General features: G+C 32.3%; 3 non-coding genes across 3 annotated transcripts; 2 read left to right on the forward strand and 1 right to left on the reverse strand.

The window, feature by feature from the left end:
• The first annotated feature begins 27,295 nt into the window (after positions 1-27,295).
• On the forward strand, positions 27,296-27,368 carry TRNAE-CUC (transfer RNA glutamic acid (anticodon CUC)). The gene has a single exon. It is a non-coding gene; the product is annotated as a tRNA-Glu (tRNA).
• A 115-nt stretch (positions 27,369-27,483) lies between these two features.
• On the reverse strand, positions 27,484-27,555 carry TRNAG-UCC (transfer RNA glycine (anticodon UCC)). The gene has a single exon. It is a non-coding gene; the product is annotated as a tRNA-Gly (tRNA).
• Positions 27,556-27,699: 144 nt separating this feature from the next.
• Positions 27,700-27,773, forward strand: TRNAV-CAC (transfer RNA valine (anticodon CAC)). The gene has a single exon. It is a non-coding gene; the product is annotated as a tRNA-Val (tRNA).
• The last annotated feature ends 44,316 nt before the right edge of the window (positions 27,774-72,089 follow it).

A 72,089-nucleotide genomic window follows, 5' to 3' on the forward strand; every position in this document is an offset into this window, starting at 1 on the left:
AAAATACAATGAGAGAGCTTGAATATAAATGCCTCAAGTAATATTCTAGAACAAGCTAGAAGATGCTAGGAGATAAGCATGACAACTAAGAATACGTCCACAAAAAGTGGATTACCCTCCAAGTAGGTGAAAGGATAAGTATGACAAGTTGTTGACAACATGTACACAAAATTTTGTGTTGTCAACAAGTCAACACGTAAATCTATGCTAACTCCTATGTGACAACTAATGTCTAATGCATTTAACCTAAGTAAACTAAAGTAAAAGCGTAAATAATAAATAATTAATTATTTACTCTAACAATTATATGTACCATGTCCCATAGGAATAGAGCCTTTCACACAAACCTTCATGTATGTATTATTACCCATCAATATATATGGAGAATTACAAGGATCAATAGAAGAAAACATATCTATAGAAGATGCCATAGGATGTGATGCACCTAAATCAAGAATCCATTTACCTTACTCAAGATGTGTGGAAGCTATGAGTGCTTGTCCTTTACCTATGGATGATGATGTAGATGTAGTAGCTACCTAATATCGAGAAGAATGAGAAGACACTGATGAGGGCAACTAGATATTGTTCTTTTGAAGAATGTGAGTGAGCTCATCAATCTTCTTATGGAAACACTTATGCTCATCATGTCCTAGCTTTTTGCAATAAGCACATTTATCTCTCTTTCTTCTACATGTTTCCTCTCTTGAACAGGACTTGGATTCAATATTAAGTTGTGGAGAGTCATCACCTTTGTCATGTTTCTTAGGATCCTTGTGTTTTTTGTTTCCCTTTCATTTGGGAGCCTATAGAGAGGAGTCATTTGCAACCAAAACTTGATACTTGGAAGGCTTCAACTAACCCATGTGTGCTAACATTGCTTCTTCCCTTATGAGTTGAGCTACAAATTCATCAAGAGAAGGCATTTTGCATGCACTACCAAGAACATCCATAGTAGCATAGAATGTGGAAACAAATATTTAATATTTAGGACCTAGCTTGGAAAGAATAGATAATATCAATTTCTCATCATCTTTAGTAATGTCACAATTAGAAAGCTCCAATCTAATGGAATTAAACTTAGAGAAAAAGTCTTGAATATTGTCAAAATCCCACAGACTTAGACCTATAAGCTCATTCTCCAATTTGAATTTTCTTATTCTATCAGGTTTACCAAAGATTCCTTCCAATGTAGTCTAGACATCATGAGGATGTGTGCAAGATGCAATATGAAATAGGAAATCATTCGAGATGGTAGATCTAAGGGAGCCAAGTGCTTTATCCCTTCTATCAAGCCATTTCCTTCTTTTTGCAACACTTGTAGCTGGTTCTAGATCATGTACAAGGATCATTCTAAGCAATCTAATACTCATCAACTACTTAGAAACTACTTATTTCCATTAATGATAGTTAAATGGAGTGAGTAATGGAACTTTTGAAAAATCCATAATGAAATCAAATTATGACCAAAATTAATGGATAATTCCTTCATATTATTGATTCAATTAAGAAAATTGCAATCCACGTATTCACCAAGTGCAAATATAGCCAAAAGAGACCTATTTTTGAAAGTGATATGCCCTCTCCAAATCACTAAAATATGATTACAGATCTAGAAAGTAGAGGAAAAATCATGCACTTTCAAAAAAAAATGCACCTAAAAATGTTACCGAATGTGCCCAATGTTACCGAATGTGCCCAAACAAAGCCTTGAAAGTTGCAAAAAATAGGATTTGTGATTTTCAAAAAAAATCTGAGATATAGATCCAAAATCACTTGCATCACTATGTAGATTGTGAAATTCTACCCAAAAACAAAAAAAATGCTAGGAAAAAGGAGTATGTATGAGGGAGATATCACTATTTGAAAATTGCCTCTAAAGTTATTTTTTCTGAATTGTCATCGCTGCACCTTTAAAAATCGAATGGTTCTAGATTTGGCCTCAAATTTCTACTTTGGATGAAACAAAATTTGATTTAGGGGTTTTTGGACCTCCTCTATATGATGCCAACCTCTGATTTGCACTAGCAAGCTCCAATTTTTTCTTGCAATAGAAAGTGTCAAAATACAACTCCTGAAATCTCCTCCAAATTATGATGTTCAAATTGCCAATGCTGCACTGGTCAATAATATGTCAAGCCAAGATTTCTCTTCTTGAGAAGAAGTCTCCACACCAAAAGAGATCTAATACCAAGTTAGAGTTTTAGGTGACTTTACAACACCCCTAGGATCAAATGAAAGACCAAAATAACTTCCACAAGAGATTGGCAAGACAATTGCATGAAGATGCAAGAATACTATTATTGATAATGGACTTGATTGACATCCAATTGATTAATTTTAAATGTACATAATAGGCCTCCTTATATAGGAGAGGTGATAAGAGAAAATGATAAGGAGAAGATAAGCTATCACCCACACAATGTGAAATCACATGTCCACGAAAGGTGGATCATCCTCCATTATGCAATGGAGTATGTGCAATAATGAGGATGATAATGTGATATGTTCACTAAAGGTGGAATAAGATAACAACTATGACTCACCTAGAGCGGAATTCTCCTACACTATGTGTATAATTAAGGTGCAAACTCCTAAGTGTCTGAATCAAAAACTACTATGCAATGCATTATCCTAAGTAAGCTTAAGTAAGTGTAATTAGTGAATATTTATTTACACCAACAAATGAACCTAGATGTTGTATTAATGCCACCAATACAAATGAAATTTGGATGTTAATTTTTTTTTAAATGCTCTCTTTTTTTCCTTATGCTTTGTCTTATGTATCTAGATCTTAGTTATCCTTAATCTTGGGAAAATTGATCAACAAATATGGCATCCTTAAATTTAGGCAGTTAATGAAGATTACTCCTACAAAACTACCAACCTACAACCATGGACAATTGCATGTAGTAGTTAACTGATCAAATCACCATCAATTAGTGTTGCTAAATTTTAATCTCTAAAAGATCATATTTTTCTTAACTAGAAGATACAGATACCCAGCTGCTCCTCAACTGGAGGAGACAAGACTAAGCTATGTTAAGTCTTAAAATGCAACATATATATCTAACTAAAAATCAAAATTAACTACCAACTTATCTAATTGGTACTCCTATGTTGACTGTTCATTCCCTAATGAGTATTAAGCTATGTATTATAAAAGGGGATGTGACAAATCCTCCCTTCCCAAAGTCTTTTTACCCTAAAGAAAATAGTGATAGGTAATCTAGGATGTTAGTTGATTCCCAAGTAGTGTCTTAAAACTATTTGTCGTCTGTACTATATGTACTATTGTTACTTCATCTTTAGCTTGACAAACTTTGTCCTTTTTTGCATTGAGGATTCCTCAACTCAAAATTTTTGCCAAAGATGCTCAGGAACAATTCAAGTGGAGGAGCTAAAGTTTGGGTTTTAAATTGTTCATCTTGTAGATGTGCCCTTTCCATCAAAGAAGAAAATTTTCCATTTTCAGAAAGGTTTTCTTCTGAGCTATCATTTTTGCTCTTTCTTCTACCACACACTTGGTACTAGAAAATGGATCAAGCCAATCTCATCTATCTTCATCACTTTTTCTTTTAATATTAGGCTGAGGCTTTACAGAGAAGTTAATAAATGTCTATCTTGATGATTAATAAATAAAGGAATATGTGCAATCCACCTTAGTGCTATTACATACAACCTATCGTTGTCTCCATTACAACATGTTTGGTGACTATATCATAGACTCTATCTTTGTTGTGTATTTTGTTGACCATTTTTACCAAGCAAATATGTAGGTTCAGCAATAGGAAAAGTTTTTCCATCTACATCATATTCTGCATTTGAAGGAGTATCTTTGCCTTTGAAATATCCATATGAATGATTTGACATTTCTTCATTGTAGTTAAGTCTACCCTTGGCATTCATCATACCATCCTTCCCAGATTCATCATTTAAAGATTTAACTTCTTTCTTAGGCTCATCCTTATCCTTAAAGAAATCAAAAAAAATTTCACCAATCCTTTGGTCGTGACCATGGCATCCTGGTCTTGGGATGGGCCAGATTTAGTCAACATTTTGACCAATTCTATGAAGTTTTCCACCAAGAATTGGTCAAAATTTTGACCAATTCTTGATAATTTTCTACCAACAATTGGTGGAAAATTTGACCAATTATTGATTATTTTCTGCCAACATTTGGTAGAAATTTTGACCAATTATTGATTGCTTTCTACCAACAATTGGTGAAAATTTTGACCAATAATTTATTATTTTCTACCAACAATTGGTAGAAATTTCTATTGGAAATATTATGAAAGGCTAAATTACTGAGAGGGGAGGGGTGAATTAGTAACTTTAAAACTTCTATCTTCAATTACCAAATTAATCCTTTGCATATATTCTGATTTAATTGCATGCATAAGAAACTAAAAACATGAAAGCATAAATGACACTTTGACATAGATTTGGTGAGCCAGAAACCTTCCAAATAGAAAGTAAAATTGGGGTGGGAATGATGCCCAAAACCTTTAGTACTACAACATAAATTTGGCCTGTTAAGGCTTACATTGATCACTTCTGATGATCTACCTTGTTAGGAGCAATAAGGACTGCTAGGTCAATCTTGTTAAAGGATTTACAAACATACAATGAAGTATGCACTTGATAAAGAGATTTGCATAAGATTGTTAATTCTATCTTGTTAAAGGATTTGACTAATCCACCTATTAGGATGAAGAAGTAGTTGATCTCTGATCTACAACTTGGTTTGTTGAGTTAGATTATTTTGAGTGTATAAATTGCCTTGTTGTTATAGATATATCTTTATTGCTCCTTATACTACTATAGCCTTGTGTAATTTTTTCTTTCTACTCTTCTCTAATTACATTCAATTACATTGCATTGCATCCACACATTTGGATATGATACAATTAATTACATATATACCAATCCAATTATACAATTACAAAGTTAGCCACAATAAAAGTTTACACAAATATTACAAAGTTGACTCAAATGTAGAGACTAAGGTTCTAAAGACTGACTTGGTGAAGTTTTGGTACTTAGCATCCACTATCAATGCTCGACTCCATCATACACTCAGTAGATGTACAATCTTAGTCCATACTAATCACTTCAAAGTAGTCTTGAACTTGATCTACACTGGTGACTCGATGAATATTGTGAAACTCAACATATAAATTGAATCACTTGATTCACACTATCTAACTTAGTCGATGCTTCCACTATGAGCTCAATATATACTCAATCACTTGGTTAACACTGAGTAGCTTGGATAATACTATACTCACATCATATCAATTTTGAACTTGATAAGCATTGCATAGCTCAGTTTGCATTGGTAAACTCAGCATTCACTGAGATGCTTGGTTTACACTATTGATCTTCACAGTAGTTTTAACTGCTCAGTACACACTAAAATTTGTCCAAAGGACTTGGTAGCAACTATAGAACTTAGTAAGAATTGAAATGCTTGGTTAACACTATTAACTATACAATAAGCTCGATATATGCTTACAATCTGAGTAAGTGTATGTCACTAATAACATACTTGATTGATATGTCAACAATCTCCCCCTTTGGCATTAGTGACAAAAACACTTATTAGCCAAAATTGAATTTTTAAAAAAAAAAGTTCCTAAATACCTTTATCCATTGCCTTATGATTCTAGCTCGATGGAATACTATTTTTGAGATTTTTCAAAATTGGTTTTGTAAGATGTCTATATCTACATGGTAAGGGTCCTCCATAGTGTAATATATAGTATACTATACATCTGAATACATCTCCTTACAATATACACTAGTTGTACATGTTGTGCATTCTTCTTTCACATCTTTCTCCTCCACTATTTTTATAACTTTTTACATTACTTTTTCTTCCCCTTACCTTTTTACATATTTCTTCATCTATCTCCCCCTTTTTGACATTAATGCCAAAGATTTATTGTATATATTTACATAGTAATGCCAACATGAGATAGGAAGTCTGAATGTACCTTTAATATGAGTGCCAAAGTTTTGTCCCAATTGTCCTGCAAGACCTTACATTTGTGTAGTACAATCTACACTTCTACTAACAACTCAATCATGTGGTCTGCTATGGAGAAATTATTGTCATGGATGAGGTTTTTTGCATGTGCAATATACTTTTGTAGTGCATCCATGATAGGAAGAATCATATTTTGGATATCTACCAATGTAGATCTGATTCTTGCTTCTTCTCTAAGTAATTTTGCCTACATATCTGTCAAAAATCTAATCTTATTGAAATGAGCAAAACTTGAACTTCGGTCAAGTTGCAATTTTTGAGCACTTTCTTTGAGATCTTCATCAATCTTTCATTGATTTTCCTTTTAGAGTTTAGATCATTTTGTAATCTTTCATTTTCTGACCTTAGATTCATGATTTCTTCATTTTCATTTGTGAGTTGATTAATGAAGTCAGTATTTTGGAGGGATAGATGTTGAATCTCATAATATTTTCCTTCTATTTATTCTTTTATCTTATTTTTCTCTTCCATGACTTCACATAGCCTTATTGACTGAATTTCTTGCTCTCTTCTTAGTTTTTTCACTTCTTCTTATAGAAAACCATTCTTTTCCAAGAGTTCTTTGATTGCTTCATTTTCTTCATTTGAGCTACCTATTGAATGAAGGTCTTCAATGTAGAGATGATCATTCATTTGAATTGTAAGATATTTTCTTCTTTTCAAAGATTGAGAGAGTTGCTCCTTTTCTTTCTTGAGTTGTGCAATAGCCATTTCCAAATCCAACTTCTCATTATCAATAGCCTTGTCAAGTCTAAATATTTCCATGGTCTTTGATCTTTGCTCAAACTATTGAACTTTCTTTGAGAACAACTAGGCTTTGATACCAATTGTTGGAAATATTATGAAAGGATAAGTTACTGAGAGGGGAGGGGTGAATCAATAACTTTAAAACTTCTATCTTCAATTACTAAATTAATCCTTTGTATATATTCTGATTTGATTATATGCATAAGAAATTGAAAACATGAAAGCATACATAGCACTTTGACACATAGATTTGGTGACCTAGAAACCTTCCAAATAGAAAGTAAAACTGGGGTGGGGATGATACCCACAAGCTTTAGTATTGTAGCATAAAGTTGGCCTATTAAGGATTAAATTGATCACTTTTGATGATCTGCCCTATTAGGAGCTATAAGGACTGCTAGGTCCACCTTGTTAAAGGATTTACAAACACATAATGAAGTATGCACTTGGTAAAGAGATTTGCATAAGACTGTTAGGTCTACCTTGTTAAAGGATTTGATTGATCCACCTATTAGGATGAAGTACTAGCCGATCTCTGAACTGCAACTTGGTTTGCTGAGATTCCTTTGAGTGTATAAATCACCTTGCTATGATAAATATATCTTTGCTTCTCCTTATATTGTTGTAGCCTTTTGTAATTTTCTCTTTCTAGTCTTCTCTAATTACATTGATTGCATTGCATTGCATGCACACATTTGGATATGATACAATTTATTACATATCTACCAATCCAATTATACAATTACAAAGTCGGCCACAATACAAGTTTACACAAATATTACAAAGTTGGCTCAAATGTAGACACTTGGGTTATGAGTACTAACTTAGTAAGGTTTTGGTACTCAGCATCCATTGTCAATGCTCAACATCGTCATACACTCAGTAGATGTAGAAGCTCTATCCATACTGATCACTTCCAAGTATTCTTGAACTCGATTTGCACTGGTGACTTGGTGAATACTATGAAACTCAGCATATAAACTGAATCACTTAATTCACACTATCTATCTCGGTCAATGCTTCCACTACAAGCTCGATATAAACTGAATCACTTGGTTAACACAGGACTCACACCATATCAACTGTGAACTCAGTAAGCACTACACACCTTAGTTTGCACTAGTAAACCTAACATACACTAAGATGCTTGATTTACACTGTTGATCTTCATAGTAGTTGTAACTGTTCAGTACACACTAAAATTTGTCCAAAGGACTTGGTAGAAACTATAGAACTCAATAACAAATGAAATACTTGGTTAACACTATTAACTGTACAATAAGCTCATTAGATACTTGCAATTTGAATAAATTTATGTCACTAATAGTAAACTTGACTGATATGTCAACAATTTTGACCAATTCTTGAAAGTTCTCCACAAAGAATTGATCAAAATTTTGACCAAACATTAAAAATTTTTGACCAATACTCGGTTGAATCAAGATCAGTAGACAAAAAACCATTTTGACCAACTATTGGTCAAAATTTTGACCAGCCTCCAAGTTGGTCAAAATTTTGATGAGAAAAATTACAATGAACTAATTGGTGGAAATTTCAACCAACCTAGGTCAAAATTTCAACCAAAATTCATCAAAAATTGAGTTCAAATTTACTAGTGATATTGGTGTATATTAATGTCATTGGTTGAATGTTGGACTAAGTTAATTGCTGATAAGTTTTATAAGGTAAAAATCATTAAAGGGACATAGGATAACTGATTCACCTTACTGTGCCTACCCCCTAGTTATCTAACAATTAGTATTATAGCATTTGGTGCTTAAACATAAAATTCTAAAATACTTGAGCTAAAGATTTGAAGATGTACAAGAGAGAGGTATCTCAATTTAACAAGTTACAGTTCCCTACATGGAAAGAAGGATGAAGCTATACCTTTCTATAATAAAAGATTATGCATTACACTGCTTGGATAATGACTACACTTGACCACCACTTGGATCGATGAAAATTGAGATGATGAGGGAAAACAAGAAAACAACACTTTAATGATCAAGATAGCTTATTCTCTAACTATGGATAAATTCGATGATGTCAAGAACTATGATACAAAAGAGGAGATGTGGGAAAAACTTGCACATATTTATAGAGGTGATTGAAATGTACTAAGGGGAAAGGTTGAATGTCTAAGAGAAAAATTTGATGAGCTGAGAATGCAAGAAGGTGAAAATATTGCACAATAAAATTTTAGAATAAAGGATGTTATAAGTGCTATCAAAGGAGTTGGTGGAATAATAAGTGAGGATGTGGCAAGAAAAATTCTTAGAAATATATTACCTCCTTATGTTATTAAAGTTTATGCTATTCAAGAATTTAGATTTATACCTGGTAATGTTGTTACACTTGATGCTTTGATTGATAGGCTAACTGTATTTGACCTTAGTAACTTCAATAATAGTTTACTGAAGATAGAAGCTACTTTCAAATCATCTCTAACCATTGGTTGTTCAAGGAAAGAAAGAGAAAAATATATCCATCATAGTTTAGGTGGAAGTGACAATGACAATTTACTATCTAAGGAAAAAGATCTAGAAGAGTTGGAAGAACTATTGGCAAAGAGGCTACCAAGAGGAAAAGGAAAGTGTAAAGGTAAATTACCTCTGAAATGTTTTAATTGCAACAAGATTGGTCATGTGTCATCTAAGCATCTTGAAAATGAAACAAATGATAGGAAAGACAAGAAGGAGATTGGATACTAGAGATTTAGAGATAATAAGGATAAAGGAAAGAAGTCTGCTACCTAGTTGAGGAAGGCCAAACTGGTGAAGAATTAGATGAATATAAAGAAGGTAAGGAAGTTGTTTATGTGGCTATGAAGGATGGCGTAAAAGAAGAAAGGCATGAAGATGAAAAATCCCTTGTTTCTCAAGTTGATAAAAATGATACATGGATTATTGATATAGTGGATGTTCACATCATATGACTCATGATATTGAAAAGTTCAAAAACTTGGAAGAATATGATGGAGGATTTGTTATACTTGGTAATGATGCTCCATTATTTGTAAGAGGAAAATGATTCATTATGTTAAATGGAAAGATTACATGTGATAATTCTTATTAGATTCACAGACTAAACTAGAATGTATTGCACAATTAAATAATACAGGTCGACGACTAGACTTTTAGAACTAAAAGGTGAAGATCAATGAAGCTGTTGGAGTTTTGACTGTTATTGGTGATCAATCCAAAAGTAAATTATTCAATCTAAATTATGCAAATAGATGTCTAATTTCAAGAAGTTAAGGTCTATAGTTGTGTCAGAAAATTTTCTTTCATGTAAATTTTGATAACTTGATCAAGGTTAGTAAGAAAAGAAGAGTTAGATGTTTATTGAGGTTAAACAAGCTTGATAAGGTTATCTACAAGGAATGTCAGACTGGTAAGATGACTAAATCAAGTTCTTTAAGAAATTCTAACTCGTCTAAAGATATCTTGGAGTTAGTTCATATTGATCTGTATGGTCTAGTAAGAATAAAAAGCTACTATGGTGATGGGTGATTCATTTTGTTTATTAATTGCTACTCAAGGATAACGTTTGTGATGTTTCTAAAAGAAAAATTTGATGCAATTAAAATGTTTAAATAGTATAAAGAAATATTTGAGACAAAAATAGGTAAGAAAATGAAGTTCTTAAGATATGATAAAGGAGGTGATTTTATTGTATTTTGCAATGAAAATGGAATCAAAAGGAAATTATTTGCACTGAAGACTCCACAACAAAATGACATAGATGAATATTTGATTGTGCTAGAACATTTTTATTTGACAAAGAAGTTGCACAAACATTTTGGAGAGAAGTCATTAGTACTACTATTTATGCCCTCAACTAAGTACAATTGAAGATAGCTACAAACTATACTCCTTGTGAAATTTAATTGTGCTAACAAGGAGGACATGTTAGTATTGATTATCAACCATTATATGGAACCAAAAAAAGAAAGATAGGAATTAAAAGCATTATCATTCTAGATGAGCCTTCCCAGCTAGAAGGGAAGCCCATCATAACTAAATTTTTTTTAGAGTTATACATCCAAGATTCTTCAAAAATACATATCCCAACTATTGCTAGCAAATCTATGAAATTGTAGATTGAATAATTCATTTCCTTTTTCTATGAAGAAAGGAGTTGTTCTTGAAATCAATTTAAAAGTGTTTGAGGAAGTTAATCTTAATGATACACATAAAGGTTATACACTTGAACTCGGGGATAGTGGTGAGAAAGTTAACTTATTTCATTCTAAATTCTAGTTAGGGAAAGATGTTGACTTTCTTATAAGAAAACATACAAATTATCTCTTCCAATAAAGATATCAGATATTTCATATTATGTGTGGATAAGTACCATGCATGTTAGGTAAATTTTTATTACTTAAAAAATAAAATCAAAATATCTTAGCAATAATCTAGTATAGTTCCAAGTGGAAGGTAGCTATAGGCTGCTTGGTAATAAAAATTTTCAAACATAACATGCATGTTAGACAATTTACGCATTAAATGCTTTTCTTATATGTAGATAAGTACCATGCATGTTAGGTAAATGTTACGAGAATGGCACCGGGAAAAGAAACAAGTCAATAACTACAAAAGGAGAACTTGTATCAAATTTTACATAAGGAAATAGGGAAAAAGCCATTACAATGCAAAAGATGGAACACCAAATGCAAATAAATCGCAAATCATTATTTAGGATGACATAAACATCAAATCAAAATATCTTAGCAATAATCTAGTATAGTTCCAAGTGGAAGGTAGCTTTAGGCTACGTGGTAATAATAATCATTTCCATACATAACATGCATGTATAACAAAATCTACATCATAGAATAAGTACAAATCAAATGAATAATATACAAGTACAAAAGATTCCACATGGCACCATAATGCATAATCATCCTCTATACAAATCACAGGGTATGAAATGCTAAAATAATATACATCAAGAAAAGATCTAGCATCTCATAAGATCTCCAATAATCAAGTATAGTAAATCAAATTATGACCAATCACAAGATTAGAATAATAGAACAATTGTAGAAGTACATCCAACAATGACATCCAACTATCGAATCTCAATGGTATAAGAAACATTACCACCTGACCTTGTGGAACCTAAATGGTCTACTCCCACCATGCTAAGGAGACAATCTGTAAGGTCCCTCCTTATATGTACTTATCAAATATGAATTCTCTGTTAAAACCATTATAGGAGATTTAAATAGATATGAAGTAATATTTTACGTTGTGAAGGTCCTAATGAAAATTAAGATCAGTTGATACATCTGTGTTTTAATACTCAGTGATTCGAGAACTACTACATTATCTCGATTGTTTAAACATTAAAATTTCACTAACAATGATATGAGGCATTTTCACCTAATGATAAGGGTGTTGATTTTGGTACCATGATTATTAGGTTATATGTATTTAGATGGTTCAATATTCCTTATTGGTAATGTTATGATGTTTAGGCATTTGCATGCCTAACGATGATTATTCTACTACTTAATCTAAATTAGCGAATAAGTTATATGTTATATTGATTATGTAATTATTGATGATTAAATGTGTGTAAATGAGAAAGAATTACTTAAATAAAAGATTTATGTTTCGAGTTATGTGATTTTCCTGATGAGTTATATATATATAGGCATTGATTTTCTTGAGCTATTAATGTGTGCAATGAGTGTGCAAGATATTTTAGCTGAGGAATCTAATAGAGAAACAAAACTAAACCCTATGTACCAATTGTGGAAACTAGGGTTGAGTCTAACAAAAAGCACAAACCCCATTGTTCGTATTTTATTTGTATTGTGGATTGAATGAATGTATCATTTTGTAATCTTTAAGTGTTAATGTTTTGCAACAGTGATTTTTTAGTGTCGCTTAACACTCGTAAATTGTATATGCATTCTAGCATGATAGTTAGGGTTAACCAAGTAACCTAAAGATCTAAGTTGGATTAGGTTAGTTACCTTTTTGCTAATCAGTTAGTAATTGAGATTAATTATCGTAATCAAGATTAGTGAGTAATTTGCATTTTTGAAAGTTGTTAGAAAGTCCTAAAAATTCCTAGCTTTTGATAGGTTCATAATTAGTCCTAAAGGTCAAAAATCATGAAATCTAAGTACCTAAGAGGTATGGGTATGGGTATGGGTTGGGGGCATTTTTCACCCCCCTAGCCCCTTTTGTTGACTTTTATGGTCACCCAAAAACCCCATTTTTGCTTTATTGCGAAAATTGAATGGTTTCATCATGAGTTGGATAACTTTAACTCCACCTTGAGGTTATCCTTATGTCTAGTTGAGTTAGAAGACTCTAAAACTTGTAGGCAAGTGGAAGAGTTATTACTTTTTGAAGGTGGTTGAGTTTAGGATCTTATTTTGAGAAAAAATTGAGAGGGTTTGAGTGTTCACCCAACCTCTAGTTTTATAGTGGAATTCAGGATTGAAGGAGAAGGAGAAGGAAGGGAATGCTCATCTCAAATTATTCAATTGCCATAACCCGATTTTAAAGGTAGGAATCCCTTAGCTCATGTTGTTCATGTTTTGTTACAAGCTTAAGTTATTTTGTTTGCATATGTAAGTTCATGTGTGTGTATTGAATATGTTGGAAGGGATTGAAATAGGTTTTGTTAAATGTTTTCCCTTATCTTTTGCTTTAAATTTCTAAGGGATTGTATGGGATGTATTGGCATTACTCACCCTCAAATAGGGCAGAAGTGGCCATGTATGAGGATAAGGTCTTTAATTGGACTCGAATAGTGTAGAGTCTCTTCTCAGGATGAGAAGAGGGAGAGAGAGAGAGTAGGGTGTTATGGGCCCCTACCCGTTAGCACAAACCATGTTTTGAGTTTTGGTATGTAAGAATGGAAGTTCTTGAGTTTTAGCCCTAAAAGGGAACCTATTATGGTGTTGTGACTGACATCTCCTGTTGGAAAAATTCACCTTCTCCCTAGTCAAGTTCAATATCAAACCTGTTGTGCAAACCTGGATGGGAGTGAATGTTTGAATTTTTCTTCTTGTTATGTTTGGTTGGCTCCCAATCAGTCTTCATTCTCTCCATGATTACCATGATGTGTTACAAAAATTGGTAATGGTTTCCCCTGTTGTGGAGCCAAGAAGGAAATTTAGAATTGTTATTGAAATTCAATTATGTTGGGAGTTTTCTTCTTGGGATATTATTCCTGTGTAAAATTGTTATATTTAAACTTATTGTTGAAATAACAATGATGTCGAGTTTTCTTCTTGGTTCTTTCTTAGCAGAGCCCTTGAATCAGGTGGTTCAATAAAATGAATGAGAAATGACTGAAGCATGTTTATTGATAAAAAATGAGTAATATTCCTACTTATGATATTTCTAGTATTTCAGTTTATGCATATGTTTTCTTGAAATTGGATGTAATGATGTTTCACCTTCGTGCGACATTCTTATGTTATGAGATCATATTCATTTGATTGAGGTTAATTATATAATATGATGATTTATATATATTAAATTATGCAATTAAAGTTTTAAAATATGTTAAGAAAATTTGCATTTGATTGGTACTTAAATTTTGTAATTATACTTGAGTATGAGGAAGTTAAGTAATTCTATTCAAATACTTATGTATTACATTTAATCCTATTATCACTTTTTTTAAAAATAAAAATTGTTAGTGTGTTTTTGCCCTATATTTTGGGCATAACATTTTGGTATCAGAGACCAGTTGCATGGCACTTGGGCAATAATGGGTCCATGCTGAGTGTGGACATTTAAATTTTACTATATGAAGCAGGGATTTCCCTTGTAGAAACTTAATAAGAAAATGTATTCCTCCTAAATTGTGACACCAATACTTAAACTGAAGAAAATTTGATGTTACGATTGGTATTAATTTGTACTCTCATGTTTATCAGGGAGCATAACACTCTTATTTGAATACTCAAGCATTACATTAAAACCCATCTTTGTTATAAACCAAATTAGAACAAAAAAAAAAAAAAAATATATATATATATATATATATATATATACTCCCTTTGTCATGAAAATATATTTTTGCATTGAAAAATTAACACTTAGAAGAAAAAAATGGGGGCTTGAGAAAATTTGGTCATCTTTTGAGGAAAATAGTTCTGTCTTTTGTATAGGGAATGGATTAATCCCCTCTCTTGAACAAAGAATCTTAAAAGATTCTCTAAATGTCTCTTTAAACATAATAGATATTTCAAAATTAAAGAAAATAATAATAAATATAAATATAACTATAAACATAAAAATCTAAAATCTAAAACCCACCCACCCACTAAACTTTATTTTATAGCTACTCCTATCAACCTTACCTAAGTTATTCACTTACCATTACTTTCCCTTATCCCATGCATTGGATCCCTTACATATCTATTCCATGTGTTTGGAAAAATGGGGTAAAGTTTCCCCTTTAAAACATAAAGTCAGAGGTTTTAATGCAAAAACATCCCCTTTCATCCACCTCCTCTTTGATGACCTCACCCTTCATCTTTAAGGGGTCTTTCAAAGCACATGACATTGCGGAATGTGTGGTTAGAACCTTTATAGGTCTTGGAGCATGTGCCCTAATGGAGACCTTGTTGAAGTCACTTTAAATTTCAGTTGGAGCATCTCAAAAAATTCCAAGAATTCCTTCTTGCATGAGTACTAAACTCATGCATCGAATCCCAAACCACATTCTATAATGCATGGCTTCCAATTTTATTTTTTTTTGGTAGATAAAGCAAGTGGAGTAGCCACGTGGGAGAAGTGTGATTGGAGGAGCAATTTATTGCTGTCAAGCCTACATTCCATCTTTTCTCCATTGGCGTACTTGTTCTGACATGACAATGGAATAAAGGAACAAACATAAAATGAGGTAGGTTTGTTAAAGTCTAAATATTACCTTTTTCTTAAAACATCCAACTCCACTTAACCCAAGCATACTCCCTTGTTGCATTTTTTTTCCCAGCCTTGGTAGGCATGCAAGACAAAGAAAAAGGTCAATGCAAATAATTTTTTTTAAAAACTCCCATCCCCTTTCCTACAATTGAAATCAGCCTTTTAGTTAGGTTTGTGATGTGGGGGGGACAAGATTTCCCTTGACAGGTCTTGGACCATGTACCCACATGCTGAAGTCATCATGCCCTTAAGAAGAAAGGAAGAGGTGGCAAGTGGGGTAGCCATGTGGAAGAAGGGTGTTGGAGGGATAATAGTCCCCAGCCAACCAAGTTGAACATTCACTTTACTCTCCCTCCATTTTTCATGTGCCTGCATCCTTTCCCTAGCATACTCTAACATGGGATAGACCTTGGTCCACATGAGGTGTATTGGGAGGTGCCCAAATACCTTGGAAATGGGTAAGTTTGGGTGGGGTTAGTTAGGATTAGTATGGGTAAGTTAGTTAGAGGTAAAGGGAAAAGTTGGGGTTATGTTAGATGTTAGTATGTGTTAGTGTTAAAATGTAGTTAGTTATATTATATTATATATATATATATATATATATATATACATATATATATACATATATACATATACATATATATATACATATATACATATACATATATATATACATATATACATATACATATATATATACATATATACATATACATATATATATACATATATACATATACATATATATATACATATATACATATACATATATATATACATATATACATATACATATATATATACATATATACATATACATATATATATACATACATATATATATACATATATATATACATATATACATATATATATACATATATATATATACACACACATATATATATATGTATATATATATATATGTATATATGTATATATATATGTATATATATATATATATTTTTTTTTTTTTTTAATTTATTTTTTTTTTTTTTTAATTTATTTTTTTTTTAATTTTAATTTTTTTTTGTTAAAAATTATGATAGGTGTTGAATTAAGTGTTAGTCAAGGTTTACAATATAGTAATTCTAATTTAGTCTTAGATGTTAAATTAGTGGTGATTGTTAGTGAGTTAACATTTTCGTTTTAATTTTAATGTTATTTTAAGTTTGTTATGTTGAGATTTTAGTTAGTATATTTTTTTTATAAGTAAGGTGTGGCATGTTTCCATTTAGTATAGTTAGTTAGTGGTAATGTTAAATTGGTTAATAAGCTAAATATAAATTAGTGATAGTTATAGGTTTTTTTTTTAAGTGTTATTCTTATGAATGTAAATGTTAGATTTGCAGTTAAGTATTAGTTGATTTGAGATTAGTATTAACTATTTAAAGTAAGTAAGATTAATAATTTAATTATTATTATTCCAATTTAATTTAGTTGAAATATATTTATGTCTTGTCCTTTTAAAAGGGTTGGATTCAATATTGATAGAGTTATTCTAAGGAAGATTGTATTTAAAGAGTTTGTTATAGGATTATATAAAATTGTTAGATTCATGATGGAATTAGTTGCATCATATTCTTACAAAAAATATATATTAATTTATTTAATGTTTTATAATGTTATTTTTATTATTTATATAAATTGTATTAAATATTTTGATATGTTTGTTTTCAGTTTAGAATTGTATTTAAGGTGTTATTATCATGTTTTAGTTATTCAATTTATTACATTGAATTATAAAGGGTAACTTTATCTAAAGAATTGATTGTTATTTTAGAAATTATGTTAATGGATAATAATAATTATTAATTTTAAAAATAATAATTACTATATATTTTGGTGTAGGATGTCGAAGTCATTTTAGGGATTAGAGTTATGATGACGGTGTTGGTTATTGTTAGATAGCATTCTTAGTAGTTAAGTGAAAGGTAGGATTGGAAATGAATTAATTAGAAATTCTATATTATTAGTCTTTTGTTAGGATTTAAATTAAGGTGACAATTATAGTATTGGAATAGTTTGCTTTTGGACTTTAAACCTAGTAGGTGGTTAGTGGATCGACAAGTATTAAAATCTTGAGTTGATTAGGTAATTTGATATGATGAGTCGGATTATGATAGAAGATGAGTTAAAAGTTGTAAATAGTTTATTGATAAATGTTTTAACATTTTAAATTAGTTCAAAATAAGTTTTGATAATATCTAGAATTAAATATTAGTATAGTGTTAAGGGGATAGCATCATAGTCGACATGGAAACTTGGAAACCCTAAAATGTAATTGGAGTTGGAATTTGTACCTTTGCAATTAAACCTAAATGTTAATCAATCAAGTCATTCAAACAAAACTGAGTAGTGGAACCCTAATCAGGGATTAAATCTATCTAAAAATATGGTGGTAAGAACGAAAATTAAATGGTGGGAAAATGTAAACTTCTAAGATAGGGTTATGTGAGTTTAATTATGTCAGCAGGCTTATTAGATAAATATGAGTAATACTAAATTTTAACTATCAAGAAAATGCTCGTAGACTCTAGATTGAAATTATTGGATCAATTATAAGCCTACAAATTAGAGAAAATAAAGTCAAGATGAGGTCACCATCCTAATACGAACAAAAGGTTTAGGTATAAGAGTTAAGTAATAAAAGGATTATAAACCATGAGGCATGATAAGATCAATAATGATGCCTATATCGACAACAAGGAGATAGTTGTAAGAGTGAATAAGTAAACTTTGACATTGACAACATCCTACTACTGGTTTTATACCTAAATAGTTGCAAAACTGCAACCTAAGGATGAATTTATAAGTCATTATGACTAGGAGACATGGAATATGGAATTAGATAAGAACAATAGCATTCAGTACATTATCGGATGATAATTAGAACTTGTGTAAATGGTGGAATAACACGGGTAGTGATATATCTATATATGAGTAGAGGATCATACCAATTTGGTGAGATTGATAGCACAACTTCAACTAGTGTAGTAATGGTGAAATTGGTTTAAGAAAGTTCATGGGTAGATGCCCTAATATGTAATAATGATGAATTAAGGATAAGAGATTTGATATTGTAACTACAACTCAAAGTACAACTCTACTAACACTGAAGTTCCTCCATGTTTAGATTCTTCGACAGGAAACCAATATAACAACAAGAGGATTGATGGAGACTCATTTTAGTATCCTCACATTTGCACTTTTGAGTGAGTTTTGATAATGGAAAATGCCTTAGTACAACAAACCCTAATTGTAGGGCGATGTCAATGAAGATAAGAATGTAGTTAGTATATGGGATCAATCAGAGTTTGAGTGAAATGGTTGTTAGACCGCCATCAAAAATCAATTCAAGATCCTTGCAATGTAATTGAAAGACCTAGGATCCCTCATTTTCCTCAGTGACCCTGGTATGGCCGCATTATGTCAGTAATGTAAATTTTGTGAATAATTGGATTTATTTCCTTATTTGTTTGATTTCAGATGTCGATATTTTAATGTTCTTCTTGTTTGCCAATAGTGTGATGTGGGGCTATTTAGCCAACTATATTATTGACGATTCTATTTTGCCTCTTGGTTATGTCTTTTTTTCTTTATTAAAATTTTACTATTGTGGCCACTCGTTATTTCTTTTGTTTTAGAATTTTTCTTAGGATGTTTCATCCTTGATGTTGAATTTAATTTTGAGGCTATTTCTTGTAAAGTTTGTTGGAAAAGTGACATATGATGGGCCTACCAAAAGGGATTCCTAACAATCAAGTGGATGTATAGCTGTTAGGTATGGGGACTATTAGTGAGAGTATTTGTGCCCCACCCTCTCCTAGGATTTCAAAAATATGACCAACGAATGTTTGTTGACTGTTATGAGTAATGAAATTGCACCCCAACATAAATCTGATTAAGATTACAAGTTAACCGAATGGGCTCCTAGATGAAAAGGTGTATGTGTAGTGATGAACATTTTGAGTGTCCTATCAAGAATCATTGCGTTGTAGAACTCTAAAGGGAAAGTATTTAACATTGAATAAACTGCCAAGTTGCTTAATATTAAACCTCATTTGAGGGAGTCTCATAAAGCTATTACTCAATGAGTGGGTATGTGGAATTTACAATATCTTATTATATTATTATTATTAGAGACTCTATAAGTATAATATACTAGACTAGAATGTTGTTCATTTGTGACCAACATGTTTTAAGAAGTATTTGACCCTAGAAAATGTAACCATGTCAGAGTTTTGGATTGAACTATGTTTTTAGAAATGGTATTTAGGAAAATAGGTTATCATTAATGTGTATGTATGTGAGTTATTAATCATCCTTTTTATAAGAGTAAATTTTGGTATAAGTCTAAGCAAGGTCTAGCACAAGACGAATATTTTAGTTGTGCGACTTCCAGGAGGAAGTCAAAAGCTACTTGGGGAGGATGCAAGGTCCCTCCTCATATGTACTTATCAAATATGAATTCTCTGTTAAAACCATTACAGGAGATTTAAACTGGTATGAAGTAATGGTTTATGTTGTGAAGGTCCTAATGAAAATTAAGATCAGTTGATACATTCATGTTTTAATACTCAGTGATTTTAGAACTACTACATTATCTCAACTATTTAAACATTAAAATTTTACTAACAATGATATGAGGCATTTTCACTTGATGATAAGGGTGTTAATTTTGGTACCACGATGATTAGGTTATATGTATTCAGATGGTTCACTATGCCTTATTGGTGATGTTATGGTGTTTAGGTATATGCATGCCTAACAATGATTATTCTAGTACTTAATCTGAATTAATGAATAAGTTATATGTTATATTGATTATGTAATTACTTATGATTAAATGTGTGTAGAAATGAGAAATGATTACTTAGATGAGTTTTATATGTGTGTGTGATTTTCTTGAGCTATTGATGTGTGCAATGAGTGTGAGGGATATTTTAGTTGAGGAATCCAATAAAGAAACAAAACTGAACCCTATGTACCAATTGTGAAAACTAAGGTTGAGTCTAGAAAAAGGCACAAACCTCATTGTTCATATTTTATTTGTATCGTGGATTGAATGAATGTATCATTTTGTAATCTTTAAGTGTTAATGTTTTGTAATAGTGATTTTTTAGTGTCGCTTGACACTTGTAAATTGTCTATGCATTCTAGCATGATAGTTAGGGTTAACTGAGTAACCTACAGATCTAAGTTGGATTAGGTTAGTTACCTTTTTGCTATAGTTAGTAATTGAGATTAATTACCCTAATCAAGATTAGTGAGTAATTTGCATTTTTGAAGGTTGTGGCTTTTGATAGGTTTGTAATTAGTCCTAAAGGCCAAAAATCATGAAATCTAAGTACCTAAGTGGTATGGGTATGGGTTGGGAGCATTTTCCACCCCCTAGCCCCTTTTGTCGACTTTTATGGTCACCCAAAAACCCCATTTTTTCTTTATTGCGAAAATTGAATGTTTTCATCATGAGTTGGATAACTTTAACTCCACCTTGAGGTTATCCTTATGTCCAGTTGAGTTAGAAGACTCTAGAACTTGTAGGTAGGTGGGGGAGTTATTACTTTTTGAAGGTGGTTGAGTTTAGGATCTTATTTAGAGGCAAAATTGAGAGGGTTTGAGTGCTCACCCAATCTCTAGTTTTAGAGTGGAATTCAAGATTGAAGGAGAGGGAGAAGAAAGGGAATGCTCATCTCAAATTGTTCAATTGCCATAACTTAATTTTGAAGGTAGGAATCCTTCAGCTCATGTTTTTCATGTTTTGTTGCATGTTTAAGTTATTTTGTTTGCATATGTATGTTCGTGTGTGTGTTGAATATGTTGAGAGGGATTGAAATAGGTTTTCTTAAATGTTTTCCCTTGTCTTTTTCTTTGAATTTTGAAGGGATTGTATGGGATGTATTGGCATTACTCACCCTCAGATAGGGCAGAAGTGCCCATGTATGAGGGGAAGGTCTTTAGTTGGACTTCGACAATGTAGAGTCTCTTCTTAGGATGAGAAGAGGGAGAGAGGGTAGGGTGTTATGGGCCCCTACCTGTCAGCACAAACCACATTTTGAGTTTTGGTATGTAAGAATGGAAGAATGGAAGTTCTTGAGTTTTAGCCCAGAAAGGGCACCTGCTATGGTGATGTGTCTAAAATCTCCTATTGGAAAAATCCACCTTCTCCCCTAGTCTAGTTCAATGTCAAAACTATTGTGCAAACCTGGATGGGAGTGAATGTTTGAATTTATCTTCTTGTTATGTTTGATTGGTTCTTGGCTAGTCTTCATTCTCTCCATGATCATCATGATGTGTTGCTGAAATTGGTAATGGTTTCCCCTATTGTGGAGCCAAGAAGAAAATTCAGAATTGTTATTGAAATTCAATTATGTTGGGAGTTTTCTCCTTGGGATATTATTCCTATGTAAAAATGTTATATTTAAACTTATTGTTGAAATGGCAATGATGTTAGGTGTTCTTCTTGGTTCTTTCCCAACATAGCCCTTGAATCAGGTGGTTCGATAAAATGAATGAGAAATGACTAAAGCGTGTTTGTTGATAAAAAATGAGTAATATTCTTGCGTATGATTTTTTGGTATTTTAGTTTATGCATATGTTTTCTTGAAATCAAATGTAATGATGTTTCACCTTCCTATGGCATTCTTATGTTTTGAAATCCTATTCATTTGATTGAGGTTAATTATATAACGTGGTGATTTATATATATTAAGTTATGCAATTTAAGTTTTAAATTATGTTAAGAAAATTTACATTTTATTGGTACTTAAATTTCATAATTATACCTGAGTATGAGGAAGTTAAGTGATTCTATTCGAATACTTATGTATTACATTTTATCTTATTATCACTTTAAAAAAAAAAAAGTGTTGGTGTGTTTTTGCTTTGTATTTTTGGCATGACACAATCTCAAGTCCCATATAGACAAAAATCCAACAATCACAACCATAATCTAGGTCAAGAGCCTAATAACAATCTATCTCAAAGGTATCAAGACATGCATAACATCTAATCCAAAATCCAAAAAAGACACATAGGTGACCTACCATGTAAGTGGGTAGGTGTCATTGCATGAGCCAACTCTAAGGTTACCCTTGCAGCCTCTCTAGACTCTGAACCCCTAGTGACTCTATGTGGCATCAATATCCTTTCTTACAGACAAGGGATACTAATGAGGAAAGGTCGCAACCAAGTGTTCCCTCTACTCCCAACCTAGCCTATACTAGCACCAGAGGCATGGGCGAGTAACTCCGCGAACTCTTATTAATTGATTTAAAACTCATTCAATAAAATATTATCACTTATTAATACAACTTACAATGGGTTACCCAAGAAACATCTTTACGGCTCAGGCATCCATTACAAGCTACTTCCCAACATCATAAAGATAACCTACCCTAATCTCATAGAAGAAAGTCTCATCAACTCACAATGACCACATTAGTCCTATATAAGCACCTAGAAATCACAATGTAAACGTTGATCAAAACCTCATAGATCAAATCACATTTATCATGATGTTCACATAACATCTTAACACAAAACTCTCAAGCCTCTAGACATCCTAATTGGTCAATACAATAATTTAAACCCAACCCCAACATGACGTAAATCATACACCTCATCAAGTAATTTGAAACAAGTGTAGTTCCATAGTTCATTTGGTTTGAAATCATAAAAATTCAATTTACAAATGGGTTCAAGTTTCCATTTTCAAAGTGTCACATTTGATGAAGTTTTTTAAAGTTCACAAGTATTTCAAATGACCCAATAATCCATTAAAACACCTTAGTACACAATAGAATATTCATATAAAATGAAAAAAAAATTAAAGCAGTAATCAAAGAATTATTAAAAATGTCTCTTAATTAAAAGTTAATTACAACTATTTTTTTATTTTATTGTTTATAAAATATATTTATTAAATAATAAATAATAGAACAAAATATTTTAATTAAATATTATTAAAATTAGTAATAATAATAATTATAATGCTAATAATTATTATTAATATATATATATATATATATATAATCATAATTATTAAATTAAATAATAAAATAACAATTACTAATCATTATTACTATAATTAAAAATTTATAATAAAACAAAATGCAATAAGAAAAAATATCACAACCCAAAAATATGGGGTGGTTGCTTAGTGGCCTGGCTCCTTTGGTAGAGTTCACTGCCTCAGCAACGTTTGTTGCTTTGGTAGTGTTCATTGTCATTGCAACCAAAGGGGGGAGGCCACGACCCCTCCTCCATTATTTTAAAAAAAAAATTATTTGTAAATAAAACAATACAAAAATGTCTCCCAATGCAATATACATATTCTTTATAAAATTACTAATAAACACCTAGTATGTGACTTTTTTAGCAAACTCCATTTAAAAAAAAATATGGACAACAATGATTCCTCCAAACCAACTATCAATTTATTATAGATCTAGTTTTGAAAACAAACAATGGTTTCAACCAAAACCATTTCTGGATCAAGATTCACACACAAGCACGAAGAAGACAAAGGAAATATTCAAAGCAATCTACTGTGATAATCTCAAGAAAAAATTCCTACCTCAGTCTGATGCTAACCAAACAGATGCTCAAAAATTGCAAGAACTCCCATCTCTCAAAACCCTTTTCAAAAATTTGTCCCTCCAAACTTGTGTGTGGAGAAATGAGCTCTAATTTCTTAATAAAGAGCTTTCTCCTTTAGGGTTTCTAGTTTTATGAACACACAAAGTATTTTCTTTTATTAATTGATTTGTTTTAATTTCATGTGCAAACTATTTGCAATGTAATTAAAATAACCTTTATTTAATTTACTCTCTTACTTTTATTAGATCACAAGACATATTTAAAAGTATATTTATTCATTTAACTAATAATAATATCTAGAGTTCATTATGAAAATGAAACTCCTAAATTAAGTATTATTAAATTAAATAAATATAATTACACCAAATTTGGAACTTTAATTAAAACTTTTAAATTTAATACTTCTATTTAATTGATTTCTCAATTAATTAAATATATTAAAATTTTGATTTTTCTTTATAATTTTTTTTGTTAAATTATATATTCTATTTATTTGATTTAATTAAAACTAAAAATTACAATAGACCCACCATTATGAATAAGAAAACCTATCTATAAAACAAAGTGTGGATTCAAACTTAAGGGTAGAAATTTCGAATTCACATCACTTTGACAAATTTGAAAGGGTGAATAACTTGGATAATTATCTTATATTCTAGGAAAATTGGCTTAAGTTTAGGATTTGGACTCAAGAATTATCTCCCCTCTTTACCATTGAGATATTGTGATAGGGCATGCTCATCCTGGCAATTTAGGGAAGTCAATGCCTGATACCTGAAATATGCATAGAATTCAAACATGTACATATACATATAAATCTAAACTAAACAAGCAATGGGGTGAGTGGTACATCTTGTAGATCCTTACTAGTAGGTGACTATGACTCCCTCCCTCAACCACATTAGAGACGTCAAACATAAAGTAAAATATACATATACACCATACACATGCAAGTATGTGGTAAGTAACCATAGGAAATTGTATATAAATAATCCATCTAACTATCACCATGAAACAACTGAAATCACTATATGAACATACAAAGTATCATCATCGAAAGAATAAACATGAACACATGAAATAACCGAGTACTAAGTAGCTCATCAAATATATAACTAAGTATGAAATAACATCCAAATCAAATCAGCTAACTAAGTACCATTAATCATAAAACATAACCATGAAGTTGGCCTAAAAGAATTCAACAATATAACATGAAAAGTAAACTAGGGGTAGACACTACACAGGTCAATAACTACAAAAGGAGAGGTTGTATCAAATTTTGCATAGGAAATAGGGGAAAATCCATTACAATGCAAAAGATAGAACACCAAATGTAAATAAAGTGCAAATCATTATTTAGGATGACATAAAGATCAAATCGAAATACCTTAGCAATAATTCAATACGGTTCAATACGGTTCTCCTTTTGTAATTATTTAAAATGCACTTCACCTAAATAGCTTTAATATATGATTAGGTGATGAATATAAGACCTAGGCATCTAATTTTTCTAATAGAGACATTTTTCATATTCAATAGCATGTTTAAACATCCATATGGTTGATTTCACTATTTCATAGCAAAATTTGATAATAATTTCACAAAAAGGTGTTCTTTTTTATAGTTTTAGAATCATAGAATTTTTAAATATTTTTATTTTATTACTTCTTTCTTTTAGTAAAATCTTTTTTTTGGTTCGATAGTAGGCCCAAAGGCCACTTTACAATGCTTTTATATAACCATTTCAATAGGGCGCCATATATAAGAGATGGTATAGGTATCTATGGTCCTACCTTTATATTCTTAAACTGAAGATATTATTGTAAAAGCCATGTTGCAATACCTGAACCCTTATTAGTATCACTATGTGAATCCTTGAATCAACATGTTGTTTTATAAAAGCCTTATTGCATTACCTGCAATTCAAACTTGACTAATATCAAAAGTTGGATGAATCTAATGGAATCTTTGGATAGAAAAAAATGAGATTTAAAATATTGATTCATTAAAATTTAAATATGCAAAGCATTAGTGGTTCAAACTTCTTAGATAATGACTATCATTACAAGGGCAAAATGCTTATACTCTAGGTAGAAATGTTAATGATTTGTTTAGTGTCTTATTTTTATATTGAAAGGTATGCAACAAGCATGAGAATATTGGGATGGGGGTACTATAAACCTTAAAAATCCTAGTGCTCAAAATCTTTTTAAGACATATCTATCAATTATATTATCCTTTTGTAAGAAAGTGGTGTCTCACTCTAAGGTGGAAATTTAGGTCACATATAAAATACTTTTTAATGTGTGTAATAGGTAAGATTGTCTAATATCATAATTGTATGTGAGAACATCTTATAACATAATAATTTGTGGGAGTTTCTTATGGTAGATTCTATGATATATTCCATAACATAATTTAGCGCGTGAAATCTTCTACAAATCTACAAAATGGGTTATACATTGTGTCGAAGTTACGATGCATCATATATGAAATTTTAATAGAGATAATATATTCCCAATTTTTCCTAAAGAGATTTCCCAACATATGTCTACTTGACTCTTTTATATCCTCTCCTTTCATTCTTGCTTTATGTCTAATGCTCTTCTTCTTTCATTCTTGATTTATTTCTATGTTTTTATTTTAGAAAGGAATAATGACTAGTTTGTCTTGAAACTTGGAACCGTATTGGATTATTGCTAAGGTATTTTGATTTGATGTTTATGTCATCATGACTAGTGATTTGCGCTTTATTTGCATTTGGTGTTTCGTCTTTTGCATTGTAATGGCTTTTGCCCTATTTCCTGTGTAAAAATTGATGTACACAGCCTCTCCTTTTGTAGTTATTGCCCTGTTTCTTTTCCACGTGCCATTCACGTACGAATAGCTCGCAGTAAAAAGATTGGGCAGAAAGAAATCTTGAATTAGCTTCAAAATTCGTGTTGGTAATCTGTTTAGCGGTCGAAAAGAAAAACAATCCGTTGTAGTCTAGTTGGTTAGGATACTCGGCTCTCACCCGAGAGACCCGGGTTCAAGTCCCGGCAACGGAATTCATTTGCTGTTCCCTCTAGGAGGATACGATTTTCCTTGACAAAATCATGGAACTATTTTGCTTCTTCTACCATACGACATCAACTGCCAAATGGAAGACAGAGTCGATTTGAGTGCGTCTGCCGGGAGTCGAACCCGGGTCTATTGCTTGGAAGGCAATTATCCTAACCGTTGGACTACAAACGCTAGGTCTGAGTGGATCCGATGTGCAAGACAGGTTCGCTGAGGTGTGCCCACTGTTTCGCGTGTAATTGGAGTATTGCATTCGCATTGACTCTCTATTTCTCTGTTGCGTAGAACACAATTGGTCACTCGAAATAAAAATCAGAGGTCTGGGTGGTGTAGTTGGTTATCACGTTAGTCTCACACACTAAAGGTCCCCAGTTCGAACCTGGGCTCAGACAAACCTTACTACTTGTCTTTTCTTTCTTTGCTCAATGCTAAATGAACAGATTGCGATCTCTTTGCTTAGGCGGCCAATTTGCGCATTTCTATACCAAAGCAGCACATCAGAGTGGCGCAGCGGAAGCGTGGTGGGCCCATAACCCAGAGGTCCCAGGATCGAAACCTGGCTCTGATATACTCAAGTTGAAATCAGCTGAGGCTTCCGTTCATCCTCCCTGTTTTGCTCTTGGGCGAGGCTCTGATACGTGGATTCACCTCAGGCTTCCGGTCGTTTGTTCGTGTACCTTCACCACCTACATCTATCGTGAAAACAGAAGTTGGGGTGGTGGCGCAGTTGTCTAGCGCGTAGGTCTCATAGCTGAGGTTAGAGTAATCCTGAGGTCGAGAGTTCGAGCCTCTCTCACCCCAACACATTGACTTTTTCCTTGTTTTTTATTACTACCTCCCTCGTCGAATCTCTCCTCCATTTAAAGTGCCTCCAATGGGTAAAGCCATATTTACATTGTATTCAACCGCGTTCATAAAGCTCTGTCTATTGGATTCCAAGTACAATTTACGGAAAGCTCTTCACGCTTGTAATATGATTTTAGTTGCCCATGTTTTCCAACCCCTCGAGTGCTTGTAATATGGTTTTATCCTTACAATGTGCTCCAAGTAGCCACAGCAAGTCTATACTTCCGATTTTAATCTTGAAAGAAAGCCACACTTATTGTGTTAGAAGTATTTTGTCTGCCTTTTTAGAATTCAACACAACCTAGCAAGATGGAGAAATGTAACATTTCTTATATTTTGCAATCATTCCTCAGATAAAATGGTCACACATGAAACGTATTCAATCTGTCTATCTATATTATTATCACTGTTGAATAATATTTAATATGAAGTAATTACACACACATACTCGCATAAAATTGTATTCTACACAATATTTACTAGCATACCCAATGTATCATTCTTCTTCTCCTACAAGATAACTCTAGAAGATGAGAGAAAAAATCAAGGCAAATAGCTCTATAGTACATATATAAATTTACTGTGTTAAGTATTTTGTCTTATTTTTTTAGAATTCAACACAACCTAGCAAGATGGAGAAACACTACATTAAGCATGTCACATTTCTTATATTTTGTAATCATTCCTAGATAAAATGTTTCTTATTTTGTCAACATAGCCTAAGTATATTTTTTAATTATGAGTACTACTAAATTGATTTCTATTAACCTCTTGAATATCATCATCAAATGCTACACATGTTCAAGAAGGCTAGTACTATTTATTGGTTTGCTTTGATTTTTGGTTCTTGTCATGTTAATAAATGTTTTTATTAATTTTTTATTTTTTCATTCTTGTCATGTTAATAAATGTTATTATTAGTTTTTGACTTTTTTGTTCATATCATGTTATTAAATGTTATTATTAGTTATTATTATTTTTGTTCTTGTCATGTTAATAAATGCTATTATTAGTTTTTGATTTCTTTGTTCTTGTCATGTTAAACATAATTCACTCCCATAGGACATAGCCTAGAAATTTGAAGTTTGATGAAGAAATGTCTTTTCATAAAGTGTCTCCTTGATATTTATAATTAGTGTCTTGATGTCACAAATATATACCATGTATTTGTCATAAATTTAAAAAAGTTATAAAAAAATCTTCATTCTATTTTTATAAATTATTTCATATTCAAATAATCTAAAAATAAAATAATTTTAATATAAAAATATTTATCATTAAAAATAATTTCTAATTCATAATATAAATGTAATGTTACATAATCTAGATTTAAAGAGCTATAATTTGGAATTGCATTCAATGTTCTATATTTTGATTCGTATTGTAAGGTGCGTAAATCTATTAGAGAGAAATACAGGATAATAGGGAAGACAAAAAAAAGGATAAGGCTTTTTTGGTTTGATTAATTTCATTTATTTATGATCTTTTATGGTCATGTTGGTAGAATTAGGAATAGGTTACATGATGTTTTAATATTTTCATTGTTTGGCTAAATCAATTAATACAACCTTACTCTAAGCTAAAATATATAGAAAAGAAATTGATAAACTTTTGTGTGATTAAATGAAATTATAAGTTACCTATTTGTTCTAGTCAATGCAATGACTTTTGGTACATTTTTTCACCACCTATTTGATTCTGAAAAATATCTTTATTCGTTATTGTTGTGTTGATGAAAGATCAACCCTATAGCTCCCAATGCATGCGAACACATGTCATAGAAGGAGAAGCAAAAGCTATGGAGGCTAAAATTCTTAGATCAATAGTTTAGACATTTTTTATGAGAAAAAAGAGAGATTGCTATTATCAAAAGTGAATGAATGAATTACATAACAAGAATCTACCTTAAGTTGCATTATAATAATTAATAAAAGAAACTCACTTATATAGTATGAGTTGCAAAAAGCTTCAGGCTTAGAGGGAAAACAACAACTGTCCTTAAAACAAAATATTTACAAAAAGAAAAAATGGTCACAATCAAAAATTTGCATGAGAGGAGACAAAGTTGATGATCTTTTGCTTTGGTAACTGAATGACTTCTTCATTGGCCACTTTGTGGTGGGGCCAATTCTGTTGTAGCAGTTTCTTGTACATCCACTACACCTGACTATTGATCTTGTTCCTTTTGTTGTTCTTCAAGTTGTGGGGCCACTAGTTCTTTGTCTATTGTGCCATGCTATGATATCTAGATATTTATTATAACTGGTTGGTTATCTACAAGAGCATTAGTTGTGGTGATTGTACTCACTGTTGTAGTTGGTTGATTTGTCTATTTATCATCTGTTTGAACTACTTCATCAACTAGATGTATTTCTTTTGTGATAGTTGCCTTGTCCAAAACTCCTTTGGATGCCATCTGTAATAGTTGCATTGTTGGAGAGTAATTTGTCATCCACTTTTTGAAAAGTGTGTCATCTAGCCAATTTTAATTCAATATTTCTTTCTTTCTCTTCAAGATGTCTCTCTCCAATTTCTTTACTTCAACAAAATCTTGTTTGAAAGAATCAAAAACTAGTTGCACTTGTACAACTTCCTCAGTGTTTCTTGCAAACCAAATGCAATTTTCTTTATTCGCCACTTTATTTAGCCTAATGCTCATTAATTCCTTCAATTCATTGGCCCATTCTTCTTTATCCTTTATTTTACTCATGCTTTTGAGTGCATGGGGAAAGAGATCAAAACTTTTGTTGAGATATCTAGAGAGACAAATTTTAAGTCTTGTTTGCAACAAGTCCCTCTTATGATCAAAATTCAGGAGATCATTTTCTTGATCAAAAGATTTTCTATTTGGTCATCAGAGTGATCAATGACAAAAAACATAGGCATGTAAGTGCATCATCTCTACTAATCCATTTATTCAAAATTAGTCTCAAGGTGGTCTCATCATTATTCAATTCATTCCATATCTCTACCAACCTTGACAATTCTAAGTAGAAAAGGGGCTGACCTACCCTATCGACTAGATACAAAATTATATCTCTGATCCTATCGTCATGTTGGATGCCTAATTCTACATGTAGTAACCATATTTTGGCCTTCTCCTCATTTAGCTCATTAGTTGTATAGAATTTTGGTATTTGAGGAGTGCTTGGAATCTCCACAATAGAAATAGTGTTAAAAGGTGGCATGAGGGGAGGAACAACTATAATTCTAAGCTGGCTAGATTGTGTGCCTTCTTTTCTCTTCCCAAACTATTTCTCCATGTTTGCAATTTTATTCTCCAATTGGTAGATTGTTCTCCCCCTTTGATCATAGGCCTCCAACACCTTCTCAAAATTTTCATTGAGTTCAAGGAATTTATTTTTATCTTTAGCAACAACTACTGCACCAAAATTCACTACCTCTCTATTCATCAAGGCTACTATATCACTATCTACTTCCTCAACTCTATACACCATGAGAGTACTTGTATGCTCAAAATTTGAGACCTCGTAGATCCTAGTCTTGTCTCTCTTTTGGATGGACCACATAACTAAGGCTTTATGGTCATCACTATATTTGACCCCTTTATGGGTTTGCACCACTTCATCTTCAGTCCTAAACTTGGTCTCTTTCTCTTTCCTCATTGCATAAAAAATCATTGCATTAACAATGTCCCATTCTGGTAGTATCAGGACTCTTGAGTCTTTAAAAATTTGTCTTCCCCCTGTAGGGGTTATTTGACTGAATTACTCTATAAGGTTAGCCTTAACCTCCTCTTCAATCTTTGGGTCATGTCTAACAGGTTGCTTAGCTTTTCTTTTCTTGCACTTTGCGTCAAAATTTTCAATGTTGTTTCTCCACAAAAAATAGATGAAGGACCTAGATTTGACAAAATATTAATCCTTCAAAAACTCCCTTTTTGCTTGCTCCACAATAGGATCAATTTCCTTCCCTCTGAAATCCTTGACAATGAGGGCTAAGAGTGGCGTGGAGGCTCTACAGGTGCTCCTTCCTCCACTTTTGTTGTAGTTATTACAATATCTCCTTAGCCTCCCATTTGTTTTAGTTTCTCCCTCAAGGAGTCTTCATCATTAATGTGAATGGGGGTTTGTGAGGGGGAATACTCCTCAAATTTAGAGGAGGAGCCCCATTCTAACTTCTTCCTCTTAATAACAGGTGCAGAAGGATGACTTTCTGAAAATTGTCTTTTGTATAGAGGCACAGGTGGTATGTTTACATTCTTTGCCACAACATATCAAACTTCCCTTTGCAATGTATACTAACCTATGCTTTTAATAGATTTTCTCACCAATCTCTTGTCAATCTCAATGACCTATTCTGGATAGATTTGAACCAAAATTGCCTTCTTCTCATTCAGGGTTTGCATGAACCCAAAAAACTTATTCACTAGCACCTGCACTAGAAGGAGGTGTAAGGGATATGCCGATAGGTATTATTAAAAAGGTAAATTGAAGATATTGTATAATTAAAAGAAAGATTTATAATTGATAGCATAGGATTAAGTTTTTATTATTAAAAAGGTAAAATTGTAGAGATTGTGTAATTCAAAGAAGGATTTAAAATTAATAGCATAAAATCAATTTTTTATATAGAATGGAGCATATACACACGAAAAAATTGTGTAAATGGTACAAATTAATATTTTATTTAACTTGCAACCCTCCAATTCAAGAGTTGGTATGAACTATAAAATTTATAGCATAATATATTTTCTTTGTCCATGAGCACCTTCTTTGAATGCAATAAATGTCCATTTGTAGATAAGAGAAATGGATTACTTTGGAAGTGAAAAGAAAAATCAATAAATGAAAAAGGAAGAATTTTAAAATGTCCAACATAGCATTTCTTGTAGAAGTAGCTTCATAAATCTAGGTAGTATGAAACGTTAAGTGCAAACATGCTTCTTCTTTCTTTCTAATAATATTGTATGATTTTTTTGCATCTTGCTAAAGTGTTCAAAAGAGAAAGAAGGCTCTATATGAAGTCTTTGGATGGATTTGACTCAGGAGAATGCTCTGAAGGTGATGTCTTGTCTAAAGTTCACTTCTACCTATATCAATTGTAGCTCTACCTAGGTTAAGGCCTTGTGATTTGTGTATAGTGTGGAACCATCGTTAGGTCTCCTTAGTTCTATTGCATCCTGATGATGAATTATTTTGTATGATCTGATACATTGATAGTAAAAAACTATTACACAATAGAACCTAAAAACTAGATTTCATTATCATGGATTGTGGAAATCTAATATCACTTATTTGAGATCAATTAAAAAAAACTAATTAGTTTGATATAAAAGAAGATTGATTTCAAAATATCTACAAAAGGGTGGTAAAATTATTTATAATGAGTTGTATTGTTCAAATTTTATGAATTTTATTAATGTATTATGATTCAAATTTTGGATATAAGACCCTTCATTAGTTTAAAAAATTAATATTTGATTATTTATTATATAAGAACTATTTTGACATATCTCCATCAAAACGTATTGATGATATCTAACTCAAATTTTGTTATTGATCATTTTTCACATTGGACTTTGTTGGATTTTGTTGTATGTTGTGACTAGTCCTTCTACATATTTCAAATTTTATTTTTCCAAATTTTAGGTCAACTTTTTTGAGAAAAGTGTTAACTATCTTATTATTTTGCACCCTCAAAGTCTCACATGTATTTATCAACAAGATTCTAAGTCACTTAGAATGATTAAGTTTTAGTACAAAAAGTTTATAAAGAACTTATATTCTCACATATACCTATAAAAATTAGATTGTAAAAGGCTTATCTAATCCAATTTCAAAACTTTGCAGCAAATAAGTTTCCTCATTAACAAAAGCTCCCCTCTTTGTGATAGGTATTTTAAGTTCTTCAACATCCAATATACAGTTTGCCCAAATATCTAATGTCAAATGTTTGAACAAAATTGAATTTAAGTTGCTTAGAATCATACAATTTCTAGAAGCAATAAGGTTCTACAATCAATCTACATAATACAATTGTCTAATGTTACAAAAAAAAAAAAAAAAAAACCTCACAAAATTCACTCACATTTTGGTCTTCTGTTGATTTGTTATGATCCTCAACACAACAAATTTTGAGCTTTTATTCAATTAGGAAAATCACTCAAGATACCAAGTTTCTTTCTCTTGGGTCCCATTATCCCTTCTTGCCTCCCTTAGAGTTAGAAACCATTATATCAAGACATCCATGTTGCCTCCCATTATCTCTTCTTGCCTTCCTTAGAGTTAGAAACCATTTACCAACAATAGTCTTTAGGCGTGAGACAATTCTAGGCTGGAGGTGACTCCAGAAGGAAAGCCTATTGGCTAATAAGCTTATTACTTTTATCTCCCCAATATTTTATATTAACTAGGGGCTCATAGTTATGATCCAAGGCATTAATAAACTCAAGAATTCTATAAGGAAACTCAAGTGTGGAGACAACTTCCTACTCTAATCCCTTAAGGAAAGTATTGTGCAAATTCCTATTAAATCCTTACAATTACAGATTCAATATTATGTAAACACTAATATTGCAGTCAACCATGAATACAAAAAATAGATAGAGAAATAATAACACATAAAAAAAAAAGATATGCTAGTGGGGAGAAACCTTTCAGTAAAACAACCTCAACCCTCCAAAACCTATACAATGTATTATCTTCAACTCAAAGGTTACAACACACTTGCAGTGCAAGCTCTTTCAGGACACGAAAGACTTATCCAGCAATAACCAACAATACACTTTTTTTCACTCTCCTATCTACAACCCTAAAAGTTCTTATATAATGTGATTTCCATTTTTAGGGTAACTTAACCATATTAAGGTTTTACCATTGTTCGAAAAAGTAAGAACCTAATTTTTTTTCAAGGTGATGCCTTGAACCCCACATGCTAGATGGAGACTCTAGTGTACAATACTTGATGATCAATTTCCACATGTCTTACTATCTTCACCCATCATCATATCTTCCAAAGATAGCTCTTACACGTCATAGGAATCTATCATAACTATTTCAGTAAGCATACTCATACAGTGTTCATGTGGTGCTAACATCAGGGTGGGATGGGCCCAAATTTGATGATTAAATAATGGTCATCACTAAAAAAAATCCCAGCTACCACGACAAAGAAAAGTCATTGAAACAAACTTGCTACAAAATAGGGTTGGAGCCAGGATAAAAACCTGATGGCTAGAAAAAAAATCCTCCTACTCGAAGTGATCATGAAACCCTAAAGAAATCCTAAAGTGAAAATATTTAATAATTAAAATAATTATTAAATGTGAACAAGGCATAAAGTAAAATCTTAAGAAGGGATAAAAAGTAATTTAATAAAACAATCAAGTTAAAACCTTTTATTCTACTATTCTTATCATCACTCATCTCCAAGATTAGATCTAAGCCCACATCTATCAATTCACCACTTAAATTCAAATCTATGTGCACATTTTTTAACCATATTGTTTTTAAAAATAAAACAATTGCTATAAACAAAAAGTAAATACAAAGAATACAAAGAATATATGTAGCTTATTTTTCATCATGAAAAATATAAACCTATGGAGTCACTTGACTTAAAAAAGATCACATAATTATGTTAACACATAACAATAAACAAATACAATTGAAAAAAAACTAGATATACCTAACAGCGACCTAAAGCTATTTGGAAAGTGACAAAGAATTGTGGACAACCAATGAGCAAACTAGACACCTAATCCTAGTTGATTACTTGGTCATTTATCTTGGAGAATTAGTTCCAACACCCCCACTTAATGTGATAACTTATATATAAAAGAAAATAAAATACATTGTGTCAAAACAAACTATTTTATGAAATTAGTTCATAGGTGAGTAAGGCTTCTTCAAGTTGCTCCCAAATGTTGGCGTAGTCATGCAATTGTCACCAAGATTCCAACAACATTAGACACCGTTTGCACATAAAATTCCTCATAATTGTATGTTGTCGAGCTTCCAATTTTTCAAATCTTCTTGGACACCAATCCTCAATTGTTTGTCTCATTACCCCAATGAGGTATTGTTTCTTTAATCCATTAGCACATGAGACCATTGAGAATCCATCTAGACTTTACTAAATATTTTCCTATCTACAAAGCATTGAACTCTTAAAAATAAAATAATTACCTCATCTTCAATGAAATCATCATCACAAATAATGATGCAGGAGCATCTTGCATCAAAAAATAAAGGGGGACTTTTTTAAAAATTAAATAAAAAAAGAGAAAAAATAAAAAAGAAAAGAAAATTTTAAAAATTTGTGGAGGAGAGAGAAAGTGACAAAAATTAGAGGGGGGGAAAGAGAAAAAATAATAATAAATGTAACTCATTGCTTGAGGGTTTATTTAATGTAAGAGTTTATTGAATGTAACTTTCTAGTAGTCGACTTGTGGCTTGGTTTAGTATAAGTAGAGGGTTTTTTCTTCTCATTATTCATAATTCAGCATGAAGGAAATCAACAAGAGAGGAGTAGCTAAGCTAAGTGAAGTTTTTTAGCAAAGCTAATAGTTGGAGCTTGGGAAACAAGAGGGTTGTTTGGTGGCTTGTGAGCACAAGTTTAGATTCTTCTTGGGGTTTCTACCAGATTGTGGATATAGGCAAGCTAGGTTTTTGATCTTACAAGATCTTGTAGAATCATACTATTGTATTCGCTTATGTATTTCATCATAACCCAGAAGGTCTTACAACTAGGCATGTTAGATGTAAATCTTAAGATTATGTTATGAGAATTGATATTTGTTCGACTCTAAATCTTTGTATTATTGTTATTCTTCCACTATGTGGGTAATTACTGGGGGCTAGGAAATCTCCTTTAGGGATTCTCCTACCTTGCACTACATCAAGTGGTATTAGAGTGAGTTTTCCTGAGCATGTAGATAGATCACTGAATGTGAGGTAGTTTGCACCAGAACCTTGGGGTAAAGTTTATTAGAGTGGAGCTTGATCTTGTAGTGGATTGTTCATTTTGAAGTCCTATATATCTTTGTTGTAAGGTGGAAGGTCCTAGTTATGACTTATAATCGGAGATGACTCGCAAATGGATCCTGATATGGAGAAATGGTTGCAAAGATGGAATGTTGATCTTGTTAAGTGAAGATTAGATCTCATTGGAGATTTGTTGCATAGGGTTTGAAAAGATCTTGGTGTTTAAACAATTGATCAATTGTATATTGTCTTTGATCTTACACAAAATCTCATTCACCAGTTAGTGTCTAGATCACTCAGGAAATGAAGACAATTCTCTATTTTTGCCAAGCATTTCGGTGTTTGCCAAGTTCAAAAGACAATGTCTACCAAGTTCACTCAGGAGATAAAGGAAAGTTGAAAGGTAACGAGTGTTAACCGAGCTCACTTGGTTACCAAAGAAAATTTGCAAAAGACAATGTCTACCGAGTTCACTCAGGAGACAAAACAAAGTTGGCATGAAACCTGTGTTAACCAAACTCACTTGATTAACGAAGGAAAATCTATTTTGGTTAGTGTCTACCGAGTAGGGTCGGCTAACGAAGGATTTTCTTATTTTGGCATATTGATTTTAATGGATTTTTTTGTTGGTCCTAGCTGACCGAGGAGATGAATATAAATTGCTTTAAGTTGTATTCAAGATGACTCGATAATGTATATGATATAAGTATAAGGTCAAGTTGTGAGAATGAATGTGAACAAATGTGTGAAGATAAGAAGATGCTTAGAGGAAGCGAATTGATAGGATAAACAGAATATCCTTGGTGGGATGCAAATATTTTTTTGATCAAGAAAGCTCAAGTATTCGAGCCAGAATTGAGACTTGAAATCAGCAAAGATAGTTGCATCAGAAATCGGGTCATATCATTGTTGCTCTCTAGCCATTGTAGTAGTGAACTAAATCTCTTAATAGAGTTGTCTTAACAATTATTTGTAAATCCTCTAACAAGGTGGGGTTTCTACTTGAAGTGTCTTGAAGACCTCTAACAAGGCCACTCCTAATAGGGTGATTAAGTCCTTTAACTGGGTTACATCTAACAGTGTGTTTTGTAACCTTTAACATGGTTGGTTCTTAATAGAGCTCACTTTAGAAGAGTGAAAAATAGGAACTAGTTGCAATTAGTGGTTTTTCCCAAATTGGGTTTTTGCATTAAATCTTGGTGTCACTTGTGTTCATTCTATTTCTTTCATGTGTATGCAACTAAGTTAATTAAGGTTAATCACACTTAATATCATAACATCTAAATATTCAATTATTATCGAGTTATAATTGATATTTCAGTGCTTGTTGAGTAACATTAATCATTAGTTTTAACCAAGTTCCTCTGTGTTTGCTGAGTTACAAAAGAATATAGTTTTAGTAGAGTTTATGTTTTGAATTGTATCGACATCTAAGTGATTTGGGATTTATATTTGTGGTAACTGATTCACCCCTCCCCTCTCAGTTACTTCTCTTATATTTTTAACACTTGGAAGATGGCTCCAAGAGGATTGGACCCTAAGATGATAGCAAATCTCTATGATGTGTTGGAGAAAAAGTTTCTATAGATGTCTGCTCAGTTGGAAGCTAGTTTGGCTGATCGAGTTAAGGAAGACATGGTTGAGTTTCATAGAAATTTATGGAGCTGGAGTCAACTGATTCAGAAGTGAGTTGTCTAGCCAGTTAGAAGACTTGTTTGAAAAAGAAGAGGGAATGGAAAGGTTGAGGTGTAAGTTGGTTTTCTTGATTAGTTTTTGGAGTCTAATGCAAAACCTATAGAGAAACTTATGGATGTCGATAAAGATATTCCTAACCTTGTTGATGATAGGATGAAGAGTTATTTTCATTATTAGTTGGTTGTGTCTGACATGAAAATTGCAGAGCACTTGGTTGTGGATAATCAGGTTGTTATGGATGTGGAGTTGGATTTTGCTGGTGCAGATTCACTAGTTATTGATGTGGTTGATGATCTGCATGATATTACAAATCTGTATGTTCTTGATTTGAATATGGTTGATTTGGCTGAGGATTTACATTTTGCTCTGAGCTTACATGTTGTTAATATGGATCTCATGTCTTAGGATGTTATCATGACTAGTTGTGATCAATTGCTAAGATTGTTGGTGAAGCATTATGTTCAATTTATTCTTGGGAGTGAGTATGTTGATTGGGTTGCTAAGATTCATTCTATTATGATGTTTGAGTGGAGTTTTTTTGCTTGTCCTTCATGGATTAGAATCCTTTGGTGAAGATGACGATGGTTGCAAATATTTCTTTGACCATCAAAGTGTAGGACACACTTTTCTATCTACCTAGGGAGTCTGATGTAGGAGCATCTTGCATCAGAAAATAAAGGGGGACATAATTATTTTTTAAATTTAAAAAAAAAAGGTGAAAAAAAAAACTTTGTGGAGAGAGAAAGTGACAAAAATTAGAGGGAAAAAAAGAGAAAACAATAATAATAAATATAACTTGTGGTTTGAGGGTTTATTTAATGTAACTTGCTAGGGGTCAACTTGTGGCTTGGTTTGGTATAAATAAAAGATCTTGTCTTCTCATTATTCATGATTCAACATGAAGGAGGTTAGCTAGAGAGGAGTAGTTGAGTAGAGAAAATTTTGTTAGTAGAGCTAGTAGATGTGACTTAGGAAACAAGAAGGTTTCTTGGTGGCTTGTGAGTGCAAGTTTAGATTCTTCTTGGGGTTTCTATCAGATTGTGGATATGGGCTAGCTAGGGTTTGGATCTTGCAAGATCTTGTAGAATTACTATTGTGATTGCTTATGTATTTGGTCGTAACTCTAAAGGCCTTACAGTCGGGCATGTTGGTTGTAAATATTATGATTATATTATGAGAATTGATATTGTTTATTAGATCTAAATCCTTGTATTATTGTTATTCTTTCATTGTTATGGTAATTTCTAGGGGCTAGGACATCTCCTTTGGGGATTCTCCTACCTTACATTGCATCAAATAATATCCAAAGGTTCTTCTCTAGGACACATCTCCTTGATAGCTTATCCTAGTATCACAAAAGCTCTTCTAGCACACACATTAAATTTATAACAAGAAGATGACTTTTGAAAACTAACTAGATTAGAGAGACATATCCATAGTTAGTTTTTATTTGAAACTAAAACTCTATGACACATTTATGCCCAACTCAACTAAACAAAAGTTTTGCTTCCAACAACTCAAACATGATTTTCCACATGTGTAACATATAGCTATGAATTATTCATTTATGATGGAGATTTAATTAAAAGAAACATAGTTGCTAACAACACACAACATTTATTTTGTAGCATGGAGATGGATCTAGTACCATGTTAAAAAAATTAGAGTTGTTATGCAATGTAAGTGTATATATAGACAAAAAAGGAACTTGAAACTTATATATATATATATAATATAGTCATTTTACTTTAATAAGATCCTATAATTACGCTAATACACATGACAACAAGTTGTACCACCTCAAAAAGTAAGAACTTTTTTTGTGTTCATTTTGAGCATTTTGGACCACTTAGTGTGTTCCTTAGGTAGGATCTCATATTATACTTAAGTTTATACATAATTTAAAATAAGAATGTCCTTCTTGTTTAAACTTGTGGATGACTCTATTATCTATTCATATTATCCATCCATTCACATAATTCATTTTTTCACCTGGGTACTTTTTGTTGGTCACAACTATAGGTTAGTATACTGAGAGGGGTGGGGGTGAGGGGTGTGAATCAATATACTAACTGGTTCTGGCTTTTTACTTTAAATCACACTTTACTTCAACATGGAGGTTAGTGCAGGTTATAGTTCAACTTGTCATTGGACATAAAAAAACATACCACATGAAAATAGCAACACAACACATTATTTATCTCATGGAAACTTGGCTAGGGTGAAAACCATGGTGTGTGAGTTGATCCTCACAAATTTTGCACTCTATATAAGTGTGTTATGTCAAAATCTCATCCTTATTAAAAGATTACAATGACAATTTAAGGTGTCACTCTATTAGGAGATTTAAATAAGACCTATTAGGATCTTTCCTTATTAGGAGCAACCTAGTTAGAGGGCTTTAAAACACAAGTTAATGTGTCACCCTATTAGGGGATGTATACAAATAACTTGCAAGGGTTCACCCTCATTGGGATTTTACTATTGCAAAGGTAAGTAAACAACAAGAAAGTGATCTAATAGTTTAGCTACTTAATTTAGCTTGGAGTATATCTCTAATTGACTCTCTTAACTAGTTTGCAAATGTACTTTTCCTTCTCTTGGCTCTACAATCCTCATACTCACTGTTAGCTTGGATCTTTCAAGCTCTTGCACATGACATCCTTATGTTGTTCTATCTTAGAGGCCTCTCCTAGGATCGTTCTTACAATAGCTCTCTAAAGATGACCTTGCTTGTCACTCTTTGTCTCCTCTTCGAGATTCCTCTTAGCTCATCTCCCTCTGGCTCAATGGATTATCACTTTGGCAATCTAACTCTTTCTCCTTTCATTCCAACTCCTTTTATATTCATCATTCAGCTTCATTTAGAAACCTTGTATTGCAAATTCAAAATTTGAATTCTCTCCCTACTACTAGCTTCACTTCCCATTGTGCAATAGTGTTTCACTCCCATCATATGTGGTGTGTCATATAGGATTCATGGGTGCCATGTACTTTTTACTGTTTGCTTGAGTTTTTAAGAATTCAAATTCAAATTCTCCTAGTTGTTCCTCAATTTCTACTCCCATCATCATTAAATGCAACATAGACATACGCTTACCCTCTTCATGTCTAGGCAGGCATGAGTTTCTTACTTGATGTTCATCATGATGTCTAGGATGGATATTATTTTTGATATGTTCATTTGTTTCCATCACTTAAAATTTGTTGTCTAAGTGGACCACCTTTGTCTTCTCCTTTATTGGGCTCCCATATCTTCTCAAACTCAGACTACTTGTGTGAGTGATAATTTTACATTGTCATACCTTGCCAGTTGTGCCTTACTATTTGTTCCTTTTCCTTCACAAGTGTTGCCAACAATGACAACACCTTCCTAACTAAGTCTACTATTATGATTATTGGTTAGTCTATAACACTTAGGCCAATAATCTCCCCATTTGGAATTGATGACAACACTTAGTCAACTGGACATACTTGTATTGTTCTTTCCTTCTTTCTTTGTTTCTCTGTGAGGTTGTGTATTATTATGCATTTTATTGTTTGCAACTTTTCTTAACTTCTTCAATATTTCCTTTCTTTCTTTTTCCTTCTTTTTGAAACTTCCCCCCCTTTGGCAACAATGCCAAAGGTGAGTATTTTCTTATTCTTGATTGCTCCCCCTATGGAGTAGTCCTTTGTTCTTAACAATCCAGTTTTAGATTTTTTTCATTTTTGAATATGGATTGATTCCTACCTTATCAAGGTTTTAGTTTAGGTTGGATAGGGTTAAGATACCTAACCCATCTCTCAAATATTCAAACATATCCATTTGAAGAGGATTTGTAAAAATATCTGCCAACTGTTCCTTGGTTGGCATATACTCCAACGTGACCTCTTTTACTTGCGCTTGTTCCCTCATAAAATGGTGATTGATGGATATGTTCTTGTTCCTTGAGTGCATAATTTAGTTTTTGGATATATTGATTGCATTAGTGTTATCTCAATTGATAACTACCTGTTCCTCCATTTTCTCTTGAATTCTTTCAAAATTTTGTTTGATTCAAATAACTTGCATGTAACTCATTGCTACAACAACATATTCTCCTTCAATGGTTGACTGTGATATGCTCTTTTTCTTTTTGTTTTTCCAAGCTACCACTCTTCCTCCAAGAAAGAATGCACAATCAGTAGTGCTCTTTCTATCATCTATATTCCCTACCCAATCAACATCAGTAGAATACTAGGTTCAAAATTACCTTTGTGAGGATACCATAGTCCATATTCTTTAGTACCCTTTAGATATCTGAAGATTTTCTTCACAAATACCATGTGTGATTCCTTTGCATTCGCTAAGAATCTAGCTACTATTCCAACTTCTTGTGCAATTCTTAGTTTTCTATACACCATGTATTATAGTTTACCAATCACGGACTGATAAAGTGTCTCATTCACTTCAGGACTTTCATCTTCCTTTGACAATTTTCAACTAGTCACCATTGGGGTTCCTACTCTCATTGCTTCTTCCATGATTAATGTTTTAAGTATCTCCTTTACATACTTAGTTTATTTGATGAAGATTCCTCCTCTTAAGTAGGACACTTGAAGTCTAGTGAAGAATTTTATTTCACTGATCATGGACATTTCAAACTCCTTCATGGCTTCTACAAATTCTTCACTTAACTTATCATACCCTCCAAAGATAACCTTATCCAAAAAGATTTATATGATTATCTAGCCTATTTCTTTTTCTTGTTTCATATAAATATTGCAGTTATCACTGGCTCTTACAATACTGATCTTTATTAAGTATTAGTGCAATCTCTCATACCAAGCTCTTGTTGCTTGTTTAAGTCCATACATGGATTTTATTAGTCTACATACTTGATTATTTCCTTGTTCATTTCCAAATCCCTTAGGTGGTTCTATGTAGACTTCTTCCTCTAGAACTTTGTTTAGGAATGTTGACTTCACATCAATTTGGTATACCTTGAAGTTCTTGTGAGCTGCATATACTAGGAGTATTCTAACTCCTAATCTGGCTACTAGTGAAAATATTTCTCCTTAGTCTATTCCCCTATCTTATGCATATCCTTTACAAAAATGTCTAGCCTTGTTTTTGACCACCTCTCTTTCGTTCATATTATTCTTGAATGCCCATTTAGTTTCAATGACATTCTTGTCATTAGGTTAGGCTACCAAGCTCCATGTGTCATTCTTCGCCATTTGATCTATTTCTTCCTTCATGTCCTTTCTCTAGTCTTCATCTTTCAGGGCTTTTCCTCATACTTTGGGCTCCATGTGTAAGAGAAGACATATCATCTCTCTATCCTTTCTTCTTGTGATCACTCTTGCATCGTCATCAACAATTATTTTGGTTGATGAGTGATCTTCTAACACATTTTTCTAGCACATGTTTTTCTCTTGGTGCCTCAACTCTTTGTTCTTTTAGTTGAGCTTCCTCTACTTGAGTCACTATAGCTTCTTGTACATGTTCCTCCTCTATTCATACCCATTTAACTATATTATTTAGTGGAATGTACTCAAATAGTCTATAGTCTTCTAGTTCTTGCTTATTACCATCCTCTTTTTTTTTGAAAATTTATCCACCTTTATATTGGTAGATTCCACACTCATGTTTTTCTAAAGATTCAGACATTGATATGCTTTACTCTTAGTTTTGAATCCAAAAAAGTTACCCTTGTCACTTTTGGTTCAATCTTCCCTTGGTATCCACCTCTTTCGATGTAGCACGTTCTTCCAAGTGCTTTGAAGTAATTGACAACTGGTATGTGACCAAACCACAATTCATAAGGAATCATTTTTTTCCCTTTCTTTATATATACCCTATTCAAGGTGTACATAACTATTCTTATAGCTTCTCTTTAGTAGACTTGTGCAGCATTGTTTTGGATCATCAACATTCTTGCATAGTCTATCATAGTTGTGTTTCTTCTTTTTGCAACCCTGTTCAATTGAGGTGTCCTAAGAGATGACATTTTTCTTTTGATTCGATGCTCCTCACAATAACTTTTGAATTCATGTGAGGTGAAATTACCTCACTGGTATGATCTTAAGCACTTTAATTCTCTAGTGGTCTCACTTTCCACCTTTTCTTTGAGGACTTTGAACATATCGAAGGCTTTTGACTTTTCTTTCAAATAGACAGTCCACATCATTCTAGAAAAATCATCAATAAATAGTGTAAAGTACCTATCTCTAGGTACACTCTTCATCATCATTGGACCACACAAGTTGGTATGAACTAGATCTAGAACATGTTCAAAAGTGAATGACTTGCTAGAGAATCTTGAGCTTGTCAGCTTACCTAGCTGACAATTCTAGCACATGACATTGTCAGGTTTGGTAATGGGGGTTAAACTCCTTACACAGTTTTTCCTTCCTACTTTTACAACACTTTCAAAATTTACATGACATAGACTTCTATGTCATAGAAAACTATTATCATTCCTAGCTATCATACAAGTATTATAAAAAATATTGAGGTAGAAGAGGTTACCTCTACTTTGTTCTCTGTTGACCAATAGCTTTCCTGTCTTGTCAAAATTTCTACAAGATCCTTTGTTAAAATTGAATTTATAACAATTTTCCATTAGTTAATCCATGCTCAACATGTTGTACTTTAGTACTTCTACTAGATATAAATATTCACATGTAGTAGATTCATTTACAAGTATTATAAAAAATATTGAGGTAGAAGAGGTTTCCTCTGCTTTGTTCTCTGTTGGCCAGTAGCTTGCTTATCTTGTCAAACTTTCTACAAGATCCTTTGTTAAAATTGAACTTATAAAATTTTTCCATTAGTTGGTCCATACTCAACAGGGTTTACTTTAGCCCTTCTACTAGATATACATCTTCATATGTAGTGGATTCATTTAGGGTAACAATACCCTTACCTATCATTGTACATTGTGAGTTGTTGTCAAACTTCACCATTCCTCAATCATAGGATTTAACCTTGTGGAACTTGCTCCTATCACCTGACATGTGATGGGAAAAACCACTATCTATTATATAGTTCTTGTAGAGACAAGTGTTGGTTATCAAGGATTTCTCTATCCTTTCTTTCATAATGGAAACAACAGATACCTCATCCTCTCATCTTCCTCATCATTAGTTGACTCTTAATCAGTCATTCCTTCTTCACCAATGTAGCATCATTTCATTTTTTTTTCTTTTGACAACATCTTGTTGGGGCCCTTTCAATTGTTTTTTTCTATCCAATCCAGGGATAACTTTAGTGGTGAATATTTTCCAAATGGCTATTTTCATTCATCGGGGACCCTAAATTTGGAAAAAAAGTTACACTTTTAGGGTGGTCATGTCACCTACACTGTATGAAAATTGGGTTCCATGCTTAGGCTAATCGCCAATAATGGTACATAATTTATTTATTTTTGGGTATAACTTTGCCAATGAAATTTAATCTTTCCACATGGTAAATTAAATTTTTGCCTAGAAGTTTTTAGGCTTGTCTTATTCAATGGTCACATTCACCAATATGTGGTAAAAATTTAAGGTAGGTTATATGTTAAGTACATATACTTGAAACATGTCTCTATTCTAGACACTTCCAAGTAATCTTTTTTCCTTTTAATCTTTGGCCCAAAATATATTTGATTGTGGACATGTATCATTATTCTGGAGACTTTCTCTAAAACTTATTTTCATTTAACATGTTGGTCCAAAATTGGATTTGTGCAATTGATTTAGGATCATCTAATGGTTATTATATTTTAGATGATATAATATTATGGTTTCTAGGTATTTGTACTTCTGGTCATGAGTTTCTTCAATAGTTAAAGATTTGCTAGGGTTTTATGGAATTTTCATATAACAAAAAATAAATTTTGCAATCAAATTAATTTTTTTCCCAGCTTGAAAAAAACCACCAATAGAAATTAATTTTTATCCCCTAAAATAATGTTGGATTCCCCATGATTTTATACCTTTTTTTCCAAAGCAGGGTTTCTTAGAGTTATCCTCACTTCAGTCACTTGTCTCCTTTTAGATAGGTTGAGGGCATCTAGTAGCACAATGCCCTACTTTTTTGTAGTTGAAGAATTTGAAAGGAATCTTACCCTTGTACTTCCCTTTTCCTCTTACTATTCACTTTATGAATAGAGCTTCCAACTCTTCTTGTTCTATCTCTTCAACATACATACTTTTTAGCTCCTTGTGTCTACACATTCTTGGTTCTCCTTTCTCCCATAATGTAGTAGTTGGAGAAACTGGGGCTTTGAATGTTGTTTCAACCCTTAGCGATTGAATGTTCTCAAAGTTTCTAAGTTCAAATGCAATAAACTTTACTATTAATGCATCTAATGGTAAATCCATCTTCTCTATTTTTTTTAGATCTTGAATGGTTGATACTCTTAAGGCATATATGGGTAGTAGGGTTCTTAACATCTTGCTTGCCCAATCAGCTTTTGTTACTCCACCACATGCTTTAATGGCTGGCATGATTTATTTTTCTCTATTTCAATATGCTTCAATATCTTCATCTTCCTAGATTATTATGTCATAAAATTTTCCTCCTATGCTTTTATCTTTAGCCCTCATAACATGCTTGTCTCCTCCATGGATGACTTTTAGTTTCTCCCATATCTTGCAGGTTGTTTCTAGTTCCTTTACATCTTTGTATTTAGAGTATGATAGGGTACTTTCTAGGGCATCCATTGTGGCCATAAGTATATCTTTTTTTTTCATCTCTTCTAGAGTGAGCTAACCTTGTGGTTCAACATATTTGACTTCTGCATGCATCCAATAAGCATCTCCAAGAGTCTTTAGATGTAGATGTATCTTTCTGCACCATAAGCTATAATTTTCCTTAGAAAACTTTGGTGCCTCTCTTTTCAACATCTTGATCTTTTTCCTCGAGCTATTAAACTCTCTTCTCCTAAGGAAGAAGGCTCTGATATCAATTTTTAGTCCAAACTACAAGTCAATATATTGAGAGGGTGGGGGGGAGGGGGATAAATCAATATATAACTCACTAGTTATTTCTTTTTTACTTTGAACCGCATTTTACTTCAACTTGTGGGCTTGTGCAAGTTATAGTTCAACTAGTCATTGGACATACATAAACATAGCACATGAAAATAACAACACATAACACATTATTTATCTTGTGGAAACCCAACTAGGGTGAAAAACATAGTGCATGACTTGATCCTCACAAATTTTGTACTCTTCTAAAGTACAACCAATCAAGAACTTATCTTGATAAAAATATTATGACAACACTATAAGGTACCACCCTATTAGGGGATCCAAATAAGACCTATTAGGATCTTTCCTTGTTAGGAGAAGCCTAGTTAGAGGGCTTTAGAATAAAAGTAAATGTGTCACCCTATTAGGGAATTTATAAAAAAGAACCTGAAAGGGTCCACCCTCATTAGGATTTTACTATCGCAAAGGTAAGTAAACAATAGGAAAGTGATTTAAACATTTAACTACTTAACTTAGCCTAGAGTAGATATTTGATTGGTTCTCTTAACCAATCTGCAACTGTGCTTTGCCTCCTTTTGGCTTTGCAATCCTTAGACTTTGATTACTAGTGTTCTTGGCTCTTTTAGGCTCTTGTACATGACATCCTTGTGTTGTTCTATCTTGAAGGCTTCTTCTAGGATCCTTCTTACAACAACTCTTCAAAGATGACCTCTCTTGTCACTCTTATTCTCCTCTTTGAGATTCCTCTTGGCTTGGATCCCTTTGGCTCAATGGCTAATCACTTTGGAAATCTAACACTTTCTCCTTTCATTCCAACTCCTCATGTATTCTTCTTTTAGCTTCATTTAGAAACGTTTGATTTCAAATTTAGACTTTGAATGCTCACCCTACTACTAGCTTCACTTCCTATTGTTGTAGTGTGCCACTCCTATCAGATGTGGTGTGTTTGTATAGGAGTCACGAGCACTAGGTAATTTCAATGGTTTGCTATGTTTTGTAAAAATTAAAATTCCATTTTTTCCATTTTTTCCTTGATTTTTACTCCCATCTCCATCAAATTAAACATAGACTACACTCTTACCCTCTTCATGACTAGGTAGTCACAAGTTTCTTGGTTGATATTCATTAAGATGTTTAGGCTAGATCTAATTGGCAATCTGTTCATTTGTTTCTATCGCTTAACATCTTCTTTCTAAGTGGATCACCTTTGTCTTCTCCTTTCTTGGGCTGCCATATCTTCTTAGACTAGAACTACTTTTGTGGGTGAGAATTATTATTTTTGTTTCTTACCGATTGCACCTTACTACTAGTTCTTTTTCCTTCGTAAGTGTGGCCAACAATGACAACACATTGTTGACTAAGTTTATTGGTTTGATTACTGACTATTCTACAATAATTAGGTCAATTCTTTTCATACATTTTCAGATTTTGATATTCTCTTTGATTTCCTACTTGACAAAACTTTTCACACTTCCAAAATTCATAATCATTTTGAAATCACCCTCTTTAAGACTAGGTTTAACTCAATTCGAGCTAGTCTGAGATATGGTTGACTCCAAGTAGGCCTTGTCTTTAGGGATGAATTTTTAGTGTGCTCTAGGTCCAATACAAGGAAATTTCTTTGGGTGGTTTTTCTAGGTTGGCTTAGTAAAATTTGAGCCTCGAAATGTATATAAAAATAGAATTTTTCCTCTCATTTCATAATCTACAATCTACTATAGACCTATGAGTGAGTTATTGTGTACTCAATACATGCATGCAAGCATTAATTAAAGACATTCATCAATAATTAATTCACTCAAGGAATTACCCCCCATATATCTATCTCTTTTCCCCATTAGAGGTCAAGAAAGTGAGTTTAAAATCAAGGTGAGAGATCTACATTTATCCATTCAAGTATTCTTCTTCCTCAGTTCAACATTGAGGAAAACAACATCTACTACATGAGGTTTTATCATAGATGATTTCCTTTTGATTTTTTGAGTCAAATCTATTACATCGACACACTTGATCACATTCTATGTACACTATCATCTACATTATATGATATACTCTATTGTTTAGATCTAATATCTGGGCAAGTGCACTAAGATGATATCCAAAAATATGGCTAGGTGCAAGGTAAAAAAGAACTTTTCAAAACATAGTTGGGTTATTCATATTTTGAAAAACATAGGCTTGGAAAAGTTGAGCCTTTTCCAAACCACATAAAATAATTAAAAGACATTACTTTTCCAAAACACGATCATGTTTTGACTATCAAAACATTTTTAAAAAAACCTATGTTTTGGGTGTTATTTTACATGCCAAAAATTGAGTTTAAATGAGAGAAAGGAAGTGAAAACCCCCAAAACTTGAGTGTTTTCATTGTGGTATTGGATTTCCTTGTCATTTAATCATTTTATAAGAATTTCACATCATTGAACATGTAAGAATTGATTAAAAAAAATAAAATTATGTAATTGAATAAGGTTTTTTCAAGTGATTTAAGTTATTTTAAATTAATTTAATGTTAAATTCCACAAAAAATTCCTAACCACAAAAGAAGACGTCAAGGATGTCCTCAAATAGATGATAAGGTTGATAATATTATAAATGAGCAAGAAGATATGATGCATGAGCATCCTAGGTGTAAGAGCAATCTTGCATCACCCAAACATATTTCCTTTCAGTTGTTTCAATAAAGGTTGTCTTAATCCAGAGTTGTTGTCTATGGAGGCTTGCTACTTAGTAAGTCAATCATACAAGCTTTAAATAATCTAATTTCAGAGTTGAAGGTTCATTGTAGATCAACTTGTCAGTGGAGTTTCATGGCCAAATTATATGTATTTGTGAATTTATTGCATATTTTCAGTGTGTAATTTTGGTATAAAAACTTTAGGCTTAGTTTTGAAGGTCTTAGAGGCCTTAGATGAGGTCCAAAAACTCAATTAATGGGCACTTGCATGGATCTAAGCTTGTATATCAAGAGCCGAGGTTTTAAAAAAGTGGTTATAATAGCCAATCAGAGCAATGGTTCGAGAGTTATGGCCTTCCAAAGTTGGGCTCCCCAAAATGTCTAAAATAAATGTCAAAGGTGTATTTGGTTGACTCTATATGTATTGTTAGGGTCTTTTGGCCTTAGGTATTAAGTTTGAGTGTCTAGAACCTTCCGGTGTGACATAAAATTTCCTATTTAAGAAAGGCTCGAACATTGCCTAGGACAACTCTAGATGATATTAGACTATTGTAATGAAGGCACCCATGTGGGTTAGCATATTGTAATTTTTAATTCTATAATTTTGCATTTATGGTGATAATAAGAAGCCCATATTTTGTTCTCGTAGATTGTTATTGTTTTTGTTATGTGTTTATGGTATTAAGGGGAGCACCCTTCATCAAGATAACCCTTTAAATGCAATCCCACAAAAAGAAAACCCTTAGCAAAATCCAAATCCTCCACCAAACCCAAATCCAAACCCTCTACATCCTCCAATAGGTGGCGTTGACCCCACACAAGAGAACCTAATCAATTTCCTTGGACAAAACACTACCCAAATATCCATATTAGTTAATAGGTTGAGATTTCTAGTCTTATCCACCACTCACCCCTCACCACTACCCTAGAAAAAATGACCAATATTGTGAATGACATGTCTAGGGATATTATAACATGAGGTTCATGGAAGGATATATGTTGTGCATATTATGTCAATGGGTTATCATATAATGAAATGAAAAAGTGGGATACATAAAATTGACATATGTCTTATTTTCACTGATCCTATTAGTACTAAATCCCTAGAAGTAATTGTGAATCAGTTTTCAATATATTGGTGTAATCATAATAGGATGAGAGTTGCATTTTAGGATAGGTGGTATATGATCTTTGATCAAAAAACTTGTAATAGTAAGAAGGTTCTTTTGTAATTTTTTGAGAAATATATATTATGAGTTTATCTTTAGTGAGAAGATGAATTACTTTGACATTTGACTATTCCAAGGTAGAGAGAGAGGCTCTATGCAGGATAGATTTGGGGACCATATGGTGGTAGAGGTACAACATATGAGGCATTTAGAAAAAAAATCTATAGTTTTTTTGAAGTAATGGTACTAGTGAAGGAGTATATGGATTTACTAACCGTTTAGGTAGCTACATCGTTAAATGATGCCATCTATTAAGAGGGAGATTGTTGAAAAAAAATTGATACAAGTATGATAAATGTATTTTAATCATTTTTTTGTCACTGATGTCAAACCTTCTATTTTACTAGTATGAAAATTTCTTATATGATGTAAGTACTATCACTTATTTGATTGATGAAGAGGATTTGATTAAATGATGTAACAATAACACCTAGAGAAAAGGTTGAGTTATGATATGAAAAAAAGTACATGAATTAGCTAAGAAAGTGATACCATAGTACATTGATAATCTACTTGAGGTTACAAAGGTTGGCTACACTAAGAAAGTTCAGAAGAAAAAGTTAAACAATATTTGCCTATCAAGCTTGACATAATGGATAGTAAGTTTGATGATATGAGAATGCACGAAGGTATCTATAGAAGAGAGAAGAATGTTCTAAGAGCCAAATTTGAAAGTCTTAGAGGTAAGTTTGATGATATGGGAACACAAAAAGACAAAAATATTGCTCAATATTGCTCAAGGATAAAAGATGTAGTCAATGCAATAAGATGAGCTAATGGTAAAATAGATGATGATACTAGACTAAGAATTGTTTTAAGAACACTTCTGCCTATATATGGTATTAGAGTTTCTACAATTCAAGAACTGAGATGTATACCAAGGAATGATCTAACTCTTGAAGGTTTGGTAGGTGGACTCATTATTTTTGAGCTATCTAACCTAAAAATATTGAATCTAATTTCAAAGCTAAGCTGTCATTGAAAGAACCTAGTGTGAAGAAGAGAAAGACAAAATATATGCCCAATGATAGTGATATAGATGAGGAAGATGCAGATCAAATTAAAGCACTACTAGCAAGGAGATTTCATAGAGGTAAAGACAACTTTAAAGGTAAAATACCTATCATTTTTTTTAATTGCAATGATGTTTGTCATATTATTACCAGATGTCCAGAGAAGAAGAACCATAGAGGAGGTGGCAAGTATACAAGTAGGAGAGATGAAGACATCAAAGATTACAAAGACAAAGGAAAGAAGTCTTGCTACATTTATGAAGAGGAAACAAGAGATTAATCTGATGAACATGTTGATTAAGTGGTATATGTTGTAATGAAGGATGAATCTGATGAAGATGAGGCAACTACACTTGTGTCTTGTGTGAACAAGAATGATAGATGGATCATTGATAGTGGATGTTCACATCACATGACTGGAGATAAAAGTAAGTTTATTACCTTAAATTATTATGATGGAAATAGTGTAAGATTTGGCAATGATGCACCATGTTTGATAAAAGGAAAAGGTTCTATCAAACTCACAGAAAATATTTTATGTGATAATGCTTGCTATGTTGAAGGACTTAACTATAATCTATTGAGTGTGTCACAACTGAATAATTCAGGTTGTAACATTGAGTTTGAAAACAAGATTACTGAGATATATGATATTGAAAGAAAAATGATTGGAAAGGGTGATCAAACTAGGAGTAATCTATTCTACCTTGATATAGAGGATGCTACTTTTCTAGTTGTAAAATTTGATGATGCATGGCTATGGCACAAGAGTTTATGTCATGTTAATTTTGATAACTTGGTCAATATCAGTAACATGAGAGAAGTAGGAGGTTTTCTTAAGTTGAAGAAGCTTGATAATATAATGTCCAAACAATGTTAGTTAGGAAAAATGGAAAAGTCAAGTTTTAAGAGTAAAACTCATAACTCTAAATGAATACTAGATATTTTTCATACTGACTTATGTGGACTAATTGAAGTATAAAGCTACAAAGGAGATAAGTACATCATGTTTCTTGTTGATGATTATTCTAGAACGATGATAGTTATATTTTTGAAATAGAAATTTGATGCTTTCCAAATGTTTAAGTGGTACTTAGCAATATTTCAGAAGAAAATAGGTAAACTTCTAAAATGTTTGAGATCTAATAGAGGAGGAGAATTTACATCAAATGAGTTTCAGATGTTCTATAATGATAGAAGAATTAAAAGACATACATCTACTCCTAGAACCCCTCCACAAAATGGAATAGCTGAAAGGAGGAACAAGTCTATAATGGACTGTGCTAGGACACTCATGATAGAGAAAAATGTTGCTTTAAAATACTGGAGAGAAGCTGTAAGTATAACTGTCTATACCTTAAACCATGTACAAGTAAAGAAAGGTACTCATTCAACACCTTTTAAACTATGGTATGGATGCTCACCCAATGTAAAACATTTTAAGGTATTTGATATCACATGCTTTATTCTCAAAGATTTTAGGAATGGTAACCTAGATGCAAAAAGTGAAGAAGGTATATTCCTAGGTTATTCCACAAGAAGCAAAGCTTATAAGTGTTTAAATACTAACACTAACAAAGTTGTGGAAAGTGAAAATGTGAAATTTGATGAATATACAGAAGTATATGAGGTTGAAACTATGAAGGAACCAAAATTATACATATCATTTGTATAATTTAATAAAAATATGACTATTGAAGAAGATGTAAACCAAGTTACTAACCAACAACAAGTTTTAGTGACTACCAAGTCACATACTGTGAATTCTAAGTTGCATTCAAGAACTGAGATACATTCAAGTGTTGAGTTACATAATTAAGTTGACGTACATTCTAATTCTAAGGTTAATGTACATGAGAGAGATGTTGAAATACTTGACAGATAGGTACATAGTGACTTTGAAGTTGAGAGACAAAATGAAGAAACCAGAGCTAAACCAAGATTTTCTAAATATGTCAAGAGACATCATCTTGTTGCACAAATCATTGTAGATAAAGATGCTAGACCAATGACAAGGAAAAAATTGAGAAATGATACATGTTTTCTAAGGATGAAATAACCAAAAAAATGAAAGATGTCTTAGAAGATGTGGACTAGAGTAAAGCCATGGAAGAAGAGATTGAACAAATTGAGAAAAATAAAATATGGAATCTAGTTCCTAGACTAGAAGACAAAAATGTGATTGGCACCAAGTGGGTATATAAAAACAAGCTAGATGAAAATGGTGGAGTCACAAGGAACAAGGCAAGATTAGTCTACAAAGGATATACACAAGAAGAAGCAATTGAATATGGAGAAACATTTACTCCTGTTGCTAGATTGCAAGGATTAAGAACTCTGCTTGCTTATTCTGCATACAAAGGTTTCAAAGTTTATCAAATATAATTAAATATGCATTTCTGAATGGTATATTAGAGGAAGTTTTTTTACATAGAACAACCAAAAGGATTTTTTGATGTTAAAAATAAGAACATGGCATGCAGATTACACAAAGCTCTATATGGTTTGAAACAAGCACCAAGAGCATGGTATGAGAGACTTCATAATTATCTTGTAAAGATTGGATTTGAAAAGATTGATGATAAAAACAATCTATACTCAAAGATACATAAAGGAAAAAGTATTTTGTTATTTGAAATTTTTGTTGATGATATCATATTTAGAGATCAATATGCTTTATGTAAGGCTTTTGCAAATGAAATGAAGCAAGAATTTGAGATGTCTATGTTTGGAGAGATCAGGTTCTTTGTGGGTTTGCAAGTACACTAGATGAAATATGGTATATACATCACTTAGTCAAAGTATGTCAAGTAGATACTAAATTTTTTTGGATTGGAGGATTCCAAACCAGTAAGCACACCTATTGTGATAGGACATAAATTATCAAAGAATGATGATTTAGTGTAACGATCAATTTTCTTCTAACTAACTTCAACTTTAAACTAACTGCATTAAATTTAATATTCACATGACATAGAATTCAATAATGGTTTAGAAACTAAAAACTAAGTCTTCATTGCTTTTAATTCTATCAAGATTTTCATTAGCTAATAGTTTACATAATCAGCTAAAAGTAAATATTAAACTAATTATAGTTACTTAAACAAAATACAGATTTAAATGTGCATGATCATCTAACTAATTTAAAGAAATATCAAAATTTACAGTAAATGATTCTTTAAGCTTGAAGGAAAATACTAAATTTTTAGGATAAAATGAACATATAGATTTATTTTTGAGACTTTCTTAATTGGTTGTCCAAGCTCTGGCTTTGGTGAGAGGAGAAGCATTAACATAGGCTTACCCTCCCAGCTGCAAACCTTTTTACTTATCCCTACAGGTTCTAATTTAATAGAATGACTCTCCCTACCCTAAGGTTGGGCTTGGGACATTCATTGATCCAACCATTAGAGTAATCAAGTGGGTTGAGGTCCCAGTAGCTATTCGATAGAATAACTGAATCATCCAGACAACAATATGATCTATTTGTTGTGGCAAGTCTACCTATTACCACCCTAGCCAAGCATTTCAAAATGTGGGTTTATAACCTGATCTCCACCACTCAGCTTGACAACTAATTTCAAAAGTGAAATTTGCATGAGCTAAATGCTTTAGATTTTATTTATGTAGTATTAGTTACTGATTTCATTCTTGTTTCTCTTTTCAATAGGTTCATCTACACCTTATCAACATAATCTAGGCCATAAGGCTGGTGACTCCCTGGTGCCTGAAAATTTATCCTTATTATATAACTCGCACCTTCATCACCTCATTTTGGCATTAACTAGGTGATATCCTTGGTGTTCTCGTTATTGTTATCAGATATTATAACATATTTTCAAAGAATGAAAGTAAAGTTTAAATGGAGAACTTCAGAGATTATTCATAAGATTGGCAATCATGAATATATTCTGTCCTTTCAAGACATTAAACTGATTTGAAAATATTACTTGGACAAACAACTATATCCAACTAAGGTTATGCTTATATGTAGAGGATGTAATTATAGACTTAAAGATGATTTATGTATACTCCAAAACATATGAAAGAAAATTTGTAATATTATTTGGAAAAACTTGGAATAAGACTCAAAAGTTGACTTAGCTCAATAGGTTTTAAGAAAAAAATAAGGAAAAAAATGCAAGATGTCTCCTTACGTGACTCACTGCTCTGTAGTCAAATTTTCTATAACTTGGACTCAAACATGATGCAGAGGATTTCAAAACCTTTAAAAAATCACCATGCAAAGACCACTCTCAAAACAACAGAGAGATCCAGCTGATAGGAAATGAAAAATAAGAAAATATTAAACTATTAAGATCTGATTTTCAGATTTCTTCCAAATTGTTGATCTAAATACAAACGGAAAAATGTATGTAGAATACTACACAATCACATCCATACAACACTAGAAACTTAAGAAAATTACAGGAAAACTCAAGAACTTTATTCTATTCACTTTCTCCCAAAAAATCTCTCCAAAAAAATCTCTCTCCAAAAATCTCTCTTCAAAAATCTCTCTTCAAAAAATCTCTCTTACAATATGCACTCTTTCTCTTTTTGAAAAACCTTCTAATGTAACTCCCAAAAATCCATCCTAGCTTTCTTGTGGCAGTTACATTTTGAATGCCTACACATGGTGCTTTAGGAATATTCACCTTCTAATGTAACTCCCAAAAATCCATCATAGCTTTCTTGTGGCGGTTACATTTTGAATGCCTACACATGGTGCTTTAGGAATATTAATCATTTTCTTCCTTTTGATTTTTACCATAAACATTTTCAAAAATTAGAAACCTTTAACACACCCAAAATAATCATAAACTCATACTAAGTCCTAAGTGGATAATGTTGGGTAGGCTTATAAGAATGCCACCTAAACATTTCCACCACAAAAAAAAAGGACATTTATTTTAAAATATAAAACTCTAAACTCACACACAAACATTTCAAATTTCAGATTTTAAACTCAAAACTTTTTGATATTTGCTCTGTGCCCTGCATTTTAGTCATATTGTAGGTTGTCTTCCTGTCGCAGACGTGCTCCTACACCAAAACACATCCTTCAGATCTCTATGGGAAAATAGTTGATTATGGGAATGCAAAAACCTATAAATTCGGGTGCTAAGGGCACTGCAAGAGAGCAAGGGAAATCAAAAGAGAAGTGGTAGAATAAAGAACAAGCTGAATATCTCTCTGTGCCGAAACATGACAAGGCCATCATATAGTACTTTGGGAATGACCTTACGACTTCTTGCTATTACAAGATTCATATTCAATTTCTTATTCAATCAGTTTGAAAAAATAAGAAATAAGAGAAGAGGGAAAAATTGAAATGAAAAGGAAAGATGAAAAGTTTATTTATTAATATTATTTAATATTATCTTATCATCTTGGTTAAGTTTATAAATACGTATTTGCAAGGTGGCATTATTGGATTAATAATTCTAATGTAATGGTGCCACTTTGTATTTATTTATCTATGCTTTTAATCGAGAGAGTAAAATAATATTAAGTGATATTATTATTTAATAAATTTAATAAAGGTAAGAACTTTGTTTATTTTTAAAACTTATATTGTTTTAAATTTTTTTTTTTTTAGCTCATGCGGTTCCACCAAGAAATTTATTATCAAGTCCTAATAACCTTGCCAGGACAATTTTTAGGTCAAACCTATCATTCTTGATGACTAAATCTTATGACCATCCTATTCTGATGACCTTGTTTCATAATGCTTCCCCCCCCTCTCTCTCTCTCTAATCTTCATTCTATAAACATTTAAAAAAACATTCTCACCAAAACATCAATTCAAGATTCATAATTTATTAAACAAAATCATCAAGTGATCATTAGGAAATTTTATTTTAATAACTAACTCATTCATCATAAATGTACAACGACTAAATTTAACTAATTCCATTTCATATGAACACAATGACTAGATTTAATTGACTTATTTTCATTTGATAATCAGATTGATGCAACGACTATAATTAACTGATTCAATTTCACATGAACATGAATAAATGAACAATGGCTATAACTACCATGATGTAACAATGACTATTATGAACTAACTCAATTTCACTTGAACATGAAAAATTAATTTGGTTCAATGGCTATATTTAGCTTTAAATTTTTAGGGCAACAATTGGGATGTAACATTTAGTTGAGGTGAATCAAACATTATACAAGTCTATGATTAGAAAATTACAATATGTAGTACATAGAAGACTTGATATTGCATTCTCTATAGGGATAGTTGTAGGATTCTCTACTAATCCTAGGGAGAATTATTTGATGGTTGTAAAGATAATAATGAGATATTTGAAAGGAACAAAGGAATATGGTCTATACTACAAGAAAAATGAGAAATTTGAATTAAAAGCCTATACTGATGTTGATTGGGTTGGAAACATTGATGATAGAAAGAGCACCAATGGAGGAGCATTTTTCTTAGGCAAGAGGCTATTTGCATGGAATAGCAAGAAACAAAATTGCACTTCACAATCTATTGCTAAAGTTGAACATGTTGTTACTGCTGTAAATTTTACAAATATTACTATGGATCAAATAGCTACTCAAAGGTATGAAGGAAGAGATCAATGAACTAGTGATACTTTCTTGTGATAATAGAAGTTCTATAAATGTATCAAAGAATCCTGTGATGCACACAAAGACTAAGCACATTGCAATCAAGTATCATTACTTGAGAGAATTAGTTCAAGATAAAAAGGTGAAGATGGAATATGTTAACACAAAAGAGAAAATTGTTGATATCTTCACAAAAGCATTACCTAAGGATGCTAATGAGTATCTAAGAGGTTAACTAGGAGTGATACCCCTATCAAAGGATATTCAAGAAAAAAAAGGGGAGCCTTGCATTAAAAAAAATTGATTGGCATATGTTACACAATGATGTAGTGGATCTTTCTTTAGGGGCTACCTAAAGTAATCAAAGAACTAGAACTAAAAATTAGTCACAAACAAGGTGGCTAAAAGAGAAACTAAAGAAGTTCATATCTGCATATTAAGATGATAAGTCTTTGGTAGCATTGTCAAAGATGGAGATAATAACTGATAAAAAGAGATATATATATATATATATATATATATATATATATATATATATATATATATATATATATATATATATATATATATATATATATATATATATATATATATATATATAGGACAAGGGAAATAAGTACTGATTAGAAGAGATGTTGAAGAAAGATACTGAAGATGAACCTAAAGAAACTGAACAAAGAGGGAGAAATTCTAACAAAAAATATCAGGGAGAAATTTTGACTATTGAAAGTAAGTATATCTGCTGACTACATCTCCCTAGTAAGAGGAAGATAATGTAGAGGGAGACATAAGAACTAATTTAGAGGGAGTTACAAGGATGACACACTAGATTTTTGTAACCTATTTAGAAGATGAAAGTTGTTGATAGAAGGAGAGACTTCAATACAAGAAACTATTTTATTTTTGGTATTGTGTTGGTTTTACTATTTTAACAAAGTTAGTTTGGTTGATCAGTTTGGCTTGCCATTAATGCCAAAGAGGGAGATTGTTGAAAACATATTGATACAAGTATGATAAATGTGGTTTAATCATTATTTTTTCATTGATATCAAACCTACTATTTTTCTAGTAAGACAATTGCTTATATAATTTAAGTACTATCACTTATTTGATTGATGAAGAGGATTTGATCAAATGGTGTAACAATAGCACCTAGAGAAAAAGTTGAGTTATGATATGAAAAAGAAGTACAAGAATCAACTAATACAATGATATCATAGTGCATTGATAATCTACTTAAGGTTACAAAGGTCGGCTGCACTAAGCAAGTTTAGAAGAACAAGTTAAACAATATTTGTTTGCCAAGCTTGATAGAATGGATAGGAGGTGTCGAGCAAAGTTAGTCCAAGCTGAGCAAAAAATTAATTGTAGTCGAGTAAAAGTCTATTTTAGTGTATGTCAAGAAAAATAGTTGATGTCGAGCACTAGTAAACTTTAGCTCGTATTGAGTGGATGCTTCAGAGGATGACAAGCAACATAGTGTGTGTCAAGCATCAAAAGCAAGTTAATGCCAAGTGTCAGCATTATTAGAAAGATCATGAATTTGATGGATCTAAGCTAACGAGTTTGTTTTCTTGGATTGTGTGAACCAAGTGGAAGGTAAGATTGATGAGTTGGTGGCACAAAATTCATGGTAAACCATTTTGAGGCAAATTAAAAAAGGATTGAAGGAGAAGTTTCTAGAAATGAAATGGAATTAGGAGTAGATTCATTGGATCCTACCTAATCTATTCTAACCCTAAATTGAATGATGGAGAATGAATGGAAAAATATCTTTATTGTCTATTTATAGGGATGGCTAGTCAGAAACAAGAGTTGTCATATGCGAGAACCTAAGGAAGACAAGGAGTCTAGGGTATTGCTTCATCAAGTAACCTAAGTGAAGAGTCTACATTGGAAAGTTAAGAAAGAAGGCTTAAGGGTATGAATGCTTGAAGGATGAACAAGCTATCAGAGCTAAAACGTGTGAAAGCCAAGAAAAATGGAAGACTAAAATTGTGATTTGTAATCTGCAAATGCAGTTGTAATTTGTTATTAGATTAAGCCTTACTATTACTCTCTAATAATTGTATCAGCCTATGGTAAATCCTTTGGATTAAGGTTGACCTAAGAGTCATTTGTAAATCCTTTAACCAGGTGAGATTCTAAGTGAATGGTCTAAAGTCCTCTAACAAGGCTCACTCCTAATAGGGTGATTGAAATCCTTTAATAGGCTCACATTTAACAGTGTGAATTGTAACCTTTAACAAGGTTGGCCTTTCACAGGGCATCACTTCAAAAAAGTGAGATAGAGTAGCATGTTACTGGTGGTTTTTGCAAATTGGGTTTCCACATAAATCATTGTGTCAAGTGAGTTGTTGAATTTTTTATGTTTCATGTTTACATTTTTGCACATTGATTTGATAGTAACCTATAAGTTTTAAGTGATTGCATAATCTTATGAATGCATGCATGATGATAAATGTTTTACGGGTTCACTAAGCTGTGAAAAGTTTTATATATACATCTAGACCTTGGATAATTGATTCACCCCCCCAACTATTCTAAATAATTCTAACAACCATCATCGAGCATGACACATACTTAGTTAGGTAGATCATTGATCAACACTTGCACCACCTCCATCAACATCATATACTCCATTTGGCTCATCCCAACTCATTGAGCATATGTTCCCTAGTTGTTATAGTATATGTGTTAAAATAGATACTAATGTGAATGATGATGGTTTGACATCCCATTTGTGTAAACATTATGGGAGAAGATAACATGCATTCATTGCTGAGGATGTGGCTCTCACATATAACCTATTGACAATTCTATTTTCTAGGAGGCAATCATAAATTTGTTTATTTTTATTTTGACAAGTTATTTATTAATCACCTAGATCTTATTAAAGTGAGTAAATTTTTATTTAGAAACCAAATTAAATTGATGTATGAATAGTATGCATTGCAAGGTACAACAAATGATAGTATGAGCACATCATATAGTTTTCATTCAATTACATGTGTCCATGCAACTTCAACACCTAAAGTATGGTTTTTAAATATTCATAAAATATAATAGTTTCTTGGTGTCAAGATTTATTTTCTTAACATGTGTATTAGTTTGGATTTTTATAGGATTTATTAAGGGATTTGATGTTTGAAGTTGACAATGTGACACTTTCTACCATTAAGTTTGGCCTACAAAGTTGTAACTCTTACTTATAATTTTAATTGAACCCATGTGTTATCATATTCATTTATCTTGTATTAATTTTATTGCTACTAGGGTACCCCACTTAGCTCTAGGACACTAAGATGAAAAACCATGAACACGCCCAAAGTACAAAAGGTAATTTAATATAATTTATTTCTATTTGTTGGAATGCATTTGGATTAAACATGTATATGTACATTGATTAATAGACGTGTCTTATTTGTTCAATATACATAGACAACTGGGTTTACTAAATTAATGAATTCACTAGATGTTGTTGATGTTCATAAGTGGGAAGAGGTAGCATATTTATATTCACTTTTTATTGAATTTTTGTTTGTTTTTCAATCTTCTTAAAGGAAGCTTCCACCCTTACAACAAGAATTAATCTTTCTCATTTCATCAATTCTTAAGAATCAAAACCCTTTGACTAGATAGGACCATTCAACACTCAAATAAACTTCAAGGCCTAATGATCCATTACATAAGTACATTGATCTAACCCTCAATCATCACACTCAAATGGCTCCATAATTCTATTATCATGAATGCTGATGGTATTCCTTTGGTAAGTATCCTAAGCATTGCCAGAGCATGTGGATATTGGTAGCATGATTGATATGTTGCATTCATGACTATGTTTGTCATTGATGACAACATAGTATGGTTTCTATGAACACTGGCATTATAGAAGATAGAGATTAAGGTTGTATGGACATAGGTTTAATGTTTAGGTGTTGTGTAGTTAAGGACATGTTCTACATGGTGTCCTAATGATGAGGTTAAGTGTGCATCGAGTAAGTTAAAGAAATGAAGAAGATATTGTTGGTTTATAGAGAGTACTATAGAGATAGAGTACCTGGTGAGAAATTTTTGATGAATGGATTATATCTCCTAATAGAGATAAAATCTTGATACACAAAGTTATACAATAATAGAAGATAGAATGATGGTGATGTTAGCTAGTGCACATAGTCTAGAGTCATACATATGAGAAGTTGTAAAGACTGTGTGCTGACAGTGGTATGTGATTGAAAATTAATTTATTATCTTAATGTGGTCCTATTATCTATTATTCTACAAGGAATAATAAAGAGGTCATTTGGATAGTTGGTTGATTGGTCTTTCCCCTAAAGCTATTTGGATAGTGGGTCTTGTTCACCATTTTTTCCACCCTTCCAAAATCCAATTATTCAAGGTGATAGCCATGTTCACATTCATTGAATTATTCATTTTTCCATGTGGACTAATGGGGACATGACAAAAGGATTTAACTTTTTCCTTTATAGTCCTAAGTATTTTAAGACTTCATATCGAATAAAATATTTTGACTGTGATGATGTAATCATTCCTCTTTACTTTTTCACAAGTGGTTAGGACTTAACTATCATGGAGGTTGTGATCATGAAAAATAGTCAACTTCATAGATGACACGATTTTGTAGCCCATTTGGCTCATAGTTTCAGGTTGCAATGTTGAGACTAGCAATTAGTTGTATGATCGCAAGAAGCTTCAAGCTCAAGCTATCTCAAGCTATAACCATGCGAAGGTTAACTCCAACAATTAGAATTTATGTGTTATTAGACAATCACAAAAGGTTAAGGGTTAACTAGAGTTCAAGTTGTGATGCAATGATTCCCTTCATCACTCATTCGTAGGGTTAACAATTCAAGTGGCGATGTTGCAATGTTCCCTTTTTCACATAGTTGCAAGTGGCTCGATGCTAACCAGCATTCATACTACAATGTAATGATTGTATTAAGTTCACTATCATAGGGCTAGCATCAAAATTAATAGGTTAAGCTATGATGTTGTGATGGCAGTTAATCTGAATGTTTCACATGATCACAATGGTTATATGAGAAGAGAAGCTGATAGTTGTAAAGTTGTAAGCAAAGAATCAATAATTCACAATGGCAGTCTTTGCAAGGTTATAGGTATCCAAGCTATGATCCATGGGTAAGTTGCAATAGTGTGGTCATTGATAGGCCAACACTAAAAGAATTAACAATTTTATGACGAAGTTAGGCTAGTCTATACATGTCAATTCGAGAGCATAAGCTTGCAAAAGGTGTCCGAGTAGTATGCTATCAAGGGGTGCAGCTTGTGACATGAGCAATTATGAATGCATCTACAACACATGAAATTGAGTCTATGAAAAATGAAATAAAACTACGACAGGAATTGTCACTTCCTGCAATAAGAGCTTGGCTGAAATCTACTAAAGTAATTCTGACAACAAAAACATCAACAAAAAAAATGTCTGTCTACCAGCAATAAAAATATAATTACCTCTATTCAAAACTATGAAAATAAATTAGTAATTTAGATTATGGAGAAATAATAATCATATTATACCAATGCAAATCTTATTACAAACTGCTATAGGAACAACAAGCATACAATATCAATACAAATTAGATTACCAGCTAAACAATCAAATTAATCTCGAATTTAAACAAAACCTGACATTAATGTAATAAAAACATACCATACTAAAATAAAACCAGAAAACACACCAGACGTTCCAAGAAGTGGGAAGTGGGCCCCCTCCTCAGTCCATTAGGTGGTGAGATTAAAAATGTTTGAGCACAAGTATAATCAGCACAATAGATAATATTTATTTCTTAGAGGAATGGTATAGAATTAATACATATATCCCTCTAATTATGAATTACGCTATTTATATACATAGCCTACAATACATAATATGAATAACTTATAATAGACAACATAACAGATATCATACAACCTTATTTACAGGCTATGAGTAGTTGCAAATACATCTTATTTATGCCAAATGGGTTTGTTTTGTTTTTGGCCCATGGCTAACAAACTATAATATAATAGTTTGTACAATCTTGGATTATAATAGATAGTAAATATAGGAATAAACTTCCCACATGAGACTTGTAGATCTTTCTTCCTTATACCAATCACGCAAGTCATTTGTTATTTGCAACTAAAAATAGGAAGAATGCTGGTCGGTTTAGGTCCTCCATGTGGATCTATCTATGTATACCACATATGTAATGCTTGATAGTTTCAACAAACTGACTCCAAATAATATGAAACATCATTCCATATGCTCAAATGGAATCAAAGCACAATTTTTTTAAAACTGATCTTCTAGATTAAGATTGTAGCAACAATTATTTGATTGATGGTGAAATGCAATGACCACGTTCCACTGGAAGATTGATAGTTTACAACCAAAATGCAACAGGAAGTTTTGTTATGCATATCAACAATGCTACAATATTAAAGATTAGTAAAACATAATCAATGATGAATTTTCCATATTTTAATCCCAAAACCTCATTAAATACTACTTATATATATTAAACCATATGCAACGTAAAATGGCAAAATGGGTGGTAATAAAATGGAAATGGAATATAGAAATGAGTAGTTAAGTGGATAAAATGGATTAAAATATGGTATTAAATGGGTCATAAATGGCTCTCATCATTCCCCCCAACTTAGCTTATTGCACATCCTCATGCAATCATTATGATCATGAGGTCTTTAGTTTTAATTGAAAGCACTTTAGGTTTAATTGATTTTGACTTTGTCTCCACCCTAAACCATGATAACTCATAGATGAACACAAATCCCTTTCTTTTCTTTACATGACAAGCTTTGTTATTTTTCTTCTTCAATAGGGATATCTCTTTTAACTTTTCATAAATAAATAAATAAATATATATATATATATATATATATTCCTTTTCATTTTCATTTCTTTTCATTTTTTATAGCATCATGGTTCAAAAGGTTTCATAAAAGAGAATTTATCTCAATTTTCACAAGAGGATTTTAAATGGGTAAACTAGGAGAGATGAGAGACAACATGAGGGCTATTATATGATGGATATAATGGATAGTATGATGGGCTAGTAAGGGTGAGAGACAGAAGATAATAGGGTGACATTCTTCCCCCCAACTTAAAGGTTGACCATCCATGGGAAACAAGGAGAGGATAGGAAGGGGTGTTGCATAATGATCAACATAATTAAGTAATATAAATAAAGTTAAGAGATAAAATAAGGAAAAACAAAATCAATTGATTTACCAACATGCATGTGCAGAGAGACCACTGTCGAAACACAGAGCAACTCAACAACTTGTGCCACCAAGAGTGATGAATCATCAATAAGGAACAAAGAGAGGCATCCAAAATTGCACTGCAACACCATAAAAGACCACCATTTGAGTGAAAAAATTAAAGAGAAGACCACAGGAAGGAACCATAAAAACTAGGAGAGTGACTGCAATTAGAGGGGCCACCATCAGCAACTGAACTAGTATAGACCATATAGGAAGTAGCGCATTCCACTGAAAACACCTCAATTGATCATGCAACATGTACTAGGGGTGATTAAAGATTAGAGGATCACACTAAAGAGGAGTAGGGTTGCAGGAGTGAGTGACAGGAGGTGCCAAAAAGGAAAGAAGCACTAAAACCAATAAGTGTTCCTAAAAAGAATGATTAGCAAAAAAATTAGGAACACCAATTACTGTATTTCTTCAATTTTGCTTTTTTTTTTTTTTTGTCTTTTTTTTTTGAATAAATTTTGATAACAACAAGTGACCGCTGGGAAGCCAGCTTTCAATCACTCATTGCTTAATGGCACTATAAGAACAGTTTTCACCATTAAGAATTAATTTTGCAATTAATATCCACTAGAAATTGGTTTTTAGATATTAACTGGCCAAAAATGCCCAAAGGTTTTCATTGTTGGATCTTTTATTGATTTTTTTTTTAAAAAAAATTTCTTTTTTTTTTTTTTCAATTTTTTAATAACTGCATAGAATGACCAAAGAAATGAAATCCATACATGGATGATGAATAATGACACCATCCAAAGCTTTGATTTTTGTCCATGACCTCAAAAAAGGCACTGTTGAAGCTTGATTGCATGAGGAACTTGAAATGATGACCAGGAATAATCTCATTAGGACTGGAACCACAAAGTACTGCACTAGAAACATTGTTGATCTATGTATCTCAAACCACTGAATCTAAAAACTAATTGGAGAGCTTCAAAATATACTGGGATACTTGGGTAAGATTATTACTCACAAGGATGATGATTCTCATAGTTCTCTATGCTGACAGAATAAGATGACATCTCCTAAAGATATGAAACCCTATTCTTGTGAAACTTGGGAAATATCCATTGGATGAAAATGGAAAGTTGCGAGTAGCACACCTTCATTACCAAATACATGAGTATGGAGTGAAAACCAATAGTAGTCACCAATATGTCCATAGAACTCCAGAGAGACACAACTCAAGGAAGGAGTGTAGTAGCTGGCACTATATTCAAAGTATCTTCAGATGTGTTGTTGAATAATCATGAATCTCATAGACCATGCTACATGTTTTCCTCCAAGTGATAAATCACCAAAGATAAGAAATCTCATCTCAAGGTGTTGAACACCCTCTACCAAAATCTGCATGTGATCTTGAATAGTGAAGCATTAGTGAAATGGATATGCACCATATAGTGAGCAAGCCCACACAATACAATGCTTATGTAGAGAAGCATCATCAACTGGTATTGGTTCTAAGATTATTGCACCACAACAAGAAGCCTGTAACCATATTCTTAAAACCAAGCATATCAAGCATAGTAAATAAATATCATTCATTCAATAACTCTATCATTAAGTAGGTTATTTAGTATTACAAATGATAGATAGAGTTATTACTATGAATAGATACTTGATAAAATGGATAACTACAAATAAACTCTTGTGTTCATATAATAGCGATGCTAGTTAACACAAGAAAACATACCTTCAATTGTAGAGATGTCACATGTCAAGGTTTGCTAAAAGGACCAATGAGATAATCAATGAAGCTAGATTTGAAATCATCCAAGAACCACAAGGTTGGAGAGATTCCTCCCAACTTAACTTCATGCTACAAGGGCATGAAATCATTGGGATAGCCAAACAAATTAGGTAACCCACAAAGAGTAACACATCTTTAGAATTTTGTGAGTCTTATTGAATCAAATATTTCAATAATTCAATGGATGAATTCCCAAATTAACTGTAGGTTATAAAAACATAGGGAATTTGAATCATCCAATGAATCAAGAAATCAACATGTGTAATCAATGCATTATCATCTGAAGATAAGAACCAAGAATGAAAAATATATAGATAGCAATACCTTGGTCCTTACTAAATAAATGAATCATCCAGTGTATTTGGTCATCTTGGGACAATGGAAAGTTTTAAAAATGACAAATAATACTCATCCAATTATAATAGTTTTTGTTTGGTAATTAATGCATAGAATCCCATATGGTTGTGCTTAATCAATTATTGGTCCTAAATCAACAAGTGTGTGAGGGATGCATATTTTAACCATAGGCCTCCAAATATCAATATGCATAAGTACAAAAATAAAATATAGATCTTGGAGGATTTGGTATCATGTTTGTGAAATATGGAATGTATATGGCTTAATACTACTTAGTGAATGATTAACATGCATACTCATGAGTCCATTAATTAAAATTAATGCAATTTGATGCATGGGCTCATTTGTCGGTATGTTGAATTCACTAAGTAGAAAAGAAGAACAAAGTTTATTATATTTCAATAAATAATATTGTTCTTCTAGTTTAAGTAAACCAAAATCACATCCCTTATATACATCAATATATTCCTGTTGGAAATGAGAATAGAGTAACTGAGAGGGGGAGGGGGTGAATCAGTTACTACAAAAAATTTCCATAGTCCCTAAGATGTCTGAATATACCCTTGATCTGATTAATAAAATATTGAAACTTGATAATGCAACAAATGATAAATATTAAGAACTGATATGATATCATGCACAAAGTAATTTAGCAATTAAGAACACAAGAGACACTAGATTTAACGTGGAAACCCAATATGGGAAAAACCACCAATATAACTTTTTCACTCTTTTGAAGTGAGCCCTGTTAGGAGCCAACCCTGTTAAAGGTTACAAAAACACATTTTTAGGTGTGACCCTGTTAAAGGATTTAATCAACCTGTTAGGAGTGGCCTTGCTAGAGGTCTTTAGAACAATTCAACTAAACTGTCACCTTGTTAGAGGATTTATTGAATGGATGTTAAACCAAATCTATTAAGAGATTTTGAATACACTGTTACAATGGTTAGAAAGCAACAATGAAATGACCTGATATAATGTGCAACTTATCTTTGCTGATTGCAGATCTCTGTTATGCTTGACTGAATCCTTACTGATTAAATACAACTTTGCAGCTCCTTTAACACATCTGATCCTTCATCAGACTTTTCTCAACATTCGCCTCTTCATACTATAATTCACATTCATAACTCTTTTTTTTTCATAATCACACACTTTAATTCATAACTTGAATGACCATATATACCTTTTAGATTATCTTAGTCGGCTCAAATCACTGACTAAAACAAACAATTACAACAGTCAGCTAAAAGTAATTAATTAGCAAATCCCTATACTGGCCGACCCTGCATGGTGAACTTTGTTCAAAAAATAATTCCTGTGTTAACCGATTGAGCTCGGTTGATACATCGAACTTCGTGAAAAACCATCAATTGTTGGGAGAACTTGGTAATTACTAAGTTTCTTGAGATAATTGAGTGAGCTCAATGGAAACTAACCTTTGGAGACCAAGTGAAGCTCAGTTAACACTGACTTTTCCATAATTCATTTGATGACCAAGTGAGCTCGGTGGAAACTAACCTTTGAAGACCGAGTGAAGCTCGGTTAACACTGACTTTTCTATAATTCATTTGATGATCGAGTGAGTTCGGTGGAAACTAACCTTTGGAGACCGAGTGAATCTCGATTAACACTGGCTTTTTACATTTCCTTCATTGATCGAGTTAGCTCGGTTAACACTGTCTTCCATATTTCCTTCGATGACCGAGTGAGCTCGGTTGGCATTGTAAATTGCATTGCAGACTATCTGAGCTCGGTGAACTTGAGACTAATGATTGATATGAAATTTGTGTGACATCAAGGACAACATTATCCAAGAATCTCCCTCTTTGGCATTGATGGCAACACAACATTTCATAATAGAAATGAAATTTTGAAAACAAGTTCAACAAGATAATAGACTTCTCCATCTTTCAATAGTCTCCCTCTGTTCAGGGACTTCATGGAAAACTTTTCAAATCTTCACAAATTTTAGAAGTTTCAGAAGGATATGATAGTAAAATCTCTCCCTCTTTGACAACACATGCCAAAGACAACAAAATTTTTTAATGTACCTTTAGTACTGATTCATATGCAATGATTTTTGTTTAAACTGCATCAACAAATAGATCTTCAATCCTGTATGTGTTGATGCATCACTAGAACTTATTTTTAGTGAATTTCAAATAGAGGAATGACCCCTAACTTACCTCTGAGATACAAAAATGCATCCTTAGGTAAAGGCTTTGTGAATATGTTAGCAATTTGTTCTTTTGCATGGACATATTCCAATTTGATCTCCTTGTCTTGTACCAATTCTCTGACAAAATGATATGTTATTGCAATATGCTTGGTCTTGGAATGCATCACTGGATTCTTAGATATGTTGATTGCACTAGTATTGTCACAGAACATGACAATTGGTTATTTGATTTCCATCTTCATTCCTTGCAATAATTGCTTAAACCAAACAATATTTGAATAGTTTACTGCTGCAACAACATACTCTGCCTCTGCTGTAGATTGGGATGTACAATTCTACTTTTTGCTTGTTTAGGAAACTAATCTTTTTCGAAGAAAGAATGCTCCTCCACTTGTGCTTTTTCTGTCATCAAGGTTTCCTGCCCAATCAGCATCAGTAAACACTTTCAAATCCAAATTACCTTCAAATTTGTACCATAAGCCATAATCTTCAGTTCCTTTCAAATATCTCATTATTCTTTTGATTGCCATCAGATGAGTTTCTCTTGGCTTTGCTGAAAATCTTGCAACAATACCAATTGCAAGGGCAATATCTGGCCTGGTATGAACTACATATTGCAATTTTCCAATCATAGATCTATATAATGTTTGATCTACCTCTTTGGATTCATCATCTTTGGTAAGTTTCAATCCAGTACACATAGGAGTTCCAACAGGTTTACAGTCCTCCATACCAAACTTTTTCAATATCTCCTTGATGTATTTTGATTGAGTGATGTAGATGCCATTCTTATTTTGTTGAATTTGAAGACCAACAAACAATTTTATTTCACCAAACATAGACATTTCAAATTCCTTATTCATTTGTTTTGAAAATTCTTTGCAAAGATCATCATGCCCTATGAAAACAGTATCATCTACAAATATTTCTGCCAAGACAATCTTATTATCTAGTCCTTCCTTTATATACAAGCTACTATTATCATTAGTTCTTTGAAAACCAATCTGAATAAGATAGTTATGCAATCTTTCATACCATGCTCTAGGGGCTTGTTTCAGACCATACAGTGCCTTATGTAATTTGCAGACCATGTTCTTTTTATTTGGATCAACAAAGCCTTCAGGTTGTTCAATGTAAACCTCTTCATCCAA

The sequence above is a fragment of the Cupressus sempervirens genome, chromosome 4 (genome assembly GCF_028749045.1).
Source record: "Cupressus sempervirens isolate cs-2001-9-10 chromosome 4, ASM2874904v1, whole genome shotgun sequence".
Lineage (NCBI taxonomy): Eukaryota > Viridiplantae > Streptophyta > Pinopsida > Cupressales > Cupressaceae > Cupressus > Cupressus sempervirens.